The 72,089-nt window shown below is 37.4% G+C and overlaps 2 protein-coding genes and 1 non-coding gene across 4 annotated transcripts; 1 reads left to right on the forward strand and 2 right to left on the reverse strand.

Moving 5' to 3' along the window:
- Positions 1–23,575: 23,575 nt before the first annotated feature.
- Positions 23,576–27,869, reverse strand: LOC130979390 (PHD finger protein MALE STERILITY 1). Its single transcript, XM_057902824.1, has 3 exons — positions 27,575–27,869; positions 25,984–26,293; positions 23,576–25,079 (listed from the first exon to the last, which is right to left on the reverse strand). Exons 1-3 carry the CDS (start codon positions 27,867–27,869, stop codon positions 23,576–23,578), a joined length of 2,109 nt encoding a protein of 702 aa, XP_057758807.1.
- Positions 27,870–29,041: 1,172 nt separating this feature from the next.
- On the reverse strand, positions 29,042–35,210 carry LOC130980045 (probable apyrase 6). 2 transcript variants are annotated; one of them, XM_057903644.1, is made up of 9 exons: positions 34,221–35,210; positions 32,513–32,625; positions 32,239–32,346; positions 31,880–31,934; positions 31,205–31,396; positions 30,967–31,064; positions 30,545–30,741; positions 30,092–30,222; positions 29,042–30,015 (listed from the first exon to the last, which is right to left on the reverse strand). In XM_057903644.1, the coding sequence occupies exons 1-9, from the start codon at positions 34,888–34,890 to the stop codon at positions 29,996–29,998; spliced, it is 1,584 nt and encodes a 527-aa protein (XP_057759627.1). In that variant the 5' UTR covers positions 34,891–35,210; the 3' UTR covers positions 29,042–29,995. The 2 variants fall into 2 exon arrangements, with proteins under 2 accessions (XP_057759627.1, XP_057759626.1); XM_057903643.1 differs by having other exon boundaries at positions 29,042–30,222; positions 34,221–35,207.
- Positions 35,211–70,329: 35,119 nt separating this feature from the next.
- Positions 70,330–70,437, forward strand: LOC130983979 (small nucleolar RNA R71). Its single transcript, XR_009087943.1, has one exon. It is a non-coding gene; the product is annotated as a small nucleolar RNA R71 (small nucleolar RNA).
- Positions 70,438–72,089: the final 1,652 nt, after the last annotated feature.

The raw sequence follows: 72,089 nt of genomic DNA on the forward strand, positions 1-72,089 counted from the left end.
TTTTGAAGAATACCAGTTGAATTGATTTTTGAAAGGATGAATTTTAATTTTTCTCCATTGTAAAATCGTCATTTGTGATTTTTGAAAGCAGAAATTTATCTTTAGTGAAATCGTGATCCACATTTCAGTCCTGCTATGTCAAAAAATTTTCTTTAGTGAAATTGTTATTCACAATTTGTTTTAACTTTAAATATATCCTATATCAAACATATTATACTAAAATAACTCAATATTAACATAAATTAAGTTTCATTATCCGATATTAAAAAAAATTTAGCCTCTAGTTTTTTTGTCCAATTTGTTATGATAAGGTCAAATATATGGATGCCCATTTATGACTTGGACGGTAAACGGTGAAAGAATCACTTTTCAAGGATGAATTAAAATAAATGAAAGTTGAAAATAAGAGCTCCTTACCTGTATAAATAGAAGGCATCATCAGATACTTTTTACATAGTAATAAAAAACATTCTTCACTCTCTCTTTCTTATATTATTCTCTTTCTCTTATATTCTTTCCTATAATATTAATATATTAATTATATTGTTAGAGTAATTGTGGTGAATAGTAATCCTAGAGTTATCTAATTATATTTTCATATTTTATATTTGTTACCTCTTTCTTATTTATTTATTTGGTTATTTTACAACACGTTATCAGCACGAAGCTCTAATGAAGTTTTAGGAAGACTTCAGGTAACAAATTTTTATTATATTGAAACTCTTTCATCTTGAATATAATGCTCTTGATATATCTGAAAATGATTATTTACCATAGATACTAGATCCTAAAATCCATCTTGATTCAATGGATCTTGAAGATATACCATTGAGGCTGAAAATAATACATCCTAGAAGGATAAAGCCAAAGCCATATTTTTCCTTCGTCATCATCTTGACGTATGATTGAAAAATGAATATCCCACATTAAAAGATCCTATAGATCTGCGGAAAGACCTTGAAGAAAGGTACAATCATCAAAAGACGGTGATACTTCCTCAATCCCGATATGTTAGAGAAAACTTTCTCGACCTTCCATTGCCTCGAATGTGCTCCTGCAACAGCAGTATCGAGAAAAAGGATTTAAAAATTTTTAAGCTAATCTCTTGCTTTCCTGTTGCTGAATGCAATAATGAATTGCTTTTGAAAAATCATGAAGCGCGCCCAGCTGGCGCCGCCCCATTTCCTGAAGCAAATGCAGAAAATTATAACCCCGGAAGAGGTAAATGGCAAGATTTTGATAACAAGAAAAATTATGGAAGGAAAAGAAATTATGTTCACAAAAAAAGATCTCACCAGAAGTGGGATAAAGAAAGAAACAATGGACAAAGTATATCAATTGAGGATAAATGTTTCCGTTGTGGTGGAAAGGGCCATTGGTCACGTACCTGTCGTAACCCAAGGCACCTAGTTGATCTTTATCAAGCATCCTTGAAAAAGGATGACAAAGGAAAGGAAACAAATTTTGTTTCAAATGATGAAAATTCCACCACTCATTAATATGTATCTAATTTCTTTAAGGATTCTGAAGAAAATATTGGCTATTTGATCAATGATGAAATAGTTTGATATATGTATGTGTTTGTTAAGTATTCATATGAATAATTTTACTGTGCATGTACTTCTAATCATTTTATTATTATTATTATTTATTTTTGAAGAAAAATGGTATGGACATATTCTAAAGATATTTGCCTTGCGGATAGTGCAAGTTCACACACTATTCTTAAAAGTATTATATATTTTACCCATCTTGTACCAAAAGAAGAATATGTTAATACTATTATTGGCTCAGGCGGTAATAGAAGGCTCCGGAAGAGCTATAATTTTGTTTCCTGGAGGAACAAAATTTATAATAAATAACGCACTATTATCTACCAAGTCTATAAGAAACTTATTGAGTTTCAAAGATATTCGCCGAAATAGATATCATATTGAGACTATGAATGAGGGAAGTCTTGAGTACTTATGTATCACAACTCATGATTCAAATAAAAAGGTTAGAAAAGTTGCCCTCACTTTCATCTGGGTTATATTATACCAAGATTAGTGCAATTGAATCACATGCCATTGTAAACCAGAAGTTTACTAGCCCAAATGAATTCATAACTTGGCATGATAGATTGGGTCATCCGGGAACAACCATGATGAGGAGAATTATTAAAAACTCTCACGGACATTCACTAAAGAACCAGAAGATTCTTAAATCTAGTGAATTTTGTTGTGATGCATGTTCTCAAGGGAAGTTAATTTTAAAGCCATCACCAGTAAAGATTGGATTTGAGTCCCCTGAATTCCTAGAAAGGATTCAAGGTGATATATGTGGACCTATTCATTAGCGGTGGCAAAACGGGTCGAACCCGCTAGGTCAAACCGCCAAAAAAGGTGGGTCGGGCCGAGATTTTAAACCCGCCAAATTTTAAAAAACCACCTGAACCGCACCGCCAAACCCGCGGGGCAAGGCGGGGTGGGGCAGGCTGCCAACTTATTTTTTAAGGGTACTTTGTAAATTTACATATCATATAAATAAAAAAAAATTTACTTTTCCTTCCCACAACACAACCCCAGCCAGCCCTAATTTCCCTTCCCTCAGTTCCCTGACCTTGACTCCTTGAGAGAATGAGAGTTGAGAGTGAGACCCTGAGTCCCTGACTCGAGGCCTCGACTTCCTTTAACCTTCAGCCTTCAGCAGCTCTTCATCGTCGGTGTCCCAATCGCCGGTCCCTATCTCATCATCACGATTCTCGCCAGTCCTCACCGAATCGCACCCCCGGCAGCGCTGTTTGGTCTTGCCTCTGCTCTATCCTCTGCTCATCTCTCCTCCTTTGCAGCTCATCGTCGTCAGTCTCTCAGTCGCCGGTCCCTGTCTCATCACGATTCTCGCCAATCCTCACCGAATCGCACTCTCGGTGGCGCTGTTTGGTCTTGCCTCTGCTCTATCCTCTATCCTCTGCTCATCTCTCATCCTTTGAAAATTGGGCCTCGACGGTTGTGTCCGGCCTCCGGCGGAATCCCGGCGCGCTCCTCTCTCCTCCTCTGCTTCTTGGTGGGTGGCAGCTGTGTTTCAGACTTCCAGTCGGTGAAAATTTTTATTTTCTTTTTTTTTTCTAAATAAGGAACTGTGAATCTGTGATTACCTATTCTTTGTTTTTGTTAGGGCTCTATCATATAATCATATATTCATGTGTTTGTGGCTGTGGATAGCTTGTTTCATGCTTTTCAAATTTTTTGTGAATTTGTTTATGAAATTTGTTTTACTGGACAGATTCTTCATTCTTTCATGCTTTTGTGGACAGCTTCTTTTTCCTATTTTTAAAATGCTAAGTTGCTTACTAACTTCTAATTTATGAATGAAGTCAAACATTGAAACTAGTTTGGTGGCTTGGTAGCTTGATTGAATATGCTATTGACTGTTCATTCTTAATTTCTTATTTATGTTGATATGTTTTCTTTGATATGCATTCTGTTTTAATTCGTTGCGTTAATGTGTTTTGCCTTTCTGGGATGCTTGGTGAATTTGTTCTGATGCAAAATTATTGATGGTTCAGTTCTGATGCTTAGCTTCTTTCATACTTGTTCTGATGTAGTTGTGTTATTGATGAGCAGATAATTTATACGCTTTTTGGCATTATTTTTAGTATGTTTTCAGTATGTTTTAGTTAGTTTTTAGTATATTTTTATTAGTTTTTAGTTAAAATTCACCTTTCTGGACTTTACTATGAGTTTGTGTGTTTTTCTGTGATTTCAGGTATTTTCTGGCTGAAATTGAGGGACCTGAGCAAAAATCTGATTCAGAGGCTGAAAAGAACTGCAGATGCTGTTGGATTCTGACCCCTGCACTCGAAATGGATTTTCTGGAGCTACAGAAACCCAATTGGCACGGTCTCAACGGCGTTGAAAAGTAGACATCCTGGGCTTTCCAACAATGTATAATAGTCCAAACTTTGCCTGAGATTTGATGGCCCAAATCGGCGTTCCAAATCAGCTCAAAACTGCCCGGCGTTAAACGCCGGAACTGGCACAAGAATGGGAGTTAAACGCCCAAACTGGCACAAAAGCTGGCGTTTAACTCCAAGAAAAGTCTCTACACATGAAAGCTTCAATGCTCAGCCCAAGCACACACCAAGTGGGCCCGGAAGTGGATTTTTATGTCATTTACTCATTTCTGTAAACCCTAGGCTACTAGTTCTCTACAAATAGGACCTTTTGCTATTGTATTGGAGATCTTTGAATCTTTTGGTCACGTTTGAGGGCTGGCCTCATGGCCATGCCTAGACCTTGTTCTTATGTATTTTCAACGGTGGAGTTTCTACACACCATAGATTAAGATGTGGAGCTCTGCTGTACCTCGAGTATTAATGCAATTACTATTGTGCTTCTATTCAATTCAGCTTGTTCTTATTCCAAGATATTCATTCGCACTCAAGAACTTGATGAATGTGATGATTATGTGACGCTCATCATCATTCTCACTTATGAACGCGTGCCTGACAACCACTCCCGTTCTACAAGCAAACAAGGCTTGAATGTTTATCTCTTGGATTCCTTAATCGAAATCTTCGTGGTATAAGCTAGAATTGATGGCGGCATTCAAGAGAATCCGGAAGGTCTAAACCTTGTCTGTGGTATTCTGAGTAGGATTCAATGATTGAATGACTGTGACGAGCTTCAAACTCCTGAAGGCTGGGCATTAGTGACAGACGCAAAAGAATCAATGGATTCTATTCCAACCTGATTGAGAACCGACAGATGATTAGCCGTGCCGTGACAGGGTGCGTAGAACATTTTCACTGAGAGGACGGGACTGTAGCCACTGACAACGGTGATGCCCAACATACAGCTTGCCATGGAAAGGAGTAAGAAGGATTGGATGAAGACAGTAGGAAAGCAGAGAGACGGAAGGGACAAAGCATCTCCATTCGCTTGTCTGAAATTCTCACCAATGAATTACATAAGTATCTCTATCTTTGTTTTATGTTTTATTCATAAATCATTCATAACCATTTGAATCTGCCTGACTAAGATTTACAAGGTGACCATAGCTTGCTTCATACCAACAATCTCCGTGGGATCGACCCTTACTCGCGTAAGGTTTATTACTTGGACGACCCAGTGCACTTGCTGGTTAGTTGTGCGAAGTTGTGATTTTATGTTTAGACCATGGTATTGAGCACCAATTTTTTGGAGCCATTACCGGGGATTGTTTGAGTTGTGAAAAGTAGAGATCACAATTTCGTGCACCAAGTTTTTGGCGCCGTTGCCGGGGATTGTTGAGTTTGGACAACTGACGGTTTATCTTGTTGCTTAGATTAGGCATTTTTCTTCAGAGTTCTTAAAGAATGAATTCTAGTGTTTCAAGGTGATGTTCTTATCATCACCAAAGCTAATTGATTCTCATCAATTTAGCTCTTGAATGCAATGTCCTGCTGAGGCTTAGCTAGCCATGTCTAATTCCTTTAGACTAAAGCTTTAGACTAACATTGCATGATTCCTGGAATTCTCATTAAGAATTTTGATATCTTTATTTTCTTTTCCACTTAATTTTCGAAAATCCAAAAAAATTTACAAAATCATAAAAACCAAAAATATTTTGTGTTGCTTGTTGAGTTTAGTGTCTCATTTTAAGTTTGGTGTCAATTGCATGTTTCTGTTCTTCTTGCATTCATTCATGTGTCTTAAGTGATCTTCAAGATGTTCTTGATGATTTCCTTGCTCTGATCTTTAAATTCTCTTGTCTTGAGTATTTTTGTTGTTTGTCATATACATTCTCATTTTGTTAGTATCAATGGTATACAAACTGCTAAGTTTGGTGTCTTGCATGTATTGTTATTTGATTTTAGTTACATTTTGATTATTAAAAAAATCCAAAAAAATTTTTTAATTTGTGTCTTTTCAAGTCAATAATACAGAGAATTGAAGATTCAGAACATTCAGCAGAGGAATTACACAGAAAAAGCTGGGCGTTCAAAACGCCCAGTGAGAAAGGAAAACTGGCGTTTAAATGCCAGCCAAGGTGCCTGGTTGGGCGTTTAACGCCCAAAAGGGTAGTGTTTTGGGCGTTAAACGCCAGAATGGATACCATTCTGGGCGTTTAACGCCAGGATGGCACTAGAGGGAAGATTTTGTTTTTAATGCAAATTTTTTTCAAGTTTTCAAAATTTTTCAAAATCAAATCTTTTTCAAATCATATCTTTTCAATCAAATCTTTTTCAAAATCAATTTCTTTCCATTTTCAAAAATACTTGCTATCAATTAATGATTGGATTCAACATTTCAAGTATGTTGCCTTTTCTGTTGAGAAAGGTTTAATGTTTGAATCATATCTGTCCTTGTTAGCCAAGTCATTAATTTTTAAAATCAAATCTTTTTAACTTGTTTTTCAAATCATATCTTTTCAATCACATCTTTTTAAAACCATAACTTTTCAATCATATCTTTTTAATCACATCTTTCTCAAAATAGTTTTCAATCATATCTTTTTGATTTCTAATTTCAAAATCTTTTTCAAAAATCACTTGATTTCTTTTCCACTCTTAGTTTTCGAAAATCAATTAGTGTTTTTCAAAATGTTTTTAAATCTTTTTAATTTATTTTCGAAAATTTCTTCCCCTCTTCTAACATCCTTCTATTTGTGGACAAACACTACTCATCAATGCACAATTCGAACTCCATCATACTTGATAAGTTCGAATTCTTCTACCTCTTCCTTCTATTTTTCTTTTCCTCTAACACCTCAAGGAATCTTTATACTGTGACATAGAGGATTCCATATTTTCTTGTTCTCTTCTCTTTCATATGAGCACGAGCAAAGACAAAAGCATTCTTGTTGAGGTTGATCCTGAACCTGAAAGGACCTTGAAGTGAAAGCTAAGAGAAGCTAAGGCACAACTCTCTGAAGAGGACCTAACAGAAATCTTCAAACAAGAAGAAGACATGACAGCTGAAAACAACAACAATGCCAACAATGCAAGGAAGGTGCTGGGTGACTTTACTGCACCTACTCCCGACTTCTATGGGAGAAGCATCTCTATCCCTGCCATTGGAGCAAACAACTTTGAGCTTAAGCCTCAATTAGTTTCTCTAATGCAACAGAATTGCAAGTTCCATGGACTTCCATTGGAAGATCCTCATCAGTTTTTAGCTGAATTCTTGCAAATCTGTGACACTGTCAAGACTAATGGGGTTGACCCTGAGGTCTACAGACTTATGCTATTCCCTTCTTGGCAAAGTTCTTTTCACCTCAAAAATTGAGTAAGCTTAGAGTGGAAGTCCAAACCTTCAGACAGAAGGAAGGAGAATCCCTCTATAAAGCTTGGGAAAGATACAAACAATTGATCAGAAAGTGCCCCTCTGACATGCTTTCTAAATGGAGCATCATAGGTATTTTCTATGATGGTCTGTCTGAACTGTCCAAGATGTCATTGGATAGCTCTGCTGGAGGATCTCTTCATCTGCAGAAGACGCCTGTAGAAGCTCAAGAGCTCATTGAAATGGTTACAAATAACCAATTCATGTACACTTCTGAAAGGAATCCTGTGAACAATGGGACAAATCAGAAGAAATGAGTTCTTGAGATTGATACTCTGAATGTCATATTGGCTCAGAACAAAATATTGACTCATCAAGTCAATTTGATTTCTCAAAGTCTGTCTGGAATGCAAAATGCACCAGGCAGTACTAAGGATGCTTCATCTAAAGAAGAAGCTTATGATCCTGAGAACCTTTCAATGGAAGAGGTGAAGTACATGGGAGAACCCTATGAAAACACCTATAATTCTTCATGGAGAAATCATCCAAATCTCTCATGGAAGGATCAACAGAGACATCAACAAGGTTTCAACAACAATAATGGTGGAAGAAACAGGTTTAGCAATAGCAAGCCTTTTCCATCATCTTCTCAACGACAGACAGAGAATTCTAAGCAAAGCCACTCTGACTTAGCAACCATGGTCTCTGATCTAATCAAAACCACTCAAAGTTTCATGACTGAAACAAGGTCCTCCATTAGAAACTTGGAGGCACAAGTGGGACAGCTGAGTAAGAGAGTTACTGAACTCCCTCCTAGTACTCTTCCAAGCAATACAGAAGAAAATTCAAAAGGAGAGTGCAAGGCCATCAACATGGCCGAATTTGGAGAGGAGGAAGAGGCAGTGAACGCCACTGAGGAAGACCTCAATGGATGTCCACTGGCCTCCAATGAGTTCCCTAATGAGGAACCATGGGAATCTGAGGCTCACACTGAGACCATAGAGATTCCATTGGATTTACTTCTGCCATTCATGAGCTCTGATGAGTATTCTTCCTCTGAAGAGGATGAGTATGTCACTGAAAAGCAAGTTGCTAAATACCTTGGAGCAATCATGAAGCTAAATGACAAGTTATTTGGTAATGAGACTTGGGAGGATGAACCCCCTTTGCTCACCAAAGAACTGGATGACTTGTCTAGGCAGAAATTACCTCAAAAGAGACAAGATCCTGGAAAGTTTTCAATAAGTTGTACCATAGGCACCATGACCTTTAAGAAGGCTCTGTGTGACCTAGGGTCAAGCATAAACCTCATGCCTCTCTCTGTAATGGAGAAGCTAGGGATCTTTGAGGTGCAAGCTGCAAGAATCTCACTAGAGATGGCAGACAATTCAAGAAAACAAGCTTATGGACTTGTGGAAGATGTTCTGGTAAAGATTGAAGACCATTACATCCCTGCTGATTTCATAGTCCTAGAGACTGGGAAGTGCATGGATGAATCCATCATCCTTGGCAGACCCTTCCTAGCCACAGCAAAGGCTGTGATTGATGTGGACAGAGAAGAATTGATCATTCAAGTGAATGAAGAATCCTTTGTGTTTAAGGCTCAAGGATATCCCTCTGTCACCATGGAGAGGAAGCATGAAGAGCTTCTCTCAAAACAGAGTCAAACAGAGCCCCCACAATCAAACTCTAAGTTTGGTGTTGGGAGGCCACAACCAACTTCTAAGTTTGGTGTTGAACCCCCACATTCAAACTCTAAGTTTGGTGTTGGGAGGTTCCAACATTGCTCTGAGCATTTGTGAGGCTCCATGAGAGCCCACTGTCAAGCTACTGACATTAAAGAATCGCTTGTTGTGAGGCAACCCAATGTTATATTCATATAGTTTTCCTTTGTTATTTTATGTTTTCTGTAGGTTGATGATCATGAGAAGTCACAAAATCAATTGAAAAAGCAATAACAGAATAAAAAATAGAAAGAAAAACAGCACACCCTGGAGGAAGACCTTGCTGGCGTTTAAACGCCAGTAAGGGCAGCAAATGGGCGTTTAACGCCCAGTCTGGCACCATTCTGGGCGTTTAACGCCAGAAAGGGGCACCAGACTGGCGTTAAACGCCGGGAAAGGGTAAGAAGTTGGCGTTAAACGCCAGAAATGGGCACCAGCCCGGCGTTTAACGCCAGAATTGGCATAGAGAGCATTTTTGCTCGCCACTTGGTGCAGGGATGACTTTTCCTTGACACCTCAGGATCTGTGGACCCCACAGGATCCCCACCAACCCCACCATTCTCTCTCTTCTTCACCCATTCACCAATCACCTCAACACCTCTTCCCCAAAAAACCCTTCACCTATCAAATCCCATCTTTCTCTTCACCACTCACATCCATCCTTCATAAAACCCCACCTACCTCACCATTCAAATTCAAACCACTTTCCCTTCCAAACCCACCCTCCCATAGCCGAACCCTACCCCTTTCTCCACCCCTATATAAACCCATCTTCACTCCTTCATTTTCACACACCCTAAACACTACTTCTCCCCCTTTGGCCGAACCACAAAGCCATCTCCATCTCCTCTATTTCTTCTTCTTCTACTCTCTTCTTTCTTCTTTTGCTCGAGGACGAGCAAACCTTTTAAGTTTGGTATGGTAAAAGCATTGCTTTTTGTTTTTCCATAACCATTTATGGCATCTAAGGCCGGAGAAACCTCTAGAAAGAGGAAAGGGAAGGCAAAAGCTTCCACTTCCGAGTCATGGGAGATGGAGAGATTCATCTCAAGGGTGCATCAAGACCACTTCTATGAAGTTGTGGCCCTGAAGAAGGTGATCCCCGAGGTCCCTTTCAAACTCAAAAAGAGTGAATATCCAGAGATCCGACATGAGATCCGAAGAAGAGGTTGGGAAGTTCTTACCAACCCTATTCAACAAGTCAGAATCTTAATGGTTCAAGAGTTCTATGCCAATGCATGGATCACCAAGAACCATGATCAAAGTGTGAACCCGGACCCAAAGAATTAGCTTACAATGGTTCGGGGGAAATACTTAGATTTTAGTCCGGAAAATGTAAGGTTGGCATTCAACTTGCCCATGATGCAAGGAGATGAACACCCTTACACTAGAAGGGTCAACTTTGATCAAAGGTTGGACCAAGTCCTCATAGACATTTGTGAAGACAGCGCTCAATGAAAGAGAGATTCAAGAGGGAAGCCGGTTCAACTAAGAAGGCATGACCTTAAGCCCGTGGCTAGGGGATGGTTGGAGTTTATCCAACGCTCAATCATTCCCACTAGCAACCGGTCTGAAGTTACTATAGACCGGGCCATCATGATTCATAGCATCATGATTGGAGAGGAAGTAGAAGTTCATGAGGTTATAGCCCAAGAACTTTATAAGGTGGCGGACAAGTCCTCTACCTTGGCAAGGTTAGCCTTTCCTCATCTCATGTGTCACCTCTGTTATTCAATTGGAGTTGACATAGAGGGAGACATCCCCATTGATGAGGACAAGCCCATCACTAAGAAAAGGATGGAGCAAACAAGAGATCCCACTCATCATGAAATCCCTGAGATGCCTCAAGGGATGCACTTTCCTCCACAAAACTATTGGGAGCAAATCAACACCTCCCTAGGAGAATTGAGTTCCAACATGGGACAACTAAGGGTGGAGCACCAAGAACATTCCATCCTCCTCCATGAAATTAGAGAAGATCAAAGAATCATGAGAGAGGAGCAAAAAAGGCAAGGAAGAGACATTGAGGAGCTCAAGCACTCCATAAGATCTTCAAGAGGAAGAACAAGCCGCCATCACTAAGGTGGACCCGTTCTTTAATTTCCTTGTTCTTTATTTTCTTGTTTTTCGAATTTTCATGCTTATGTTTATCTATGTTTGTGTCTTATGATCATTAGTGTCTTAGTGTCTATGCCTTAAAGTTATGAATGTCCTATGAATCCATCACCTTTCTTAAATGAAAAATGTTCTTAATTGGAAAAGAGAAGAATTGCATGAATTTTAAATTTTATAACAGATTAATTATTTTAATGTGGTGGCAATACTTTTGTTTTCTGAATGTATGCTTAAACAGTGCATATGTCTTTTGAATTTGTTGTTCATGAATGTTGGCTCTTGAAAGAATGATGAAAAAGGAGACATGTTACTGAGGATCTGAAAAATCATAAAAATGATTCTTGAAGCAAGAAAAAGCAGTGAATACAAAAAAAAAAAGAGAAAAAAAGAGAAAAACGAAAAAAAAATGAAAAAGAAAAAGAAAAAAATAATGAAGTTGTGATCCAAGGCAAAAAGAGTGTGCTTAAGCACCTTGGACACCTCTAATTGGGGACTCTAGCAAAGCTGAGTCACAATCTGAAAAGGTTCACCCAATTATGTGTCTGTGGCATGTATGTATCCGGTGGTAATACTGGAAGACAAAGTGTTTTGGGCCACGGCCAAGACTCATAAAGTAGCTGTGTTCAAGAATCATCATACTTAACTAGGAGAATCAATAATACTATCTGGATTCTGAGTTTCTATAGAAGCCAATCATTCTGAATTTCAAAGGATAGAGTGAGATGCCAAAACTGTTCAGAGGCAAAAAGCTAAAAGCCCTGCTCATCTAATTAATACTGATCTTCATAGATGTTTTTGGAATTCATTGCATATTCTCTTCTTTTTATCTTATTTGATTTTCAGTTGCATGGGGACAAGCAACAATTTAAGTTTGGTGTTGTGATGAGCGGATAATTTATACGCTTTTTGGCATTATTTTTAGTATATTTTCAGTATGTTTTAGTTAGTTTTTAGGATATTTTTACTAGTTTTTAGTTAAAATTTACCTTTCTGGACTTTACTATGAGTTTGTGTGTTTTTCTGTGATTTCAGGTATTTTCTGGCTGAAATTGAGGGACCTGAGCAAAAATCTGATTCAGAAGCTGAAAAGGACTACAGATGCTGTTGGATTCTGACCTCCCTGCACTCGAAGTGGATTTTCTGGAGTTACAGAAGTCCAATTGGCGCGCTCTCAACGGTGTTGGAAAGTAGACATCCTGGGCTTTCCAGCAATGTATAATAGTTCATACTTTTCTCGAGATTTGATGGCCCAAACCGGCGTTCCAAATCAGCTCAAAACTGCCCGGCGTTAAACGCCGGAATTGGCACAAGAATGGGAGTTAAACGCCCAAACTGGCACAAAATATGGCGTTTAACTCCAAGAAAAGTCTCTACACATGAAAGCTTCAATGCTCAGCCCAAGCACACACCAAGTGGGCCCGGAAGTGGATTTTTATGTCATTTACTCATTTCTGTAAACCCTAGGCTACTAGTTCTCTACAAATAGGACCTTTTGCTATTGTATTGGAGATCTTTGAATCTTTTGGTCACGTTTGAGGGCTGGCCTCACGGCCATGCCTAGACCTTGTTCTTATGTATTTTCAACGGTGGAGTTTCTACACACCATAGATTAAGGTGTGGAGCTCTGCTGTACCTCGAGTATTAATGCAATTACTATTGTTCTTCTATTCAATTCAGCTTGTTCTTATTCCAAGATATTCATTCGCACTCAAGAACTTGATGAATGTGATAATTTTGTGACGCTCATCATCATTCTCACTTATGAACGCGTACCTGACAACCACTCCCGTTCTACAAGCAAACAAGGCTTGAATGTTTATCTCTTGGATTCCTTAATCGGAATCTTCATGGTATAAGCTAGAATTGATGGCGGCATTCAAGAGAATCTGGAAGGTCTAAACCTTGTCTGTGGTATTCTGAGTAGGATTCAATGATTAAATGACTGTGACGAGCTTCAAACTCCTAAAGGCTGGGCGTTAGTGACAGACACAAAAGAATCAATGGATTCTATTCCAACCTGATTGAGAACCGATAGATGATTAGCGTGCCGTGATAGGGTGTGTTGAACATTTTCACTGAGAGGACGGGACTGTAGCCACTGACAACGGTGATGCCCAACATACAGCTTGCCATGGAAAGGAGTAAGAAGGATTGGATGAAGACAGTAGGAAAGCAGAGAGACGGAAGGGACAAAGCATCTCCATTCGCTTGTCTGAAATTCTCACCAATGAATTACATAAGTATCTCTATCTTTGTTTTATGTTTTATTCATAAATCATTCATAACCATTTGAATCTGCCTGACTAAGATTTACAAGGTGACCATAGCTTGCTTCATACCAACAATCTCCGTGGGATCGACCCTTACTCGCGTAAGGTTTATTACTTGGACGACCCAGTGCACTTGCTGGTTAGTTGTGCGAAGTTGTGATATTATGTTTAGACCATGGTATTGAGCACTAAGTTTTTGGAGCCATTACCGAGGATTGTTTGAGTTGTGAAAAGTAGAGATCACAATTTCGTGCACCAGTTATTTAGGTTGAGTTGTTGATTTTGCTATGGATAACTCTTTCTCTATGGAGATTGATGGTGGGAATGTAACATAAAATCCTGAAAATATGGAAATATCTGAAATGGCAGAAGATATTAAAAAGAAAAAGACGAAGGCAACAACATCTTATGTGTGGAGATATTTCACAAAGCTTGGACATGGTGATGATGGTATAGATCGTGCTCAATGTGATGGATGCAAGTAGAAGTTTAAGGCTAGTGGTAAACAATATGGGACATCGTCACTTAAGCGTCATTTAGACAGGTGCCTGAAAATAGACTTTGAGGATTGTTCATACCCTGGGTCGAGCTGTCCGACCCGGGATGTTCTACAGGCAAAGCGACCAACCTCTTTAGGTCAGGATGACCCGACCTCTTCTCAAAGAGCTCGGCCAAGTCACAGGAAAGCCCAACAAAGGGCCCAAATAGAGGAGCACGTCCCAAATCCAAGGGCAGCCCAAGCCCGTAGAGATAAAGGCGGTTCCCTTGAAGATAAGATGACCTCACTTGAAGATAAGATAAAGATAAGATAATATAACTAACTTATCTTATCTAAGAAGGTCATTCTACGCCATTATAAATACACTGGAGCACCCAGGTATAACTCATACTCTGATTCTACTCAATACCTGCTTAATACCCTTGCTAACTTAAGCATCAGAGTCCCTTGCAGGTACCCCCCACCCTCCGGGGACGAAGGATCAGCACCATCACCAAGTCGGACACAACAGCCCCGACTAGCATAGAAGATCTCGTCCGAGATCGACCTACAGTTTCAGATAAACTCCCGAAACATTGGCGCTGTTTCCGGGGACCCGGAAGTCATCCCATTACCATGGCGGACGATCATGACAACGATCACACCTCAGATCTAGAAGAAAGAACGCCGCATAAAAACGCGGACACTACACCGAAAGATACTCCCCAAATCAACAATAAAAAGAACTCCCCAAACAAGGGAGCCCTGGATGCGTTTCAAGATCGGTTAAAACAACTTGAGGAAAAAGCTCTACGTCAACGAGAGGCTGAGAAGGACCTGCAAAGAGAAATAAGGCGACGCCAGGAATTAGAGAACAAACTCCTAAAACTTGAAGCCAATGTCAAGACTAAAGCCAGCCGATCCACTCTCGAAGATAGCACCCGCATGGAGCAAGATCCATTCACCAAGGAGATCATGAAGACAAGAATCCCAAAAGACTTTAAACTCCTATACATGACCTTGTACGATGGCCCTATGGATCCCAGCCATCATCTCAGCAACTTCAGGAGCAGAATGTATCTCACCAACGCCTCAGATGCAGCTCGTTGCAAAGCCTTTCCAACTACTTTAACAAAAATAGCAATTAGATGGTTCGACAACCTCCCTCCTATATCCATCTCGAGTTTCAACGACATGGCCAAGAAATTCCTGGCCAGATTCTCCATCCAAAAGGACAAAGCTAAACATGCGCCGAGCTTACTGAGAATCAGACAAGGAGAAAGAAAAACCCTGCGCAACTACATGGAGAGATTCAATAAGACCTGCCTGGATATACAAAACCTGCCAACAGAAGCCGCTATCATGGGCCTCATTAATGGCCTGCGAGAAGGGCCTTTTAGTCAATCTATATCAAAGAAGTACCCCACGTCTCTGAACGAGGTGCAGGAACGAGCGAAAAAGACTCATCAAACATGGAGAAAACCTTTTTTCCCTGTGAAGCTCGGAAAGAAACCCAAGCGGCTTTCTTCTTCACTACACCAGGCTTTGTCAAAACAAAGAGATAAAAGAAAAGAGATTGCAAAGCAGGGATGCCAAATTCACGACACAGCAGCTGAAATATTTTTATAAAACCCCAGGAATTGGGGTGAAGTTGGGATGGAGCTACATTACAGGACCATAACAAGTTTGTTTCAAAAGGGGTAAAAGGAAGAGTAATATTCATTTGGCTAAAAAAGAAGTCATATGCATATAAAAAGGGGCGCTCTCCAGCAATCCGAGTAGAAAAGCAAACCCTTTCGTCAGAAGTCGGAGATACGAGCTCATAATTCTTTTCGTCACTACTGTTGCTACAAATCCTATGAAACTGCCTAAGTTGCTGACAAAATTCGGAGTCAACTAACGAGATGCATAAGAGGACCATAGAATCCACCTAATCGGGCATGCCCTCAAGGACCTGGGAAGACGTCTCAACAATATTTTTGCGAGAAGACATGGTTAACTAGTCCTACAAGAAGAAAAGAAGATTGGATTACTCAAAAAACACCTCGGAACACTAATTGAACAACTCGGGCATAAACGGAGGCAACTCACAAAACTAAAGCATATAGGTGTCAAAGAAACCAGGTAAAACAACAAAAAGAAACCCCAGGACCCAATCCAAAAGGTTCCAGGCGCATCCTTTGGAGGCAGAAAAAAGATTCAGGGAAGCCTACAAGCCGACATCTTTACACGTCCCAACAAAAAGCAAATAAAGCCATCAAAATAAGCGTTGATAGAAATTACAACCTCAGTCCACCCAACAGCAAGAACATGCCAAACGGAAAAACAAATAAAGGTGCAATCTTTTCTTCAAAAATCAAACGAATCAGGCAACAACATGCAAAAGCCTTAGGAAGCTTCAACTGCGAAGGGAACATCAGAGAAGAAAAAGCCAGAAATTGCAACAACAAAAAATATAGAAAAGCGAAAAGGTTCAAACTTTCCCAAATATACACTCAAACAAAAATCCTACTGTACCAGGAAGTAGAACAATGCAAGCAAAAAAGAGAAGATGAACCAACCTGAAAAAAGGAGAAGCGCGTAGAGAGCGAAGATGAAGAGATCAGGAGTTGCCGTCGAAAGCAAAAAGAGCACCCACGATCGCCAAACAATGACACAAAGAAAAATGCGAAAGGGCAGACGACAGACGAAAACAACAAAAGTGAGAAAGAAAAGGGGAAGTTACACAAAGGAGAAAAAACCGTCTCCGTGTGTGAAGTTCAAAATAAAAGAAGCAAGAGAAACAGAGCATTGAAAACCAATTAATGGGGGCATTAAAAACCCTTGCGCATTCCCAAAGCCAGGGCACTAACGCAAAAGCACACGCTTTCAGAGGAAATGGAACAGAAATGTTCCGCATTCAAAAAAGGATAACTCTACAAAAAAGAAATCGACAAAATGCTCGAGTTCGGCTTCACCAAAGAAGGATCGAAGTCCTAAAACTAAAGACTCAACCTCAAAAAGGAAGACCGAGCTTGAGTAGGGGCACTGTTCATACCCTGGGTGGAGCTGTCCGACCCGGGATATTCTACAGGCAAAGCGACCGACCTCTTCAGGTCAGGATGACCCGACCTCTTCTCAAAGAGCTCGGCCAAGTCACAGGAAAGCCCAACAAAGGGCCCAAATAGAGGAGCACGTCCCGAATCCAAGGGCAGCCCAAGCCCGTAGAGATAAAAGCGATTCCCTTGAAAATAAGATGACCTCATTTGAAGATAAGATAAAGATAAGATAAGATAACTAACTTATCTTATCTAAGAAGGTCATTCTACGCCATTATAAATACACTGGAGTACCCAGGTATAACTCATACTCTGATTCTACTCAATACCTGCTTAATACTCTTGCTAACTTAAGCATCGGAGTCCCTTGCAGGTACCCCTACCCTCCGGGGACAAAGGATCAGCACCATCACCAAGTTGGACACAACAGCCCCGACCAGAATAGAAGATCTCGTCCGAGATCGACCTACAGTTTCAGATAAACCCCCAGAACAAGGATATTGGTCAAACTTTGATAGAAATGCAAAATAAAATGGGGGCTTTCAAGATAGATAATCATGTATCGCGTGCGATGTTTGCTGCCTTTGTGATTGATTGTGATGTTCCCTTTTCTATTGTTGATAATAAGAAATTTAGGAATTGGGTAAAATACATCAGTCCAACTCTAGGCCTGATTACTAGAAATACTCTTAAGGAGGATGTGCTGAAAATTTACACAAAGGAAAAAGAAAAGCTTAAAAGTACTTTAGTAGGCATTCCTAATAGAATTTGTTTGACTTCTGATTTGTGGACATTCATCACTACAAAGAGTTATTTATACTTAACTGCTCACTTTGTTGATTCAACTTGGAAATTGCAAAGTAAAATTTTGAGTTTTTGTCATATGCCTCCTCCTCATATAGGATTTGAATTGTCTTCCAAGATTTTTGAGCTTTTAAATGAGTGGAGAATTGAAAAGAAGATTATGGCTCTTACACTAGATAATGCATCTGCTAATGATACATGCCAAGATCATTTGAAAAGTACATTAAATATGCATGATTGGTTATTGTGTGATGGGGAGTTCTTTCATATTCGTTGTTCTGCTCATATCTTGAATCTTATTGTACAAGATGGATTAAAAATTGCTCATGATGCATTGGATAAGATTAGGGAAAGTGTGAAATATGTAAGGGGATCGGAAAGTAGAATGATAAGGTTTAAAGAATGTGTTTCTGTGATTTATAGTTTGAATTTTACATGTGGGTTGCATCTAGATGTTACTACTCGATGGAATTCTACGTACATTATGCTCGAAAGTGTTATCAAGTATCGGAAGGCCTTTGAGTATTTGAAGGCAACCGATCATGCTTATAAGTATTGTCCTTCGGTTGATGAATGGGGGAGAGCTGAAAGGATATGTGAATTTTTATACCCGTTTTATGAAACTACTAATTTGATTTCTGGCACATCTTATCCTACTTCGAATTTGTATTTTCTACAAGTCTATCATATTCAATGTGTTTTGATGGAAAGTTTGAGAAGTGAAGATGAGCTTATAAGGAGCATGGGAGAAAAGATGATGAACAAATTTAAGAAGTATTGGAAAAGTATAGTGTCATTCTTGCATTTGGTGCTGTTCTTGATCTTAGGCTTAAGATTTCTACTTTAGAGCTTATGTATGAAGAGATTGATGCTAAGACTGCAAAAGGAAAGGTGGAACAGGTGAAAAAGAAATTATACAAGCTTTTCGAAAAATATGACAAGAATTCTCCTCCAACTGTTGAAGCACAAGGACCTAGTATTCAGTCTTCATCCATGACTCATACCCCTGAAAGTGCAAGCAAGAAGCGACTTGCGATTGTTGGCGTAAGTAATGTTTAACATAATTTAATTCTCTTATATTATTGATTGTCATTATTCTATCCTAACAATATGTGATTATTTGTATTTTGCTAGAAATTGATGAAACGTAACCATCAAGCTGAGGTTTCTAGTGGAAAAAATCCACTTGATACATACTTGGAGGAGCCACTTTTGTCAAAGGATTGCTTTGAAGATTTAGATGTTTTGGAATGGTGGAAATTATATGAGAGTCGTTATCCGAAGTTATCAATCATGGCACGTGATTTATTGAGTATTCCAATTACTACGGTTGCATCAGAATCTGCCTTTAGTATTGGAGCTCATGTCATTAACAAATATAGAAGTCGAATGTTGCTAGAAAATGTTGAAGCTGTGATTTGTACTCACAATTGGAATAAAGGCTTTGTTGATTGTAATTAGATTGTTAGTTACTAATTTAATGTTTATATAATACTTAAGTATTTATATCTTGTTCTAAATTTGGGTATTCTTTTAATTGTAGGTGAAGGTGAAGATGTGAATCCTCAAGGTGCTAGGAGAGGCGGTGTTTCAACTTCCATATCAGATTCAAATTTTATTGATTTGGAAGTTGATAATTGATTTATGTGGATTGATTTAAGGATTTTTTTGGGTGTCTTGTTGATTTATGAATTATGTTGTGTGTTTTGTTTTAATTATAGTAGGATTTATGTGTTTATGTGTTTATTTTATTATTGTTATGCACTTATGTTTGAGACTTGATACTTATTATTTGTTATGTTATTTTCAATGAAAAAAGTTAAAATGGTTAATTATAATTTTTTTATGGATTAATAATTAATTTAAGATATTACTTTATATGTTAAAAAACTAATTCGATGACATAATTTTATTATAAAATAAAATAATCGTTAGTATAGTACTTAGTAATTTAGTACGTTAAATTGAATTTAATTATAAAAGAAAATATATGGTTAAAAAATATTAAAAAAAGAGTCGGGCCGGCCCGCCAGTCCGCCCTTTGGCGGGGCGGGGCGGGGCGGGCCAGCCTGCTTTGCCACCCCTACTATTCATCCACCATGTGGATCTTTTAGATATTTTATGGTTCTGATAGACGCATATTCGAGATGGTCACATGTGTGCTTATTGTCTTCTCGCAACCTGGCATTTGTGAGATTACTGGCTCAAATTATTCGATTAAAAGCACAATTTCCAGAAAATCCAATCAAAGCAATTCGCCTTGATAATGCTGGTGAATTTACTTCCCAAGCTTTTGATGCTTATTGTATGGCTAATGGAATAAGTGTTGAACATCCGGTAGCTTATGTTCACACACAAAATGGATTAGCAGAATCACTTATTAAGCGCCTCCAATTAATTGCTAGACCCTTGCTTATGAGAACAAATCTCCCAACCTCGGTTTGGGAGCATGCTATTTTACATGCCGCAGCACTTATTCGTTTGAGGCCAACGAGTTACCATCAGTTCTCTCCTATGCAATTAGCTTTTGACCAGCAGCCAAATATTTTCCATTTAAGAATATTCGGGTGCACGATATATGTTCCCATTGCACCACCTAATCGCACCAAAATAGGATCTCAAAGAAAATTAGGGATATATGTTGGATATGATTCTCCCTCTATAGTAAGGTATCTTGAGATACAAACGGGAGATGTATTTAAAGCTTGGTTTGCGGATTGTCATTTTGATGAATCAAAATTTCCAACATTAGGGGAAGAGAATAAGCTTCCTGAAAAGGAACTTAATTGGAATACATCATCGTTGATGCATTTAAATCTTCGATCAGGGGAATATGAACTAGAAGTTCAAAAGATTATACATTTGCAAAGAATAGCAAATGAATTGCCTGATACATTTTCCGATACAAAGAGGATAACCAAATCTTATATACCAGTGAAAAATGCCCCAATTCGAATTGATGTCCCAGTAGGACAAGTAGCCACTGAAGCAAATTCACGCCAAAAGCGTGGCAGGGCGGAAAATGTCCCAATTCGAATTGATGTCCCAGTAGGACAAATAGCCACTGAAGTAAATACACGCCAGAAGCGTGGCAGGCCTGTCGGTTCCAAAGATAAAAATCCTCGAAAGAGAAAAGAGGTAAATACTATTTCTGTTGAAAAAGACACAATAAAGACACCTGCAATTGTCCAAAATTCTGATATAATTTTAACACTAGAAGACGTTCAGGTACCTGAAAATTGTGAAAATGATGAGATCTCGATAAATTATATCTTTACAGGAGAGAAATGGGACCGAAATAAGACAATTGTCAATGAAATATTTGCATATAATGTGGCATTAAATATCATGCATGAAAGTAAGGATCTTGAGCCAAGATCAGTCGAAGAATGTCGATAAAGGAATGATTGGCCAAAATGGAAAGAAGCCATGAAGGCTGAATTAGACTCACTTACAAAACGTAAAGTCTTTGGACCTGTAGTCCGTACACCTGAAGATGTAAAACCTGTTGGATACCGATGGGTATTTGTGAGAAAACGAAATGAGAAAAATGAAGTTGTGCGCTACAAAGCCCGACTTGTGGCACAAGGTTTTTTACAAAGGCCCGGTATAGATTATGAAGAAACGTATTTCCCTATAGTGGATGCGATACCATTGCGTTATTTGGTCAGTTTATCTGCATATCATAAACTGCATATGCATTTAATGGATGTGGTAACAGCTTATTTGTACGGCTCATTAGATCAGGATATCTATATGAAAGTCCCTGAAGGACTAAAGATATCTAAACCATCCAGTGAATATTCGCAAGGGTTATACTCAGTTAAATTGCAAAGATCTTTATATGGTCTGAAACAATATGGACGAATGTGGTATAATTGTCTTACTGAGTATCTGGCCAAAAATGGATTCAAGAATGATGATATCTGTCCATGTATTTTCATAAAGAAATCTGCATCTGGATTCATTATAATTGCTGTATACGTTGATGATTTAAATATCATTGGGACTCCTGAAGAGATTCCAACAATTATAAAAACTCTAAAAGAAGAGTTTGAGATGAAGGATCTTGGAAGGGCTAAATTTTGTCTCGGCCTGCAGATCGAGCATATAAAAAATGGGATCTTTATTCATCAAACAACATACACAGAAAAGATCTTGAAAAGATTTTATATGGATAAGTCACATCCCTTGAGTACCCCAATGATCGTAAGATCTTTGGATGTGGAGAATGATCAATTCCGTCCTAAAGAAGAGAATGAAGATATCCTTGGTCCTGAAGTACCATATCTTAGTGCCATTGGAGCGTTAATGTATCTTGCTAATAATACGCGACCTGACATATCATTCGCGGTGAATTTACTAGCAAGGTATAGTTCCTCTCCAACCAGAAGACATTGGAGTGGAATCAAGCAAATCTTTCGATATCTTCATGGAACGGTTGATATGGGATTGTTTTATCCCTATAGATCCAAGTCACAACTAGTTGGCTATGCAGATGCTGGCTACTTGTCTGATCCACATAAAGGGAGATCTCAAACAGGATATCTGTTTACATATGGTGGAACAGCTATATCATGGAGGTCCATGAAACAGACGATTGCTGCAACATCCTCTAATCATGCCAAAATACTAGCTATTCATGAAGCAAGTCGCGAATATTTTTGGCTCCGGAGTTTAATCCAATATATTCTGTCATCATGTGGACTGATTGATCATATGATAGCTCCAACTGTCCTGTTTGAAGATAATACAGTATGCATTGCTCAACTTAAAGGCGGATACATTAAAGGTGATAGAACAAAGCATATTTCTCCCAAATTCTTCCTCACTCATGATCTTCAAAATCAAGGGACAATTGATGTCCAACAGATCCGCTCAAGTGATAATCTGGCAGATTTATTTACAAAGTCACTCCCAAAATCTTCCTTTGAAAGATTGGTACATGATATTGGGATGCGTCGATTTCGAGACATTAAATGATGTCGGCGAGAGGGAGAGACTGTACTCTTTTTCTCTTGGTCAGGTTTTTTTTCCCATTGGATTTTTCTTGACAAGATTTTTAATGAGGCAGTCCCTATCACAAAGGATATTGTACTCTTTTTCCTTCACTAAGGTTTTTTCCCACTGAATTTTTCTTTAGTGAAGTTTTAACGAGGCAATAATCCTAAATAGTCATCCAAGGTGGAGTGTTATGATAAGGTCAAATACATGGATGCCCATTTATGACTTGGGTCGTGAACAATGAAAGAATCACTTTTTAAAGATGAATTAAAATAAATGAGAGTTGAAAATAAGAGTTCCTTACCTGTATAAATAGAAGGTATCATCAGATACTTTTTACACAGCAATAAAAAAATATTTTTCACTCTCTCTTTCTTATACTATTCTCCTTCTCTTATATTCTTTTCTATAATATTAATATATTAATTATATTGTTATAGTAATTGTGGTGAATAATAATCATAGAGTTATCTAATTATATTTTCATATTTTATATTTGTTACCTCTTTTTTATTTATTTATTTGGTTATTTTACAACACAATTTGTTTTATGTATTATTCTCTAGCAGTGATTTTATTTAAAGCATAGGACTGGACCGTTAAAAAAAAAGGTATTTGATGACTTAAAAATATAGTCAATTAACTAATAACTGTATTTGTGAATAAATTTACATTAAAATTTTCAAAGAAACCAAAAGAACAGATATTAGAATTCGTTGTGTTAAATGTCGAAGGCATTCTTGGACCTAAAGCGGCATAATAATCTACAAATAAAAGAAATAAGATTCATTCATTCATAGAATAAAGAACAAGAGAAAATGATGAGCAAATAATAATAAACATCAACAAAAGAAACATTAAATATTGATTACATTAGAGTATATATATTTTTATATTATGGCAATGAAGGGAACATAACAATTTCTTGCTCACACCTTTTGCAAAGAAAAATGTGAGGAATTTCTTCATCATTAGGAATTCGAACACACCTTGTATGCTGCCAAATTTCACAAATATCACAACACACCAACCTCTCTCCATCATCTTCTTTTGTTCCACAAGTGCACTCCACAATCCCATTCTTTGGATCATTCTCACACATTTGGCCAATCATCATGTTGTTATTCATCATTCCAATTATTTCACCAATCCAACCCTCTAACACTATTTTCCCACCCATCACTTCAATTAACCCCAAAACCATATCTTTCCCATTATTACTAATAATATTATTGGCACTAAAATTCCCAATTGATTCTACCACAAATCCCCTTAGTCCCCAATAAATTTCCCTAAAATTCCTCTCAACTTCTAACTTCAATTCATTGATTGTAGCATTGCTTCCCAAAGTGATGCACTCATAGGGTGGCATAGCCTTACTCAAGAACTCCTCATCAATGCATGAATTGTTCCGCAACAAAATTGTGCAATAAAGGTTCAGTTTTCCGTCCGAGCCTAACTCAACTCCAAAAGTCGGAACCTCGCCAGAGTAGTCTTTGACGAGAAACTTGGTGTCGAGAATTATCCTAGCCGCCAACGGTATGGCTGAGAGAAACTCCAACCCCATCATTGGTTTAGGGTCAATTAGGATGTACTTATACAAATAAAGCATGTCCTTCATAAGTTGAGCCCTTGAAATCTTGTACTTATCCTTAATTTTATTATTATTGTTACTATTACTATTATTGATGGCCAAACTACCTTCATTGCAATTATGGTAAACATGATTGGAAATGTCTTCTAAGCAATACTCCAAAACTTTGGTAACAGGATTTAAGCTCCTACGTACCAAGTAGTTCCCAACAACATGATTCCCTAGTGACTTTAGCACAAAATCCAATAAACCAGTGTCACCAATGTAAGCACGTGCAGCATCCCTAACTTCTTGTCTTGAAATCCATCTAAACTCTGTTCTCTTCAATGCCTCAACAATTACCCTTGTTGCCATTTCAATCCTCTTAGGTGACCAACGGCAATTATTATTGGACTCAACCAATGCACTGGCACTAGTACTACTGGTGTTGTTGTAGGAACAACTATAATTATTGTTACCAATAACTCGAGTCTCCCGCGGGAGGCGCGACTTTAGCTCGAGCATGTAGCGAAATAAGTCGCCGAGTGTGACTAGCGATTGGCCGGACAGGGTTTGGTAGCGTGAGAAAATGACGGGCACTTCGTGGTGGTTGAAATTATTGGCGCCAATGTGGTGTATCAGCAAGTAGAGTGGCATGCTCCTTATTGCTTCTATGGCTTTTTGGTACATGGATTGTGTCACACCAAAGGAACCTCTTCCAAATTTGTAGCCCCAACGACCGAACCATGGCTCACTATATGCTATTCCATTTATAAGTCTAAGTTCCATGCCTCTTTTCTGTGAAGTGTCATTCAAACTCACTTTCCTATATCATGTAATTAAAAGTACCAAAATTAGTTAAGTATGTCCCTCGTTAATCATTATATTTAAAAAGTGTAGTGGGATCTTTGCATGTCAATTTCTTTGCTCACGAATTGATTTGCATAAAAAATATTGTGAGAAAATATAATTATATTTTTATCCATTTTTTAAATAAAAATTTAATTTAATTATAATACATTGACAATATATAAAAAATATTTTATGCATTTATTTTTGTAAATAATTATTTATGTAATTAATTAAAAATAACTATTTTTATTAAAATAGAATTACGTATTAAATCTACATGTAAAACTATTTTATATTAATAGTACTTTGAAACTAAATGGATTAAAGTTATCGAAAATTTTATTAATGATAAAAAGAAGTTTTTAATAAAAAGGAAGGTGCATAGAATAATTCACCTATGATTTCTCAATTGTTAAATTTGGGGTCAATATTCTTGAGATACGGAACATTTGGCATGAGAAAGTTAGGTTGCTTAGTTATGCTTCTTACTCCATACATGCATGGAGAAGGTTTCTTTTAACTTTCATTGTTCAATATTATTATACGAGAAAATGATATGTTGCAACTTGCAAAGAAGGTTTAACACACAAGTGATTGAAACTTAATATTTTTCTTTCTTCTATATTTGGTAATTAGGTAAGTAGTTGTAATCGTTTCACCACAATGCTAACAAATAGAAAACTACAAATAAAACGTTTCCATGCAAAGAATGCAAAATATCAAAAGAACGCGTAATTAGGTCTCTGACTGAATTCATTTACATACTATTTTTTCAGTCAAAATAATTCCCTCACTTTCAATTTTTTTTTTTAATTTTTAAAATGAAGGACTTGAGAACTGAATCAACGTTAATACATTTTAAAAATGAATGAACTAACCTTGCTTGCAATCCAATGCACAAACGATTCCAAAAGTCCATGATCTGGTTGCCAGCCAAATTGGAACCGGTTTCCAAGCCATTGACACATAGCAAATGGCCGAATCCATTAGAGTGAAAAACACCATGCATCATATGGCCCTGTAATTCTATTAATTTGGACTTACCATTATTATTATTGTTGTTGTTGTTGTTGTTCATTGTGGCAATAGCATCACAGCACCCTTCACAACTCGAGCATGTAGCCAATGCCTCCTTCGAGGGTAATACGAAATGATACTTCTTGTTGCAAATGAAATGGTGGCCCCATCCTATGTCAAAATCCCAATCAAATTCGACTGATTTTAATTCAGAAAAATTACAGGAAATTAACTTTTAGTTAGTTACTATTATCTATTCTTTTTTTTTTTAATTTTAGGAGTTCATTTTTTTTATAAGTTTAAGGTTTAGGATTATAATTTAGATTTTAAAATTAAGAATTTATAGGTTGGAATTTAAAATTTAAGATAAACAAAATAGTTTTTATAAAACTAAGCGATGTCAGCCCAAAAAAGTCAGCTCTTTATCATTATCTTTCAATAAATTTAAGGTCATGAGCAAAGTACATATCATGCATACATACCATAAACATATATGCTATTATGCTAAGGCACTGTTTGGTAGATGGATACTTGGATACAACATAAAACACAGAAAGAATATGTGATCTTTTTTTTTTCACTTTTTGTCTTGAGATTCAATATATTTTGTTTAATTTGTCTCTAATTCTAAATATATTTTTATGGCTTTTTATCTTTATCTTTATCTCTTTTGAAATTATATACAAGGTAAAAATTATGCATAATATTCAAAATAAATGCAAATCAACGTCATATATTAGATTTCTCACAACTCCTTTTTATTTGTCTGTTACTTTAATCCTCTCTAGACCCTCTTTTATAAGAAGTTAATGTTATATTTATAATATACTACTGACTATTAAGTTTCATATTTCACAAAACAACCATGTTATTATTAGGTATACATCAAAATCAATTACTAAAGTAGAATACACATTAGAATACAAAATACATATTTAAAAATGAGTTAAATTACACATGTATTTATATACAAATACATTTTAATGTGTTAATAGCAATTTTGTTTACAAAATATAAAGGTATCAAGTTTAACATTACCTAACTATTAAAAAATATTAATGTGTCACTTTGTAAATAAAGAAAAGATTCAAGAATATTATTTTCACATCAAAATTAGCTACCATGAATTTATATATAGATACATGTATAATTTAATTTATTTTTAGTATGTATTTTATATTTTAATGTATATTTTATATTAATGTACATCTAATATTATTGAAAAAGATTATCCTAAGTTTCAACGATAAAAACCGAGTCTCATCAAATTTATTCAAGATAAACTCTAAGTAATGCTACATTCGTAACTACATTAGATAAATAAATAGAAAAAAAAAAAAACACACACACACACACACACATGACCATGTCACTATTACTACTATTGGTTATTGTTTTTAATTAACCTGGAATGGATAATAATGTAAGAACAAATTAACTATGTAACATTACCAACATATTGACAATGCTTGCAGTGGCGATTCAAAGAAGCTTCAATTGGTTCTTCAATCACAAACAAGAAAATATGCAAAGGAGGGTGGTGATGAACTTCAAGCTGAAAAGACCACATTGGCATTCCCATTCCCAAGTTACTCTCCAAATTCGCATATTCAAGAAGTGCATTCACATTCTCACGAAATGGACCAGTAAACATAACTGGGTAACCCGGTTCGCCGAAGTTCTTGAACCTGAAAACCCTCCCACATCTCTTCCTTTTCTTGTTCCCAATCACATCAACATTTAACATTTTGCTACACTACTTAATTTATGTGCCCAAAAAAATCAAGAACAAAAAGTTGTAGTATGTGTTGATTCTAGACTTTAGCGTAGGGAAAATCTTATATACTATATAGTATCACACACTCACACACTTAGTGCTTCCAAATAAAATTGCAAGTGTTAATAGAGAGTTGCACTTTGCTTGTGTAGCTTTCTATTTGCATGATAGATTACAAAAATGGGTTTCTTTGAAAATTTATCGCACTAACCTACGAAATGGTTGGTGTTTTGAAGTAAATTATATGTACCATGCATTTATAGCCTCTATCCTTTCCCTTCAAATTCTATGCTCAATTAAGAGTTAGTTGATTCCTTTCTTGTAGGCCTTGTGACAAATGCAACATTTCTTGCCTAACTACCGTTTTGGAGCTTATTTTTGTTAAATTGAACTAGCATTTCATCCATAAGAATTCTGGTTCATGCGTAAGGTGATACTGTTAAATTTCACTCTAGTGTTATTAATATACCCATCTATTGCTTGCTACTAATGACACGTTTACTGTTTACAATGAGAAATTTTATGATGGACTAGATTTAAAATAAGAAATTAGACTGTTTGATATACAGTTTTACTTATAAAATTAATGAATACTTACATGTTTTTATAGAATGAACTAACTTTTGGTCTCTCAAGATATACATGACATCATTTCCTATTGAATTTGCGATATCAATATTTTTTTTTTAATATGACAACAGTTTTGCCAGTAGAAAGTTTTGTCTTGGTTTAATATTTAAACATCTTTTTTCACGTCAGTTTAGACTCTAAAACAGTAAGGGTCTAACATAATGCCATAGAAAAGTTTTACCGGTATTTCAATGATTCTTAACCGTTGATCTTAATTATATATTATATATATTTTTTATAATTAAGATCATCGGTTAAAAATCACTAAAACACCAATATATATTGATACACTTAAAATTTTCCAATGCCATATGCATCTCTTTGGAGCTAAACTAATACATTGGTGACTGATTTTAGTGTATAAATAGTATTTTTCTTGATTGAAATTGAACTAATTTTACGTGTATCTTTTAAAAGCTAAATTAATGTCAAATTGACAGAGACCAATTTGACATTAGCTTTTTGATAGGCGAAAAAACCATTATTTTTCTAAAAGATAAAAATAGAAAGACTAACAGAACGAGAGATCAGATACTGGATTCTCTAATGCCAAATTTTTTGTACAAGTTTTACAAGTAGAGCATGGTTGGCATTACAACCAATGGGAAGCAATACCAAAGCATTTATTATTTGACAACAATAATAAGAGGAATTTTGCTCTCCATTACACTCGAGTGCACTCTCCCTTAGTTATATTTCATAAAATAAAAGCATTCATTGGATATCGCATATTACTTTGACATATGCCATTCATGCTATCAATCCCAGACTGTACGAGTTTGTTGTTTTTGCATCATGTGAAGCATCGATTGGCTGCTTCACACAACAAACTCTGGTACAAACAAATAACTGATCTAACTATGAGATTTTGCAAAGTATTAAAGAATGTCTATGACGTAAGTTTATATTTATATTATCTTCTAAATAAGTTGCAACGCATCCACAATCAGCTTCTGCAAAATTAGGTTCCCTGGAAGGGATGGACAGAGCTTTTTGCTGTACATGCAGTAGCAGTTTGCTAACTTCAATTCAGTAAAGTTTTTAGGCTGCTGAGTTTGGTACAAAGACCATATCCATAACAAGACATTTTCTGTGGAGGGATGCAGCATCCATTGCCTACCCTGAATTCATTCATTCCCTAGGCTGGCCCGACCACTACCGCTCTCTGACATAAACGGCATAACAGTATCAGTTTCTTGATTCAGTCATTCCACTAAATACACAATGGAATGTCATCACTAATGTAACACTAGTCTCTCTCCACTATGCTGCATCCAAATCCAAAATCCAAAATCCAATGATGTACAATCTCAGTCTCACTCAAAGTGAGTCGTGATATGGCCACAAGGTGATAAATGTCACTCCACATATGCCAACCAGAAGCATGGATCTGGTCTACTATATTATGTATTATCTACCAACTCGCGTAATTATATATCTCCCTTTTTCTAGATCGTAAATTGTCTTCAACTGAGGTTTCCTCCACCTGGATATTGACCAAGCTGTTAACAGCAGTATTATAAAAATTCCAATTACTGAGAGGAGAGTAGGTGATTCATCACTGAAAATGGTGGCAGCACCCCAGCTATGATTGTTCTGTACGTCCGCATCAGTGGCAGTGGTGGTTTGGAGAATAAAAGCTCCCAAAGCCCAATCAAGGGGAATATCTCCAACCTTATTAGCAACCTTGATCCTGGCCAGCATTCATTCAAGTCAATGAAATGCAATCAATTGAAACAGACAGATTAAAAATAAGAGGTAATAAGCACAAGAGAAAATGTAAGCACACAAACATGAACCCAGAAAAGATAGCTACCAACCGAAGCCATGAAATTATTGGCACACAGCTAAAATACAGAATAACAATGGCACATGGCACAGGGTGCAGCCAATAATTCCTCTTTAATTTACATATAAATCTGGATGCATCACATGGAACCAACAATAAAAAATAAAAATAAAAGTAAAAATAAAAGGAAAAAGAAAGGGAAAGAAAAGGAAGGAAGCAGGAATACCTTTCATCATTCAAAGCAATGCCAAGACTGTCATGAAGCATAGCAACAATGTATGCTGAAGAGAAGCAATATCGAAGTAAATCTTCCTCATCATGGGAAATGTATTTTTTCTTTAGCCTTAACCAATCCTCCCCACAGTAATTTTGCCCAGCACTCATCAACTCGGACAGATATGCCTTTGACCCCAATCCAAAAAACTAACACACAAGCAAAGAGTCAGATTGAGAAGGGTGTATCAATTATCAAGAATAGCACAAGGTAGAGTTAAAGCATGGTGCATGACATCAGTCTAAGAATGGCGTTAGTACAGTACATTACTATCTTCTCAATTGCCTCCATTTTAGACAATAACGAAAAACTACAATTACTGCTGGACATTGCAAAAGGAAGCATTACATCGTGACTATCAATCATAAGAGAACCTTTGAGGTGTGAAAGAAATTTTCTGTGGCCAAGAATCTCCCTTGAAGGTGAGGTATGAAATTTGATCCTAAGTCACAATGCTGATGGGTACACTTATCTGAATAAATAGAAAAGATGAAATAACTACCACTAACACAAAGCAAAACAGTAATAAACCCTGAAGCAAAACAGTAAAGTATCTCATTTTTATAAAGGGAATCTAACCTAATAATAAAAACTTGTAAAGAAAAATGTTACCTTTTCCTCTTTGTAATAGCATCAATGCTGCAGATCTGCACTCTGAAAAGTTCCCTTTCGTTTGAACAGTTGGCTGATATTGGCTTTGATCACTCCCTGAGCTAGGAGAGAACTTCCATGACTCAACATTATGCAAGTACCCAGTAGGTGTACAAGGATCTATTCGCAACCCCTCCTGAAGAGATTGAGAAGCTGCACTGAGGAGAATAAAGAATCAATTCAAACCCTTCTAAAAAAGAAAGGAAGTTAGCTGTTCTGCTGCATGCCATCAATAACAGTGTTGAACTTTGTACATATGATAAATTAGAGAGAAAGAAAGTTAGGGTTGGCAAACTGAATATCTTAGATAAGATTTTTTTTTTTTTTGCATTCATCAACATAGGAACATATGCTGGTATAAACTTTGACTTGGTGCTAAATCATTACAACTTCCTTGAGAGAACTAAAATATTCACAACATTTAAATAAGAAAAACTATTTCTGAGTGTAGTTCAGTGGCAAACCAAGGTGATTAATACATGTTAGCTTCAGTTGCACACCAAAACAAGATAATAGTAAATTTTCAAAGATCACAGAAGTAAGATTTTGTGCAGCACGTTAATAGCATGAGTATGGTGATTAAGTTCAACAATTCAAGACAGAAATCCGTCCAATGATGCAGCTCGTGTAAATTACCCATGTTAAAATCTTTTGATACAAGTGCTTCTCTCCATGAGTCATGAGCAACATTCTGCAAATTGAATTAACATTAAAAGAATTAATAGTCTCAAACATTATGTTATAATTCTATATCTAAAAAGCATGACCCTTCATAGAGAATGACATTAAAAAAAAAAAAAAAAAAAAGATAACCAAAACTATTCGAACTTTTACATTCTCTGGAAAAAATGGAACAACATAATAAATTTATCATTAATTAACTTTGTTTTCCTCCCCAATACATCATTAGTAGTGAACTGAGGCAAAAAGAACAACAGATACAGACATGCCACTATATCTTAAACCCCGACCCAAAAGAGAGAAAAAAAGGTTACCAGGCCATAATGTAGAAAGCTGTGGCTGTAAAGATTGTAAGTGGTGTTCCCAAATTTAACAATGTGTGAGGACCCAGATTGCGTCAGTTCTCTAGATACAAAGGTCACCTGAAACAAGTGTAAAAAAGAAACCCATATATCACGGTTCCCAACAATATGAACCTACCAAGAAAGGATGACCTTGTATTATACAATTATATGGTATATATACATAATTTGGATAAAAGAATATCAAATGTTTTAACGTGAAGAGTCAGGGACAGAGAAGCTGTACCTGAGCAGATGCCCCACCAAGTTCAATAATCCCAGTTGTATCCAAGGGATCACCTCCAAGAGTGCCAAGTGCATAATTAGCAACAACCCAAGCATAGATTCCTTCATCAGAGCCTATGTATCCAAAATAGAATAAGTAAAAAAAAAAACCCAACAATCAAATACAGCAACTAGTTCAAAGTAAATAACTAAGAAGCATTGCATTCACATTACAATACTGGAAACATATGGGAACTGATTGACTATACTCATCTCATGCACCCTAAAAGAAAACAGCTAATCCAGTGACTAAAGCTCCAAGTCTGACATTTGAAATTTTCCGAACCCCCCTCTCATCTAACGTTTTATCAACTTGACAAACAGTGCATTTTATGCTTCCCGCAGATGTACGATAAAGCTTCAAATGGCTTGCCAATAGACATCATGTATGATAAAACATAATGCTTTCATTTGATCTATGTAATTAAATCACCTAGTAAAGAAAACATTACTTCTTGTTACACATAATCAAAGGAAATTGGTTGTGGTAACAATTTGGATATTTAACTATTTTTTTAAGTCCCTTAAGACATATTCTGTAGTATTTACAAAACAAAGACTATTTAAACTGCGTTTGTTTATAGGCACGGGACAATGAGACGGGACCAGACACACAAAATTGTGTTTGGCAGATGAGACATGCACAGAGACATTGTGTCCAAAGATCGTGAATTAGTGTATTTTGTGTCTATCTACAGGAAGGACATAGAGACACTAACTAACAAGAGACACAACTTATCTTTTATTTTTTCTTTCATTATTCTTGTTAATTTTTCATAGTTATTTTTTTATTATTATATTTTTCTTCCCAAATTTTTTTAATGAAAAAAACTAAGAATAAATTGGACTTTCATAATTTGTTCTAGTTTATCACCAAACAAAATATAAGAACTCTAATTTTTGTGTCTCTATCCTTTATGTCTAGTTCTCGATGTCTTATCTTGTCCTGTTCTCAGAATCAAACACAGCCTTAAGGAACACAATTAACTCACAATTAATCCTTTCCCCTCATCCCATGATGAAGCTTTGTTTCATTATTTTAATTTTTCCCAAAATTTCAAATAAAACAGAAAACGTGAATTGATAGCCTGATAAGCACCGAGTTCCTATCAATTCACTAGTCTAACATAACTTGCCTTTAGATCTTTCCGAAATTTTTTTCTAATTACAAGAAAAATCCTGAGTAACTATTTTTTGGGCGTTAATTTTCTCTTTTAACTAGATTTCTATATTCGTCCGAATCACAAGTATCCAGAATCAAACTAATCTGATTCAAACTGAGTCAGCTTCTATTCACTAAAAAAACTGAGTCAGCTTCCATAATGCTAGTTTTATTCTTTTCACTTGTTATATTACTCGAACTTGGGGACCTTACTCAAGGCATACACAAAAACCCGTGCACTGAAAACTGTTTCCACTTTTCTACTACTGCATTTCAGCTTTTCTCACCACCATAAAAAATGATTTATAAGAGAACAAAATCAAACTAACCCCCAAAAACTTTGGGAAGCTTCACGAACGGAAATTGTTAATAATACTCATAACAAAGACACGAATTTTTCCATAATCATAAACATCTCATTCCATTGATCAAGAATACACACTGAGTAAACTTAAAAGTTACCATTTTGATTCAAAAAGGAAAAAAAAGGGAAAGAGTGCAGAAGAACCTGTTATGACAGAGGCCCAATCGTCCCTAAACTTGAAACCGGAGCTACGGAGGACCCTCCTACAAGCCTCCAATATCCTCCCTTGGGCCTCAGGGCCCAACAACCTCATCCCAGCGGTGGCCATGAGCCTAATCTCGGTGTGGGCCCACTTCTCCCTGGGAACCTTCCCCTTCCCGAACTCCACAAGTTCCGAAATGGACCTCCCCGCACCTTCTGGATCCTTCGCGAACGACGACAACCCAGGGTTCACCCTCATCGACCCCAAATCCAACAACTCCCTCTCCTTAATACCACCGCCGCCGCCACTACGCAACACGTGGATCCGCGTACCCGTGCTCCCACCGTCTAGGATTATACCATAGCGCACCCGTTGGTGGGAAGAGGAATAAGAAGATGATGGTGATGATTTTGAGGAAATGATTTTGTAGGTAAGGAGCAAGAGGAGGGTTAAAAGGAGGGTTGCGATGCAGGCGAATCGTGATTTTGAGGTGGTGGTTGTGGAGGGTTTGGGGATGTGGCGCGGGAAGAGGCTGGGGCGGCTGGGGGAGGAGGTTGTGGTGGTGGTTGCGGAACGGAGCTGGAGCTTCATTGCCGGATCCATCATCTTTTTGCTGTTATTGTCGCTGTTGGAATTTGAGGCGACCCGATTTCGTGCATTCGATCGTCGCATCAAAGTTGGAGAGGAAAGAGAATCATGTGAGAATTGGAGATGGTTCGACGGAGGTCGGAGAGGTAGTTGGCGGCGGCGATCGGAATTTGGACCGGAGAGAGGAGAGTGATGTGGGAAGGGAGTAGGAATGGGTTGGGTTGGGTTGGCCCTCTCTCTGTCTCAGATTCTCAGAGCTGATGCTTTTCTCTCTCTTGGAACAGGGAGAGGAGAGAGAGAAGGACGGAGAGAGAGAGGGCTAGGTTGGGTTTTAGGTTTTGTGATTTGAACGCCTTTCTGTCAATGGCAATGGATTTCCAAGTTTCCAAATCTATTCGCTATTCGGGAACTCAACGGCAAATTCGATTCGTTTGGTTCGGATTTTCGTTTTGTAGATTTGCTTCGGATCCGAGCCTCAACTTCCGGACTCGGTTCCTTTCCCACTTTCAAAAATCAAAATTCTTTCCTCGCTCGGCCAGAGACGAATAAGACGTCAACGTCCAAAAGGAAACAAATAATAATAATAAAGAGCAACGTATTTTAAAATTTAAATTGGATTTTTTTCTTTTATAAATTAAAAAAATAATTAAAATATTAATTAAATTATTTTCTTTTATTCTTTGGAAATAATAAACCATTTAAATTTATAAAATAAAAAAATCCATTTCAAATTAATTAAACCATCAAAACTCGGCTAAACTCTCATTTTCTTTCTTTAAAATAACTCGCATTTTCTTTGTTTGAAATAAAACAACTCTCATTTTCAATCTTATATAGAGAATAATGTTGATTTTGATATAACATATAATGCTTGCACATATTACTGTCTGAAACCTAATATCTGCTATCAAAAGAACTTTAGGAAAAACAAATTATTATTTAACAAATTTTAGTTATTAATTGTCTATAACAAAAAAAATCTCATTTTTTCAGGCAGAATTGTATTGAATTCTAAAATTTGGATTTTGAGATGAATTAAATAAAATTATAAAATTAAATTGAATTTTGGTACTTAAAATAGTTATTAAATGAACTAAAATTTTATAATAAACACATTTATTTTTTATTAATATAATATTATTGTTCCGAGGGTTATCTGAAATATTGATTTGGTCCTGAATGTGAGGTCCAGATCCCTTTTGTGTGGCAGCGTCCGACTTGATGTGCTGAGATGCCGCCTATCTGAGTTCCTCGTGAGGAGGTGAGGGGGTGGTACATGCAAAAGACTCTGATGTTTAGGTTAGCAAGGCTTTTAAGCATGTTTTTAGTAGATTGGAACGTGCCCTATATCTGGGGGCTCCAGTGTATTTATAGTAGAGTAGATAATCACCTTTGTTGGAGTAGTTCTATCTTTTTTATAGATAAGTGTTCCCTTTATCTTGGGAGTTTGTTGGGATCTACCTTCTAGATGAGATAGAGTTGGTTGGAGAGACTTTATGGAAGCAGTTACGCCAGGCAGAGCTGGGCCTCTATGTCATTGTCCGACCTCTTTCAAGAGGTCGGATCTATCAATAAGTCCACCTTTATTGGTGGGTCTTTTTTTAGACCTGGCTTTTATTTGTTGGCCCAGGGTATGAACAGTTCCCCTGCTTGAGTCCGTTCCTTTTATAGGTCGGGCCCAAGCACTCTGTGGCTTCTGCTATGGATGTCGGGTTTTGACCTTGTCGGTATTACCCGACTTCTTTTGAATTTTTGAATGTTGGGGAAGCTTTAATGACCGTCGGATTATGCGCAGCGGTTTTCTCCTGGGGATTTGCGCGCTTTAAAGAGGAGTAAAATAGTTGTCTCTGATTTATTGTTCCTTATAAAGGGGACTTTTTGGCTCTTCTTCTTCTTTTTGTTTGTTTCTAAAAAAGTTGTTTTGCTTTCTTTTTCACCAAAGTACTCTCTGTGTCATTTCGCCCATTTCTATTTCCTCGAGATTTCTCAATCTTGGCGCCTTAGAGGGTTATCTGTTTTTTCGGTGTGAAGAAGATTGTTCCTGCTCTGTTGTTTTTTAGACGCACTCTTCCTCTCTTTTTTACAATCTTCTTTGAGGTTGGTTTCCTTTTCCTTTTTCCTCAAGCTCTCCTTTCTGATTGTGTGCGACTTGCTTTGCTGCTGGTTTTGGTTTAGCTATCTTTGCATTTTTCTTTTTTGTTGTTTTGGAGGAGGTTTTGCGGGCCGTATTGAGGGGAGAAAACGTTTGCTGTCAAAGATTTGAAAGAGCTTCTTCTTTTCTTGAAAGAGCTTCTTCTTTTCTTGAAAGAATCGTTGCATTTTATCTGTATTATAAATGTTATCTTTTATGTGCTGTATTTCCCCTAATGGCACCGCTTCTGACATAATGTCGTGTCAAAAGGGCGCCATTTGATTGCTATGTAGAAAAATTTTGAAAAGAATAGCTTTCCCTTGATTTAATTGTTTTACCCGACTTGTATTGGCCGAGTTCTGACTTTTGTTAATGACTGCCTTCTTTATTTTGCGCTTTGTAGGTTAGCGTTTATGTCTGACAAGGTTATTTTGAACATGTCAACTAAGGTTCCCCCTGCTCTTCAGAACTGGGTAGATAGCATTGTTCTTTGCTGTGTCCCTGTAACTGATAGGGAGTATTGCGATGAGTTCCGTAGGTACCATAGTATTTGTGAAAACAAGGAGAATGAGAGAAGCTATATCCTAGAACTGCCCGACCCCGAGGAGAGAGTGTGTTTTTCCTCTATAGTAGAGTCTGAACAACCTTCCTTTTATGCCTACAATTACTTTTTTACTAGGCTAGGCGTCAGACTTCCTTTCACAAATTTTGAGGTAGAGGTCTTGCGGTCTTCAAACCTTGCCCCTTCTAAACTGCACCCGAATTCCTGGGCTTTTATGAAAATGTTCCAGCTCCTATGTCGGGAGTTAGACGTCCAGCCTACCCTAAACGTTTTCTTTTATCTCTTTGTTGCAACCAAACAGTATAGCTCGATCAAGAAGTCAGGATGGATATCCTTCCGAACTGTTCAGGGTCGAAAGGCTTTTTTCATCTTCAGCGACTCCTTTCCTGACTTTAAAAATCACTTTTTTAAGGTTAAAAGGAATGTGGATTTCCGACCTTTCTTCCTTCCCGAGAACCAAGGACCCTTATTTTCCTTGTACTGGGAGGACACCCTCAATATTGTTAAGCGGGATCTGCCCAATTTAGATGATATGGAAAGGGGGATTGTAGACTTTATTTTGGGTACCTGGGGCCAAGATCCCCATTTGGATACGAAGAGATATCTGGGAGATCCTAGCCTTCTGAAGTTGGATCTTGGTAGTTCTTCTTCCCTTGCTTGTTGAATTCTTCTTCCTTTTTAAATGTTGATTTTGACTTCGTTCTGTGTCACTTTGCAGAAAGTATGGCTCTGAAGTCGGCTAGGAAGTATCTGTGAAACACCAAGAAGACCCTTGTTGCAAAAAACCTTCAGCAGCAAAAAGAGGTCGGAACTGGGTCTCAAAAGGAGGTCGGCGGAGGGGCATCTGTCCGATTTTCTCTGAGGAAGAAGTTGGGGTCGAGCCCTGCCATTCAGACGGTGATCATCCCCACTCCCTTATCCAGGCCTGTGTCTTCCGACCCCTCCCCTAAATCCCCTACTTCTTTTGAGCCTCCTTTCAAGAAACAGAAAGTAGATTATGAGGAAAGCATTTATTCGAGCCGTTTTGATGCCTTGACCTAGGGTGAGAGGAATGTGCTCCCTTATCATCATCTCAGCACGGATGATGTCGCTATCCAGAACTACCTTCAATACTTAGCCCGGGGAGGTCTTCGGATAGTTGGGATGTGTGCGACCCTGGCTAAAGAGTTGAAGGGCTCCCCTATCCAGGCGACGACAAGTGCCCTGGTGGCTGCTCAAGCAGATGTGGAGAGACACAACAAGCTGAAGAAGTATCTGGAAAAGGAACGGAAGACTTTGAGATCAGACCTTGAAAGAGCTCGAGAGATAGGGAGAGTGGGCCAAGAAATACCAGGAGAGTTATACCCGCGTGTTTGGGGAAAGGCTGACATTGGAGGAGGAGGTGAAGGAACTGAAGGTGGAGCTTGAGGAATCTCGGGAGTTAGCAGCTTTAGGGATGGATGAGATGTTCCACAACTTAGAGTCTCAGGTCAGGGTCTTAGCCCCCGACCTTGACCTTTCTCTTTTCAGTGTGAATAATGTTGTGGTGGACGGGAATATGTTCCCTGCTCCTGATTCTGATGACGAGGAGGAGGTTCTCATGGACCCCAAGACGTCGGGTCCTCAGGTCGGTCCGACGTTGATGTCGGGAGTTCAGCCTGAAGCAGCTACTATGGAGACTTCCTCCCTCTCCTTCGGCCGAGGGAAAAGATGCTATAACGGGCGAAACACTCAATCCTCTTATGGATGAGAAGCCTTGAGCCTTATTGCTATTGATGTTTGTTTGATAGCCCGACCTGTGGGCTTATGAAACTTTAGCTTTTGTGTTTAGTTGATAGTTTTTTGAACACTTTTTTCTCTGTAGTTGTTTATCTGCAACTTTTATCAAGTAATATTCAAAAACTTTAACAAAAACTTTATCAAAGTTTCTTTTGTTGGGTAGGACATGTTTTGACCTTTGATTTATTAATTTCCTTACATATGCTCGACTTTTAGATATCGGCGTTATCTTAAGTTATTTTTACAACTCTGTTTTTTATCCGACCTATCTGAGGTCGCTTCGTGCGAATTGTTTATATAACTTCTTACATTAACTTATACCTCGTCGCTTCATCTTGCCGACTTCATTAGGTCGGGCAACAATTTTTGTGGTTTGTCAAGCTTAAGTTAATGTGTTTGGAAACAGGAAACTTTTTAAAATAATCTAGGAATCTTTTATTAGTATCTAAGAAATTCCTTTACAAAGCTTTTTGCTAAAGGCTTGGGTGCCCCTAGTCCTCGTATTGGTGCCTCATTAAAAAATCCCTTCTTTTTGGAAAAAAGAGTGCACCTAGGTACAAGGCTTCTAGCTATAGTACCTTTTTAGGTTACAAGCATGCCAAGACCTCGGGAGTTTCCGTCCTTGGAGGTCGGACATCTTATAGGAACCTTTACCTAGGATCTCTACTATCTTGTAGGGCCCTTTCCAGTTCGCAACTAGTTTTCCTTCACCAGACTTCTGCGTTCCGATGTCATTCCGAATCAGGACGAGATCGTTGATTGTGAAATTTCTCTTGATCACCTTCTTATTATACCTTAGATCCATCCTTTGCTTCAGGGCTTCTTCCTTAATCCGAGCTCTTTCTCGAACTTCATATAGGAGGTCAAGCTCTTCTCTTTGAGCCTGAACATTAGCTATTTCATTGTAAAACAGAACTCTAGGTGATTCTTCAGCTATTTCTATGGTATCACTGCTTCCATTTCATATGCAAGTCGGAAGGGTGATTCTCCCATTGTAGAGTGTGAAGTGGTTCGATAAGCCGACAAGACTTGAGGAAGCTCGTCTGCCCAAGCTCCCTTTGCGTCTTGTAATCGGCGCTTTAACCCAGCCAATATGACTTTGTTGGCATCTTCAGCTTGTCCATTGGCTTGGTGGTGCTCCATGGATGTGAATTGGTGTTTTATTTTCAAGTCGGACACCAAGTTTCTGAAGGTTGAGTTAGTAAATTAGGTTCTATTGTCCGTAGTGATGGAGTGGAGAACCCCAAACATTGTGACAATATTCTTATATAAAAATTTCTGACTTCTTTGAGCAATGATGGTTGCCAGGGGCTCTGCCTCCAAGACATCCTTTGTACTGGAGGTCAGGACGCATTTTAAGAGGGGTGTTAAGATGCCTCTTTTGTGTAGGGTATTGCGGACCAGTGTATAGTTTTGTGCCTCTTTTACGAGCCTTTTTTGGCCTCCTTTTAATCCTTTGGGAGCATGTCAAATTTGTGGTAGTTGACTATAGGATTCATCCACCTTAAATGTTGATTGTGTACAGTTAGTACTTCCTCTTCCTTTGACATGGATGGTGTTTGTAGAGTCTCTTGGATGAGACTTCTATTGTTACCCCCTGGCTTGGTGCTGGCTAATTTCGATAAAGCATCAGCTCTGGCATTATTTTCTGAGTTATATGTCGAACCTCACTTTTAGAAAAGTGTGCTAACTGTCCTCGGTTTCATCCAAGTACTTCTTCATAGTAGGGTCTTTAGCTTGGTAGGCGCCATTAATTTGTGAAGTTATTACTTACGAATCACTGAACACTACTAGCTTTTCTTCCTCGACCTTTTTAGCCAACTTCAAGCCAGCGAGTAAAGCTTCATATTCTGCCTGACTATTTGAAATAGGGAACTCGAACCTTAAGGATAGTTCTATTCGAGTTCCTTGATCGCTTTCTAAAATAACACCAGCCCTGCTTCTAGATTTATTTGATGACCCATCTACGTACAGAATCCATGTAATGGGGTTCCCAGGACTTTCAGTGTATTCAGCGATGAAGTCGGCGAGATATTGTGATTTGATAACTATTCGACCTTCGTATCTTAAGTCGAACTCGGATAGCTCCACTGCCAATTATAGAATTCTCCCAGCCAGGTTTGTTTTTTGTAAGATATTTTTCATTGGTTGATTAGTACGGACTTTAATGGTATGGGCCTGGAAGTAAGGTCGTAGCCTCCAAGATGTAAGAACAAGAGCATAAGCAAACTTTTCTATCTTTTGATAATTCAACTCTGTCCCTTGTAAGGCTTTGCTGATGAAGCAAATAGGTTGTTGCCCCTTCTCGTCTTTTTGAACCAAGGTCGAGGCTATAGCCCGACTTCCCACTAATAGATATAGGATAAGTTCTTCCCCCTTTTCAGGTCGGGTAAGTATGGGTGGTTGCCCCAAAAATGCCTTGAAATCTTGGAAGGCTTGTTCACATTCTGGGGTCCATTCAAATTGCTTTCCTTTCCTTAGAATTGAGTAGAGGGGAAGTGATTTCAGAGCTGCCCCTATACTCGTTGTTTTGTCGGGGTGGTCTCCGATTTGTATCTCTTTTGTTTTGCCTTCTTGTTGGGGTCGTATTTCTTCTCAAGTTTGGATTTCCCCAAACTCGATTGTGTTGGCTTCTTTGCCTCTCGAGCTGCCTTTCAAACTAAGGCTCTCGTTATAGCATTTTCTTGCTAGCCTTTGATCTCCTTTAAAGGTGGAAATCCCTTTATATATGGGAAATTTCATGCAAAGATGTGGGGTGGAGACGACGGCTGCAAGTCAATTCAACGTTGTCCGAACTATTAGCGCATTTTAGGCTGAGTTTACATTGACTACAATGTAGTTGACACTTAATGTTCTTAGCCTGGCACCCTTTTCAAAGGTGGTGTACAATGCGATGTAACCTAGAGGTTGGATTGGTGCATCTCCCAGTCCAAAAAGGCTATCCAGATATGCCCTTAAATCCTTCTCCTCTAACCTGAGTTTGTCGAAGGTGGGCTTGAACAAGATATCCGTCGAGCTACCTTGATCTACCACGGTCCGGTGTAAGTTAGCATTTGCTAGGATCATAGTTATTACCACTAGATCGTCGTGCCCGAGTATTAATCCCTGAGCATCCTCCTTAGTGAAGGAGATAGTGGGTTAGTCGGGTGATTGATCGTCCTATCCAACTTGGTATACTTCTTTGAGGTACCTTTTTTGTGAGGATTTTGATATTTCTCCTCCTGAAAATCCCTCTTTTATCATGTGTATATGTCGCTCTAGGGTGCGAGGAGGGAATTCTGGTCATCTTCCTTCTTCATCCCTTCTTCTTTTTCTCGGGTCGTCCGACCTATCTGCTAGGTATCTATCAAGTCGGTCTTCTCTGGCCAACTTTTCGATGACATTCTTTAGGTCGTAACATTCATTAGTGGAATGCCTGTACAAATTGTGGTACTCACAATATTCTGTCCAACTTCCAACTTTCTTGTGCTTAATTGGACGAGAAGGTGGAAGCCTTTCTATGTGGCATATCTCTCTATAGACATCGACTAGGAAAACTCTTATAAGGGTATAGTTGTGGTATTTTCGAGGCTTTTTCATACTTTATTCTTCTTTCTTCTTGGGCTCCATTTCTTTGTCCCGACGTGGATAGTAGGGCAAGTTGGATCGAGGGGGAGGTTCTCTGTCGGGAATTTTCTTTCATGTTGATATATTTCTCTGCTCTTTCTTGTACTTCATTCAGAGAAGATGGGTGCCGCTTAGATATGGACTGGAAGAATGGTCCTTCTTTTAGACCATTGACCAAACCCATATTACTGCTTTAGTTGGTAGGTTATGAATCTCCAGGCAAGCTTTGTTGAATCTTTCCATGTAGTGGCGGAGGCTTTTCCTGACCTCTTGCTTTACTCCTAGCAAGCTCGGGGCGTGCTTCTTTTTGCCTTTCTGAATGGAGAATCTGGTCAAGAAATTTCTGGGCAGGTCGTCAAAACTAGTGACCAACCTGGGAGGTAGGTGATGAGTGGATAATTTATACGCTTGTTGGCATTATTTTTACATAGTTTTCGATATGCTTTAGTTACTTTTTGTTATATTTTTATTAGTTTTTATGAAAAAATCACATTTCTGGACTTTACTATGAGTGTGTGTATTTTTCTGTAATTTTAGGTATTTTCTGGCTGAAATTGAGGGACCTGAGCAAAAATCTGATTCAGAGGCTGAGAAAGGACTGCAAATGCTGTTGGATTCTGACTTCCCTGCACTCAAACGCGTTTTTCTGGAGCTACAGAAGTCCAATTGGTGCGTTCTCAATTGGGCTAGAAAGCTAACATCTTGGGCTTTCCAGAAATGTATAATAGTTTATACTTTGCTCGAGATTTGATGGCCCAAATTGGCATTAAAATGCCCACTAGAGACCCCTTTCTGGGCGTAAAACGCCGGAACTGGCACTAGAACGGGAGTTAAACGCCCAAACTGGCATCCAAGCTGGTGTTTAACTCCAGCAAAGGCCTATGCACGTGTAAAGCTCAATGCTCAGCCCAAGCACACACCAAGTGGGCCCCGAAAGTGAATTTCTGCACTATCTGCACTTAGTTACTTATTTTTTGTAATCCTTAATAACTAGTTTAGTATAAATAGCACTTTTTACTTTTGTAATCCTTAATAGCACTTTTTGGATCATCTCATGCCATTTTTCACATTTGGGAGGCTGGCCATTCAGCCATTCCTAGACCTTTTTCTCTTATGTATTTTCCAACGGTGGAGTTTTTACACCTCAAAGATTAAGGTGAGGAGCTTTGCTGTGTCTCAATGGATTAATGCAAGTACTATTGTTTCTCTTTCAATTCATGCTTACTTCTTCTCCAAGATATACTCTCATACTTAATTCAGTTAAGTCAGAATGAAGGGGTGACCCGTGACAATCACCCACTATCTTCGTTACTCGCTTAGCCAAGATTCGCGTGCCTGACAACCAGAAGCGGTCTACATGTTGTTCAACGTAGTCATTGGACGACAGCCGGAGTATATCTCTTGGGTCTCTGATCCACGGACCGAGTCCGTGAGGTTAGAACCTTCGTGGTATAGGCTAGAACCAATTGACAGCATTCTTGAGATCCGAAAAGTCTAAACCTTATCTGTGGTATTCCGAGTAGGGTCTGGGACGGGATGACTGTGACGAGCTTCAAACTCACGAATGTTGGGCACAGTGACAGTGTGCAAAAGGATAGAGAGATCCTGTTCCGACACAAGTGAGAACCGACAGATGATTAGCCGTGCGGTAGCTGTGCCTGGTATTTTTCATCCGAGACGAGAGATCCGACAGTTGATTAGCCATACAGAAACCGTAGCTGGACCATTTTCACTGAGTGGACGAATGGTAGCCATTGACAATGGTGATCCACCAACATACAGCTTGCCATGGAAGGGAGCACGCATGATTGGATGAAGACAATAGGAAAGCAGAAGTTCAGAAGCAACAAAGCATCTCCAAACGCTTATCTAAAATTCCCACCAATGAATTACATAAGTATCTTTATTTTAATTTATGTTTTATTTGTATTTCAATTATTAAAACTCATAACCAATTGAATCCGCCAGACTAAGATTTACAAGATGACCATAGCTTGCTTCAAGCCGGCAATCTCCGTGGGATCGACCCTTACTCGCGTAAGGTTTTATTACTTGGACGACCCAGTGCACTTGCTGGTTAGTTGTACCGGAGTTGTGAAAAGTGTGATCACAATTCCGTGCACCAAGTTTTTGGCACCGTTGCCGGGGATTGTTCGAGTTTGGACAACTGACGGTTCATTTTGTTGCTTAGATTAGGTAACCTTCTTTCTTGTTTCAACCTTTATTTTCTTTTCAAAAAGTTTTTTTAAAAAAAAAAGAAAAAAAATTAATAAAATCATAAAACCAAAAAAAATTTTGTGTTTCTTGTTTGAGTCTAGTGTCAAATTTTAAGTTTGGTGTCAACTGCATGTTCTTTAATTTTTCTTAGATTTTCGAAAATTCATGCATTGTGTTCTTCTTTGATCTTCAAATTGTTCTTGATGATTTTTCTTATTTGATCTTTAATTTTTCTTTTTTTTGTCGTTTCTTGTTTTTCTTGTACATTTTCGAATTGTTAGTGTCCTTAGTAAAAAAGTTCTTAAGTTTGGTGTCTTGCATGTCTTTCTTTTCTTAAAAATTTTCAAAACTATGTTCTTGATGTTCATCATGATCTTCAAAGTGTTCTTGGTGTTCATCTTGACATTCAAAGTGTTCTTGCATGCACTACTTGTTTTGATCTTAAAATTCTATGTTTTGTTTCATTTTGGTTGTTTTTCTCTCTCCTTATTAAAAATTCAAAGTAAAAAAAATATCTTTTCCTTTTTCTTCTCATAATTTTCAAATTTTTTTAGTTGACTTGGTCAAAAATTTTTAAAATTTAGTTGTTTCTTGTTAGTCAAGTCAAAACTTCAAATTAAAAAAATATAGAACATAAAGCTGAGGAATCACAGAGAAAAAGAGCTCATTCTGGGCGTAAAGAGGCACTTTGGGCGTTAAACGCCAGAATGGCTATCATTCTAGGCGTTTAACGCCAGTAAAGGCAGCATTCTGGGCGTTTAATGTCAGAAACAGCAGCATCCTGGGTGTTCAGAAAAATGCCCAGTAACAAGGAAATTCTTGCGTTTAACGCCAGACAGGGTACCTGGCTGAGCGTTAAACGCCCAAAATGGCTACCAGATGGATCTTGCCCCCGCCAAGAGGCTTTCTTCATTCTCCGCCTACTTATTCCTTCTTTGTATATCAGCTTCTAATTTTCGCAGCTTGTCTTCTAACTCCTTTCGTCGCCTTACTTCTTTTTGCAACTTCAATTCTGCTTTCTGCTGTCATTCAGCTTCGTGTTCGAGATGTTGTAGCCAGTCCCCTTGGCCATGGACGAGGTCAAGAATCTCGGTTGTATGAGGTGGATCCTCCGCTGCGGGATGGTGGACCTCAAACTGTATCTGCCTTGTTTAGGGATTTCCCGAGGTCCCTTTCCCATGGGGGCCATGGTGCGGTGGTGGAGGCAGAAGTAGGAGGGCTTGGTCTTCCGGCTGGTCTTTTGGTTCGGACTCAGATGCCGTATAGCCGTCTCTGAGCTCAGGGTCCGCCATTTGTCAGAGGATGAATCCCAGGTCCCTGGCAACGGCGCCAATATTTTGAGGGTTACCTGAAACATTGATTTGGGCCTGAATGTGAGGTCCAAATTCCTTTGTGTAGCAGCATCCAACTTGATGTGTCGAGATGCTGCCTGTCCGAGTTCCTCGTGAGGAGGTGAGGGGTGGTACCTGCAAGAGATTCCGATGCTTAAGTTAGCAAGGGCTTTGAGCAAGTTTTTAGTAGATTGGAACATGCCTTACAGTAGAGTAGATAACCACCTTGGTTGGGAGTTTGTTAGGTGTTTGTTGGGATCTACCTTCTAAATGAGATAGAGTTGGTTGGAGAGACTTTATGGATGCGGTTATGCCAGGCAGAGCTAGGCCTCTATGTCATTGTCTGACCTCTTTAAAGAGGTCAGATCTATCAATAAGTCCACCTTTATTGGTGAGCCTTTTATTGGACCTGAGTTTTGTTTGTTGGGTCAAGGTATGAACAATTATATTTAAATAATAAATATATTTATTCATTAAATTATATGAAATATGAATAAACTACTATTTCTATTCATGAAAGTTGAAAACACTAACATATCTACCTATAGAAAAAGAAAATTACTATTTGTACCCATGAAACATGGGTTCCATACAACAAAATTATCCAAACACTAAAAAATCACATAAAACCTCAAATTACCCTTATCCATCGCCGAAACAGAGCTGAAACAGAACAAGCTCATCCCTGTCTCTCAGAGTTTGGCTTAGGTGATGATTGCTCAATTCGTTCAATTTCCCACATGGCCTATTTGAGTTTGGCAATTGATTTGTTGCAGGGGCATTAGGTGGTAGCACTCTGTTCTGAGTTCAATGAAAAGTTGAAAACGATGATGATAAGGGTAATTTAGAGTTTTTATGTGATTTTTTAGTGTTTAGATAATTTTATTGTGTGGAACCTATGTTTCATGGGCACAAATAGTAATATTTTTTTGAGTATATACCCATTTTGGTCCTCAAAGAATTTTGGACCAGTGATGAGCGGATAATTTATACGCTTTTTGGCATTGTTTTTAGGTAGTTTTTAGTAAGATCTAGCTACTTTTAGGGATGTTTTCGTTGGTTTTTACGCTAAATTCACAATTCTGGACTTTACTATGAGTTTGTGTGTTTTTCTGTGATTTCAGGTATTTTCTGGCTGAAATTGAGGGACCTGAGCAAAACTCTGATAAAAGGCTGACAAAGGACTACTGATGCTGTTGGATTCTGACCTCTCTGCATTCAAAATGGATTTTCTGGAGCTACAGAACTCCAAATGATGCGCTCTTAATGGCGTTGGAAAGTAGACATCCAGAGCTTTCCAGCAATATATAATAGTCTACACTTTATTTGAGATTAGATGACGCAAACGGGCGTTCAACGCCAGTTCCATGCTGCATTCTAGAATCAAACGCCAGAAATGCGTCACAAACCAGAGTTAAATGCCAAAAACACGTTACAACTTGGAGTTTAACTCCAAAAGAAGCCTCTGTACGTGTAAAGCTCAAGCTCAGCCCAAGCACATACCATGTGGGTCCCAGAAGTAGATTTATGCATCAATTACTTATCTTTGTAAACCCTAGTAGCTAGTCTAGTATAAATATGACATTTTACTATTGTATTAGTATCTCTGGATTGTATTTTGATCCTTTGATCACGTTTTGGAGGCTGGCCTCTCGGCCATGCCTGGATCTTCATCACTTATGTATTTTCAACGGTGGAGTTTCTGCACACCATAGATTAAGGGTGTGGAGCTCTGCTGTACCTCGAGTTTTAATGCAATTACTACTATTTTCTATTCAATTCAGCTTATTCTTGTTCTAAGATATTCGTTGCACTTCAACATGATGAATGTGATGATCCGTGACACTCATCATCATTCTCACCTATGAACGCGTGATTGACAACCACTTCCGTTCTACCTTAGAAAGAGCGAGTATCTCTTGGATTTCTTAATCAGAATCTTCGTGGTATAAGCTAGAATTATTGGCGACCACTCTTGAGGATCCGAAAAGTCTAAACCTTGTTTGTGGTATTTCAAGTAGGATTCAAGGATTGAATGGCTGTGACGAGCTTCAAACTCGCGATTGTTGGGCGTGATGACAAACGCAAAAGAATCAATGGATTCTATTCCGACATGATCGAGAATCGACAGATGATTAGCCGTGCTGTGACAGAGCATTTGGACCATTTTCATTAAGAGGATGGGATGTAGCCATTGACAACGTTGATGCCCTACATACAGCTTGTCATGGAAAGGAGTAAGAAGGATTGAAAGTATGAAAGCAGTATGTTGCAGAGATCCAAAAGGAACACAACATCTCCATACACTTATCTAAAATTCTTACCAATGATTTACATAAGTATTTCTATCTTTATTTTCTGTTTATTTATTATTATTATTCGAAAACTCCATAACCATTTATTATTCGCCTAACTGAAAATTACAAGATGACCATAGCTTGCTTCATACCAACAATCTCCATGGGATCGACCCTTACTCACGTAAGGTTTATTACTTGGACGACCCAGTGCACTTGCTGGTTAATTGTGCAAAGTTGTGACAAAGTGTGATTCATGTTTGAGAGCACCAAGTCTATTGGTGCCATTGTTGATGATCACAATTTCGTGCACCAAGTTTTTTGGCGCTGTTGCCGGGGATTGTTTGAGTTTGGACAACTGACGGTTTATCTTGTTGCTCAGATTAGGTAATTTTCTTTTTGTTTTATTTTCAAAAAATTTTTTTCCTTTTGTTTTCGAAAATTATTCTAAATTTTTAAGAATGAATTCTAGAGTTTCATGGTGACATGTTGAAGCCTGGCTGGCTGTAAAGCCATATCCAAATTCTTTTGAATTGAGGCTTCCACTTGTCAACATAAAAGGCATGTATATGGAGTTGGATGAAGTATCAACTGTTACATGCCTGATTTATATCCTAAAGCTGGCTGGCTATTAAGCCATGTCCAACTCCTGGATCGGAGCTTTAGGCTAACATTGAAAGATTCCTGAAATTCCTATTAAAAATTTTGAATTTCTTATTTTCTTTTTCCTATAAAATTTTGAAAAAAATCCAAAAAAATTAGAAAATCATAAAAATAAAAAATATTTTGTGTTTCTTGTTTGAGTCTTGAGTCAATTTTTAAGTTTGGTGTCAATTGCATGTTTTAAAAATTTTTTCATTTTTTTGAAAATTCATGTTTGTGTTCTTCATGATCTTCAAGTTGTTCTTGGTAAGTCTTCTTGTTTGATCTTTATGTTTTCTTGTTTTGTGTCTTTTGTTGTTTTTCATATGCATTTTTGCATTCATAGTGTCTAGGCATTAAAAATTTCTAAGTTTGGTGTCTTGCATGTTTTCTTTTCTTGAAAATTTTTCAAAAATAAATCTTGATGTGCATCTTGATCTTCAAAGTGTTCTTGGTATTCATCTTGACATTCATAGTGTTCTTGCATGCATCATTGGTTTTGATCCAAAAATTTTCATGTTTTGGGTCATTTTTATGTTTTTCTCTCTCATCATTAAAAATTCAAAAATAAAAAATATATTTTCCTTATTTTTCTCAAAATTTTGAAAATTTGAGTTGACTTAGTCAAAAATTTTTAAAAACTTAGCTATTTCTTATAAGTCAAGTCAAATTTTTAATTTTAAAAATCTTATCTTTTCAAAACTTTTTCAAAAATCAAATCTTTTTCATTTTTCTTACTATTTTTCGAAAATTTTTAATTTGAATTTTAAAATATTTTTCTCATCTTTAATTCATGATTTTCAAAGGCTTTACTAACAATTAATGTGATTGATTCAAAAATTTGAAATTTGTTACTTTCTTGTTAAGAAAGGTTCAATCTTTAAATTCTAGAATCATATCTTTTAGTTTCTTGTTAGTCAAGTAATAAATTTTAATTTTAAAAATAAATCTTTTTCAAAATATCTTTTCAATCATATCTTTTTAAAACATATCTTTTTCAAAAATCAATTTCAAAATCTTTTCTAACTTCTTATCTTTTCAAAATTGATTTTCAAATCTTTTTTCAACTAACTAATTGACTTTTTGTTTATTTCTTATCTTTTTCAAAATAACCTAACTACTTTTCTCTTTCTAATTTTCGAAAATCACTTTCCTCTTTTTCAAAAATTTTCTTAATTAACTAATTATTTCAAATTTTAATTTTAATTGTTTTTCTTCTCTTAATTTTCGAAAATTACTAACCCTTTTTCAAAATTTATTTTCGAATTTCTCCCTCTCTCATCTTCTTCTATTTATTTATTTATTTATTCACTAACACTTCTCTTCATCTCAAGAATTCGAACCTATCTTCCCCCTTGTGTTTGGATTCTTACCTTTTTCTTCTTCTATTCATTTCTTCTTCTACTAACATAAAGGAATCTCTATACTATGACATAGAGGATTCCTCTTCTTTTTCTGTTCTCTTCTCTTTCATATGAGCAGGAATAAGGAAAAAGGCATTCTTGTTGAAACTGATCCTGAACTTGAAAGGACTCTAAAGAGGAAACTGAGAGAAGCTAAACTACAACAATCCAGAGACAACCTTACAGAAATTTTCGAACAAGAAAAGGGTATGGCAGCCGAAAATAATAATGCAAGGAGGTTGCTTGGTGATTATACTACACCTACTTCCAAGTTTGATGGAAGAAGCATCTCAATCCCTACTATTGGAGCAAACAATTTTGAGCTGAAACCTCAACTAGTTACTCTAATGCAACAGAATTACAAGTTCCATGGACTTTCATCAGAAGATCCCTACCAGTTTTTAACTGAGTTCTTGTAGATCTGTGAGACTGTTAAGACTAATGAAGTAGATCCTGAAGTCTACAGGCTCATGCTTTTCCCTTTTGCTGTAAGAGACAGAGCTAGAACATGGTTGGACTCACAGCCAAAAGATAGCCTGGACTCATGGGACAAGCTGGTTGTGGCCTTCTTGGCTAAGTTCTTTCCTCCTCAAAAGCTGAGCAAGCTTAGAGTGGATGTTCAAACCTTCAAACAAAAAGATGGTAAATCCCTCTATAAAGCTTGGGAAAGATACAAGCAGATGACCAAAAGGTGTCCTTCTAACATGCTTTCAGAGTGGACCATTTTGGATATATTCTATTATGGTCTATCTGAGTTTTCTAAGATATCACTAGACCATTCTGCAGGCAGATCCATTCACCTAAAGAAAACACCTACAGAAGCTCGAGAGCTTATTGACATGGTTGCAAATAACCAGTTCATGTACACTTCTGAGAGGAATTTCGTGAGTAATGGGATGCCTCAGAGGAAGGGAGTTCTTGAAATTGATGCTCTGAATGCCATATTGGCTCAGAACAAAATGTTGACTCAGCAAGTCAACATGATTTCTCAAAGTCTGAATGGATGGCAAAATGCATCCAACAGTACTAAAGAGGCATCTTCTGAAGAAGAAGCTTATGATCCTGAGAACCCTGCAATGGCAGAGGTAAATTACATGGATGAACCTTATGGAAACACCTATAATTCATCATGGAGAAATCATCCAAATTTCTCATGGAAGGATCAACAAAAGCCTCAACAAGGCTTTAATAATGGTGGAAGAAACAGGCTTAGCAATAGCAAGCCTTTTCCATCATCTTCTCAGCAACAGACAGAGAACTCTGAGTAGAGCACCTCTAACTTAGCAAACATAGTCTCTGATCTGTCTAAGGCCACTTTAAGTTTTATGAGTGAAATAAGGTCCTCCATAAGAAATTTGGAGGCACAAGTGGGCCAGCTGAGTAAGAAAGTCACTGAAACTCCTCCTAGTACTCTCCCAAGCAATACTGAAGAGAATCCAAAAAGAGAGTGCAAGGCCATTGATATTGTCAATATGGCCGAATGCACAAAGGAGGAGAAGGACTTGAATCCCAGTGAGGAAGACCTCCTGGGACGTCCTCTGAACAAAAATGAGTTCCAAACTGAGCAACCTAAGGTATCTGAGGCTTACCTAGAGACCATAGAGATTCCATTGAACCTCCTTTTACCATTCATGAGCTCTGAGAACTATTCTTCCTCTGAAGAGGATGAAGATGTAACTGAAGAGCAAGTTGCTTAATATCTAGGAGCCATCATGAAGCTGAATGCCAAGTTGTTTGGTAATGAGACTTGGAAAAGTGAATTTCCCTTGCTCATTAGTGAACTAGATACATGGGTTCAGCAAACTCTACCTCAAAAGAAATAAGATCCTAGTAAATTCTTAATATCCTGTACCATAGGCACCATGACCTTTGAGAAGGCTCTATGTGACCTGGGGTTAGGTATAAATCTTATGCCACTCTCTGTAATGGAGAAGCTGGGGATCTTTGAGGTACAGGCCGCCACATTTTCATTAGAGATGGCAGACAAGTCAATAAGACAAGCTTATGGATTGGTAGAGGACGTGTTAGTGAAGGTTAAAGGCCTTTACATCCCTGCTGATTTCATAAGCTTAGACACTGGAAAGGATGAGAATGAATCCATTATTCTTGGAAGACCCTTCTTAGCCACAGCAGGAGCTGTGATTGATGTTGATAGAGGAGAGTTAATTCTTTAATTGAATGGGGACTACCTTGTGTTTAAAGCTCAAGGATCTTCCTCTGCAACCATGGTGAGGAAGCATGAAAAGCTTCTCTCAATACAGAGTCAAACAAAGCCCCCACAATCGAACTCTAAGTTTGGTGTTAAACCCCCACATTCAAACTCTAAGTTTGGTGTTAGGAGGTCCCAACAATGCTCTGATGATCTGTGAGCTTCATGAGAGCTCACTGTTAAGCTATTAACATTAAAGAAGCACTTATTGAAAGGCAACCCAATTTTTATTTATTTATATTTCTATTGTTCTTTTATGTTTTATTAGGTTTATGATCATTTGGAGTCACAAAACAATTGCTAAAATTAAAAACAGAATCAAAAATAGTAGAAAAAACAGCACACCCTGGAGGAAGAGCTTACTGTCGTTTAAACGCCAGTAAGGAGCATCTGGCTGGCGTTCAACGCCAGAACAGAGCATGAATCTGGTGTTGAACACCAGAAACAAGCACCAAGCTGGCGTTCAACGCTAGAACAGAGCATGAATCTGGCGTTGAATGCCAGAAACAAGCAGCAGTCTGGCATTTAAACGTCAGGATTGCACCCTGAGGAAAGCTGGCATTTAACGCAGCAACAAGCATCAGGCAGGCGTTAAATGCCAGAAACATGCTACATTTGGGAATTTAACGCCAGAAACAAGCTTCAGTCTGGCGTTAAACGCCAGGATTGCATGCAGAGGGCGTTTTACACGCCTAATTGGTGCAGGGAAGATAAATCCTTGACACCTCAGGTTCTGTGGACCCCACTGGATCCCCACCTACCTTCTCCCTCTCTCTCACACCTTTTCATAACACTCTTCCCCAAACATCATTCACCAATCACCTCAATCACTCTTTCCCATCACCTCTTCACGACTCACATCCATCCACTCTTCCTTATAAACCCCACCTACCTTCAAATTCAAAATCTCTTTCCCACCCAATCCTACCCTACATGACCGAACCATAAACCTCCCTCCATCTCCTCCATTTTCTTCTTCTTCTTCTTCTCATATTCTTTCTTCTTTTGCTCGAGGATGAGCAATATTATAAGTTTCGTGTGGTAAAAGCATAGCTTTTTGTTTTTCCATAACCATTTATGGCACCTAAGGTCAGAGAAATCTCTAGAAAGAGGAAAGAGAAGACAATTACTTCCACCTCTGAGTCATGGGAGATGAAGAGATTCATCTCAAGGGTCCATAGCTCAGTAGTAGAGCATTTGACTGCACATTAAGAGAGCCCACTCATGGACCTCAACAAGAGCATGAGGAATTCCCTCATCAAGAAATTCCTGAGATACCTGAGGGGATACATTTTCCTCCACACAATTATTGGGAGCAACTAAGGATAGGAGCACCAAAATCACTAGGGATCAAGCAACAAAGGCAAGGAAGAGACATAGAGGAGCTCAAGAACACCATTGGTCCTTCAAGAAGAAGGCCCCACCATCACTAAGGTGGACTTATTTCTTAACTTCCTTGTTCTTATCTCTCTGTTTTTCGGTTTATGAACTTCATGTTTGTCTATGTTTGTGTCTTAAGGCTATGAATAATTCCATGAATCCTTCACCTTTCTTAAATGAAACATGTTTTTAATACAAAAGAACAAGAAGTACATGAGTTTCGAATTCATCCTTGAAATTAGTTTAATTATATTGATGTGGTGATAATACTTTTTGTTTTCTGAATGAATGCTTGAATAGTGCATATTTTTGATCTTGTTGTTTATGAATGTTAAAATTATTGGCTCTTGAAAGAATGATGAACAAGAGAAATGTTATTGATGATCTAAAGAAATCATAAAATTGATTCTTGAAGCAAGAAAAAGCAGTGAATAACAAAAGTTTGCGAAAAAAAAGTGGCAAAAAAATATAAAAGAAAAAGAAAAAGCAAGCAGAAAAAGCCAATAGCCCTTAAAACCAAAAAGCAAGGGTAAAAAGGATCTAAGACTTTAAGCATCAATGGATAGGAGGGCCCAAGGAAATAAATTCCAGGCCTAAGCGGCTAAAATCAAGCTGTCCCTAACCATGTACTTGTGGCATGCAGGTCCAAGTGAAAAGCTTGAGACTGAGTGGTTAAAGTCGTGATCCAAAACAAAAAGAGTGTGCTTAAGAGCTCTGGACACCTCTAACTGGGGACTTTAGCAAAGCTGAGTCACAACCTGAAAAGGTTCACCCAATCATGTATCTGTGGCATTTATGTATCTGGTGGTAATACTGGAAAACAAATTGCTTAGGGCCACGGCTAAGACTCATAAAAGTAGTTGTGTTCAAGAATCAACATACTTAACTAGGAGAATTAATAACACTATCTGAATTATGAGTTCCTATAGATGCCAATCATTCTAAACTTCAAAGGATAAGGTGAGATGCCAAAACTGTTCAGAAGCAAAAAGCTACAAGTCCCGCTCATCTAGTTAGAACTAATATTCATTGATGTTTTGAGATTTATGGTATAGTCTCTTCTTTTTATCCTAATTGATTTTCAATTGTTTGGGGACAAGCAACAATTTAAGTTTGGTGTTGTGATGAGCGGATAATTTATATGCTTTTTGGCATTGTTTTTAGGTAGTTTCTAGTAGGATCTAGCTACTTTTAGGGATGTTTTCATTAGTTTTTATGCAAAATTCACCGGATTTCTGCATTTAGACTTATTTCTATAAACCCTAGTAACTAGTCTAGTATAAATAGGACATTTTACTATTGTATTAGACATCTTGGTATCTATCTTTGGACGTTTAGTTCTTGGACTTTGGGGGCTGGCCATTCGGTCATGCCTGAACCTTGATCACTTATGTATTTTCAACGGTAGAGTTTCTACACACCATAGATTAAGGTGTGGAGCTCTGCTGTACCTCGAGAATTAATGCAATTACTATTGTTTTTCTATTTGATTTAAGCTTATTCTTATTCTAAGATATTCGCTGCACTTCAATCTGATGGATGTGATGACCCGTAACACTCATCATCATCCATCCTTATGAACGCGTGCTTGACAACCACTTCCGTTTTATCTTAGACTGAGCGTGTATCTCTTGGATTCCTTAATTAGAATCTTCGTGGTATAAACTAGAACCCTTTGGCGGCCATTCTTGAGAATTCGGAAAGTCTAAACCTTGTCTGTGGTATTCCGAGTAGGATTCAGGGATTAAATGACTGTGACGAGCTTCAAACTCACAATTGTTGGGCATAGTGACAGACGCAAAAAAATCAATGGATTCTATTCCGACATGATCGAGTACCGATAGATGATTAGCCGTGCTGTGACAGAGCATTTGGACCATTTTCACTGAGAGGATGGGAAGTAGCCATTGACAACGGTGATGCCCTACATACAGCTTGCCATAGAAAAGGAGTAAGAATAATTAGAGGAAGACAGTAGGAAAGCAGAGATTCAAAAGGGACAAAGGATCTCCATACACTTATCTAAAATTTCCACCAAGGATTTACATAAGTATCTCTTTCATCTATTTTATGCTTTATTTATTATTATTTTTGAAAACCATTATAACCATTTGAATCCGCCTAACTGAGATTTACAAGATGACCATAGCTTGCTTCATACCAACAATCTCCGTGGGATCGACCCTTACTCGCGTAAGGTATTACTTGGACGACCCAGTACACTTACTGGTTAGTTGTGCGGAGTTGTGACAAAGTGTGATTCACGTTTGAGAGCTCCAAGTCTATTGGCGCCATTGTTGATGATCACAATTTACGCACACCACTCTGCACTTCACCCACCAGAAGCATCTACTTCCACGTCGTCGATAACGTCACCTCTAACCCCGACAACGTCCATGACATCTTCAAGACCAAGTTCCACAACTACCCCAAGGGCGCGCCTTTCTCCACTCTCTGGCAAGCAATATAGATTGTTGGACATTAGGACATCGTGAGAAGATTATCCTTCGACATCATATGCAAATTTTCATTTGAAATAGACATTGAGTGCTTCATTCCTTCTTTTCCGAAGTCCAAGTTGGCAGACAGTTTCGACCTCGCATCCAAGCTATCAGTACAATGAGCAATGTCACCGTTGTTGCTCATATGAAAACTGAAGCGATTACTGAACATTGGTTCGGAGAAGAAGCTGAAGAAAGCGATCGAAATGGTAGACCATGTGGTCATGGAGTTGATAGGGCAGAGGAGGAGGGAGATGGCAACGATGACGATGGGTCTTGATAAAACAGACTTGCTGTCTAGATTCATGGGATCCATCGAAGACGACAAGTAGTTGAGAGACATTGTCATTAGTTTTCTGAGTATGAATTGGTTGAGAACAAGTTGAGGATTTTTTTTCTTGTGAACATTGAAGTTGTAGAGTGTGCATTGTGTAGCTTGAAGTTACAGTGTTAGACTATTAGTGTTATGCGAGATATGATGGAAATTGGGAGAGAATAGTGTCATTTTCGAACAGAGGAGATGAGGGACTATTTTGTCCCATGTTAAAGTTGTCAGGGACTATTTTGTCCTCCGTTAGAGTTGACGTTGTAAAGGACCTAAGTGACTTACGAAGTTTATTGTTAGGGACCAATCGAGTAATTAATTTTAGTTGGGGACTAAAGTGTCTGGTTTGAAATTCTTTGAGAACCAAAATGGGTATGTAAGCATTTTCAACTTTCCTGGGTAGAAATTGTAGTTTACTCAATGAAATAATTAATAAAATCATTGACACAAAAATAAATTAAGTTATCTACTAACAACTCACAAATATTTTAATTCAAAATTTAACAAAAATAAATTCATGCAACATAAGTATTTGTTTGTTAAAATAAAAATATTTTTATTTTAATTCAAATAAAAATACTTTTATTTGTTTATCTACGTAATAGTAGTAACTCAATAAATTTAAGAGAGCAGTTACTATGTATCTTTAGAATACATATTAAAGTTATTATTAATTAAAAAGTTTAAATTTTTTATCTTAATAAATATACAATAGATATATTAAAAATTAAATTTTGTATTTTTTAGAAAAAATTTAATTAAAAACTGTATTTTGTGTCTCTAAAATATAAGTTAGCTCAATTCTAAAAATTATGATATTTTATTTTCTTAAAAGATAATAATAAATATTTATTAAAAGTAAATTAAATGATCACCAAAAATTTAGACATTAACAATATTAATTATCAAAAAACTAAACAAACATTATCTATCTATCTACTTAATATACTAATATTGAGTTTTTCCCCACTAATAAAAGTGAGGTGTCAATTTCTCATGAATTCATTTTTTTTCCGAAATAAAAGTACTATCCTCTCTTCTAAATTTATTTTAGAAAATATTTTTATTATAATTATATTACAATGAAATTACAATTAATATTTAATGAATAATGCATGATTATACTAATTTAGAAAAATATTTTTATTATAATTATATAAAATTAATATTTAATACATTATCAAATAATGAAAGTGAGGTGTCAATTCCTCTTGAATTTATTTTTCCTCCAAAATGAAAGCACTATTCTCTCTTCTAAATTATTTATTTTAGAAAAATATCTTTATTATAATACATAATTATACTAATTTAGGAAAATATCTTTATTATAATTATATAAAATCAATATTTAATGCATTATTAAACTAATTATCAATCGAAAATATTTTTTAATTATTTCAATTATATTGATACCATTTTAATTCTCATTCATTATGCAATAATTTTATTAATGGCAAATTATTACATTAATGGTGATCCATTAATAATAATAATAATAATAATAATAATAATAATAATAATAATAATAATAAATATCAGTAATTAAATGCTAAAATAATTGTCAAACATTGTCTATCTAGCTTCAATTAGTTAACAAATATAATTTTAGTTGCTATATTTTTTTTCTACATAATTATGTGAATTGTCAATCATTATACATCAAATTTGTATTTAATACATAATTATGGTATTGGTCAATAATTTTTTTATAATTATACATCAAATCAATATTTAATATATAATTATGTTAATAGTCAATAATTTTAATTTTTAATCATTATAATATAATTTTAAATTAATCGTAATTTCTGGCAAGTTGATATTGATATCTATTATGAAAAATTAAAACAAAAATCTATAATTCTAATCATGATAAAAATGTATATGATATGATAATGTCTTATTCAATCACGACAAATATATGATGATATAACGTAAATAATAAAAAATTAACTTAATAATAACTTATTTATGTAATTATTTTTGTTCTAATAAAGGCTATATATAGTATTTTTTGTAGTTCGTGACTCTAGATCTAAGAGTCAACTCATTTTTTTAATTTATTATTCTTCTTTGACTACTTCATAGAATAAGAATGTATCCTTTGTTTTTTATCGAATTTGATCCTTTTAAGGTACAATTTATAATTTTTATAGTATTTTTTATATACTCATTCTATTATATTATTCTTTTGATAATTTAATGATTGTTCTTATGCCAACTTATTCTTTTCATCTAATGTTCTAGTGTGATTGTCTTTTGTCGCAATCGTTTACAATGCACCATATCCATCAAATATCATGTCAAATTGTATTCACTGATTCGGGTTCTAATTACATAGATGTAAGTGTAACACCCCATTACCCTAAGCCTTACGTTTAACCGTAAGGTAAAGAATAACAAAGTGCCACGACAGTTCTAAAGCTCCAATAATATTATTTATGTAGAAGAAAATAGTAACACTAGAAGCCCGATAAAAGAATAAAAGCTCAATTTACGTAAAGCAGAATTCACAAAACGCGAAGCGTTCACACATTAAAAACTAAACTTATAGGTACGAACAGACAAGACATAATATATATAAAAAACCTTGTAGCTAGCTCTAGGGTAAACAAGGTAATAATTAAAGTAAACAAGATATATATATATATATATATATATATATATATATATATAAGTATAATATACAAATGAGGACTAATCACAGCCTGCAGAATTTAGGCCGATTAGTCAAACTTAATACAACAGAGTTCGAAGTTTACAACAGCAACAACCTATCCCTCAAAGTTTTTAGAAAATAAAGCCTCTAAGCCAACAAAGTTAAATATACAAAAGGTGAGAGAATACTACGAAAAAAGTAAAACAGAAATAAATAAGGAAAGAATCATACTCTGCTCTGTCACCATGTCCGCAATTTCACCGAGGTGAATTACGACCTGCATATGAAAAACAACAACAAAGTATAGAATGAGAACCGGAGATTCTCAGTATGGTAACAGTGCCCAATAATGTAAGATGTAAGGTTCTGGGACGCCGAAGGCAATCCTAGAACTTCACACTACACAGATGTTCAAGCTTAACATAAATAAATAAATTAAACCATAAACGATAAGCAGGGTTATCTAAACTTAGGGGGTCTCTAACTAGAACTAGCCACACCACTGTATCCCACAGCCTTCACCAACCTAACCTCCGTGTGATCCCATCGCCACCGCCTACCTAACCTCCTCAGCACCAGAAAATCATAGATAATACACACAAGTAATACACAGGTAGTAATCATATATAACAAGTAATTCAAGAAGTAAGTAGGCATATTACACAATTAGGCAAACTCAAGTAATCAAAGCAAACAAGCACATAAGAAATGCATATGATGAATGCCTGTCCTATTGGCTCATGATATTACTTGTCGGTCCATAAATGCCAACCCGACACATCCTTTCGGATGTAGCCTTTTCTGCCACGCTAGAGATATAGTGCTCTGCACACTCATGCAGCAGCGAATCTTCTATGCCAGAGATATAGTGCCCTACACACTCATGCAGTAGGGAGTCTACTACGTCAGGGATATAGGCCCCGCACACTTCATGTAGCAGAGAAGGAAACAACAACAACTACTCATGCAGCAGAGAAATCTGACACGCCGGAAATATAGGCTCCGCATACTCTCAACAACAACTACTCATACAGCAGAGAAATCTGCCACGCCGGAGCTATAGGCTCTGCACACTCCCATATAATCCAATAATTTTATCATTCCTTTCTGAGTTCTCAACTCATCATAACCATTACATCACCAGTTTCCAACCTTTCAAATTCATCATAAGCATTCCCATTCCTCATAAATCTCTTCAACCATACATTTCACAACTCAACATTCACCAATTCAATCTAGAAATTACACAAACATTCCAAACCTGTGTCACCAGCTCTAAACTCATAACTAACAATACCTCTATTTATTCCTTTATTATTTTTCCCTTGATTCACGACCCTAAAACTGGTAAAAAGGTTTTAAGTAAGTGTTACCGAAGTATACAAGTTTGCCAGAAAGGTGAAACATTTAAAAATAAGGTTTTTATTGAAAAACAAGACAGTGTGCGTACGCACAGGGGTGTGCGTGCACATGCCCAGGAGGATTTTCAAGATGTGTGCATATGCATAGAGGTGTGCGTACGCACAGGAGTAAAAATTTCCAACTCTGCTCATTCGCACAATGCGAGCGAACTCCCTCAATAGAGTGCACCTTCCAACATGTGCGTGCGCACAGCTTGCAAAACTCCACTGGTTGTGTGCGCGCACAGAGTGTGCTAGCACTCCCAACAGCAGCCATATCCCCATGGGTGTGTACGCACAAGAGTGTGCGTGCGCACAGTTTCAAAAATACAAAGGGTGTGCGTGCACATGATGAGTGGATATTATATACGCTTTTTGGCATCATTTTCATATAGTTTTTAGCATGTTTTATTTAGTCTTTATTAAGTTTTTATAGGTTTTAGTGTTAAATTCATATTTTTGGATTCTACTATAAGTTTTTGTGTTTTTGTACAATTTCATGTATTTTTTGGCTGAAATCGAGGAGTTGGAGCAGAAGTTAGATTCATAGACAGAGAAAGTACTGCAGATGCTGTCCGGAGTTGACCTCCTTGCATTCAGAAGAGCTTTTATGAAGCTACAGAAGTTCAAATGGAGCGCTCTTAACGACTATAGAAATTTGACTTTCAGAGCTTTCCAGCAATATATAATAGTTCATACTTTGCTTCGGATTAGAAGGCCCAAAACTGGCGTCCAACGCCAGCTTCCTACCCCCTTCTTGGCGTCTAGCGCCCAAAAGAAGAAACCAGCGTCCAAACGTCCAATGAGGACCCCCTAGCAGGCGTTCCATGCCCAAGAGACCTCATAGCACGTGGATCTCATCAAATCTCAGCCCAAACACTCACTAAGTGGGCCCCAAAAGTGTATTTTAGCACTAAATAGACTGTTTTACCCTTGCTAGTCATTTGTTTAGTATTTAAGGGATTATAATTATGTAATTCAAACCTTTAATGACCTTCTTCGAACCTTTAATCATCATATTCACATATCATACACGTTTTACCATTATTTTTACATCAGTTTGAGTTTCTAAACCTCCTAAGTTGAGTGGAGGAGCCCTGTTGAGTCCTATGAATTAATAAAAGTATTACTGTTTCTTCTCCAATTCGTGTTTGATTTGTTTCTAAGATGTATATTCAATCTTCATCGTGGTGAATAGGATGATCAAACAATCAACTCTGTTCATCACACTAAGACGAAGGTGCCTGACAAACACCCGCGTCTACTTGGGTTCATGTGAATACGTGACTGGAAAGCACAAGCCAACAACTATTTTTATACATCTCTCAGACGGTTAATTTACAACTTCATTAGGGACTTCTCGAGACAATAGTTTAGCCAATTTCTGGGGAGATTAGGGTCTCCGTGGTATAGGCTAGAATCCAAAGAAGCAGCGTTCTCTGATCCGGAAGATTCGACATTGTCTGTGGCGCTTTGAGTATGATCGCCAGGAGAATGACTTGCTAGTGCTACACCCTTCGTCAGATTGGATGACCACGGCCAATAGCGTTCAATCTGTAGCAGAGAAGATCAATGACCACGGCCCATGGCGTTGATTACATACAGCCTGCCATAAAAGAAGATCATTCACAAGCAGAGAAGATAGTAGTACCAGAGTTAATTCAGAAAGACAAAGCAACTCCAGTCCTTCAACACTATTCCTATTAGTTTTTTCTACCCCTTTTGCTTTATTCCTTTCATGTCAACATAGTTTAGCTCTCACAACCAACAACCTTTTGATCTGCCTGACTAAGACCTGCAAGAAAACCATAGCTTGCTTCAAACCACAATCCTCGTGGGATCAACCCTGACTCGCTCAGGTATTACTTAGACAACCCAGCGCACTTGCTGGTACAACAGTACGAAAGTATGGGGATTCGTGCTACCAAGTTTTTGGCGCCGTTGCCGGAGATTGTTGAGTTTGGACAAATTAACAGATTGTCTTGCTCACTAGATCAGGTACTTTTTATTTGATTTGAGTATTTTATTTTTGTTTTTTTCTTTTTCAAATTTTCGAAAAAATAAAAAAAATTCAAAAATATTTTTCTTTTCTTCGTTCAATTTTTGTTCTTGATTTGAGTCTTTTTGTTTGCGTTCTTGTTGAGTCTTTTATTTTCTTCTCTTCTATTTTTTTCGATAATTTTAAAAAGTTTTTCAAAAATATTTTATTTTCTTTAATTAATCTTTGTTCTTTGTTTTGAGTCTTGTGCTCTTGTTCTTATTGACTTTTTCGTTTCTTTGAGTCCTTCTTTCTAAAAAAATTTTCAAAAGTATTTTCTTTGGTTAAATCTTGTGTCAAATCTTTAAGTTTGGTGTTTTCTTGTTATTTTTCATTTAATTTTCGAAAATTTATGTTTGATTTTCTAAAAATTTTAAGTTTGGTGTTCTTTATATGTTTTTGTGTTCTTTGAGTCTTTGAGTCTTGTTCTTGTTGTTCTTGTTAGTCTTCAAAGTGTTCTTGAGTCCTTGTGTGTTTTGATCTTAAAATTTTTAAGTTTGGTATCCCTTAGTGTTTCCCTCAAAAAATTTTCGAAAATAAGGGATGCTAGATCTACAAATAATCTTGTGTTTTTTACTTATTTTTCTCTTTCATCGTAAAATTCAAAAATAAAAAATATCTTTTCTAACTTAATTTTTACATAATTTTCAAAATTTTTAAAATAAGAATTTAGATTTCTATTTCAAAATTTTATCCTATCATATCTTAGTTGTCAAGTTTTCAAAAAAATAAAATCTTTTCAAAATAAAAATGATATCTTTTTCAAAAATCATATCTTTTTCAAAAAAATCTTATCTTTTTCAAATTTTAAAGTCTTATCTTTCCCAAAATTTTCAAATCTTTTTGTTTCTTATCTTATCTTTTCTAACTTCAAGTTTTAAAATTAAATCTTTTTCAAATCTATTTTATTTTTCATCTTATCTTTTCTTATCTTTTTAATTTCAATTTCAAAATTTTTTCTATCTTATCTCTCATCTTATTTTAAAATTCAAATCTTTTTTAAATTAATATCTTATCTTCTCTCTCTTCTTTTTCAAAACTTCCTAACTAACTCTTCTCTTCCTTAATTTTCGAAAACTATCTCTCTCCTTCTCTCTCTTCTTTTTCAAAACCTCCTAACTAACTCTCATCTCTCTTAATTTTCGAAAACTTCTTCCTCTTCTTTCTCTTCTATTTTCGAAAATTCATTAACTAATTTTCAAAAAAAAAATTAATAAATAAAATAAAAACAAAAATATTTTAATTGTTATTTACTTTTTCTATTTATACTTCTCTACTCCTATCCCCTATTTTCAAAGTATCCTTCTTCTACTTCTTTTATTTCTTTTCTCTCATCTTCTTCTTTCTTCACATCTAACTGGAAGCTCTTTGATCCAAGTGGCACAAAAAGCTTTCTTTCTTTCGATCTTTCTTCTTTTCTTGTTTATGACCAGGAATAAGGATAAAAAACCCCTCTTGACCCCAGATCCTGAACCTGAGAAGACTTTGAGGAGGCGTTTACAACAAGTTAAAAATAACACTCCAGAAAAAACCTTTCAGAAAGTTTTGAGCAAGAAATAGAGGACATGGCCGACCCTCAAGAGGAGCCAAGAAAGGTCCTTGGTAACTTGGTGCGCGAAATTGTGATCACTACAACTTCGCACAACTAACCAGCAAGTGCACTGGGTCGTCCAAGTAATAAACCTTACGCGAGTAAGGGTCGATCCCACGGAGATTGTTGGTATAAAGCAAGCTATGGTCACCTTGTAAATCTTAGTCAGGCAGACTCAAATGGGTATAGATGATGAATGAAACATAAAGATAAAGATAGAGATACTTATGTATATCATTGGTGAGAGCTTCAGATAAGCGTATGAAGATGCCTTCCCTTCTGTCTCTCTGCTTTCCTACTGTCTTCATCCAATCCTTCTTACTCCTTTCCATGGCAAGCTTAAGCAAGGGTTTCACCGTTGTCAGTGGCTACCTCCCATCCTCTCAGTGGAAATGTTCAACGCACCCTGTCACGGCACGGCTATCCATCTGTCGGTTCTCGGTCAGGCTGGAATAGAATCCAGTGATTCTTTTGCGTCTGTCACTAACGCCCCGCCTGCTAGGAGTTTGAAGCACGTCACAGTCATTCAATCATTGAATCCTACTCAGAATACCATAGACAAGGTTAGACCTTCCGGATTCTCTTGAATGCCGCCATCAGTTCTAGCCTATACCACGAAGATTCCGGTTAAAGAATCCAAGAGATATTCACCCAATCTAAGGTAGAACGGAGGTGGTTGTCAGTCACACGTTCATAGGTGAGAATGATGATGAGTGTCACGGATCATCACATTCATCAAGTTGAAGGACAAGTGATATCTTGGACAAAGAATCAAGCGGAATTGAATAGAAGAACAATAGTAATTGCATTAATACTCGAGGTACAGCAGAGCTCCACACCTTAATCTATGGTGTGTAGAAACTCCACCGTTGAAAATACATAAGAACAAGGTCTAGGCATGGCCGTGAGGCCAGCCTCCCAAAGTGATCAACAGATCTAAAGAACAAAAGATTCCAAAGATCCGAAGATGAAAATACAATAGTAAAAGGTCCTATATATAGAGAACTAGTAGCCTAGGGTGTACAGAGATGAGTAAATGACATAAAAATCCACTTCCGGGCCCACTTGGTGTGTGCTTGGGCTGAGCATTGAAGCATTTTCGTGTAGAGACTCTTCTTGGAGTTAAACGCCAGCTTTTATGCCAGTTTGGGCGTTTAACTCCCATTTAGGTGCCAGTTCCGGCGTTTAACGCTGGGAAATCTGAAGGTGACTTTGAACGCCGGTTTGGGCCATCAAATCTTGGGCAAAGTATGGACTATCATATATTGCTGGAAAGCCCAGGATGTCTAATTTCCAACGCCGTTGAGAGCGCGCCAATTGGGCTTCTGTAGCTCTAGAAAATCCACTTCGAGTGCAGGGAGGTCAGAATCCAACAGCATCTGCAGTCCTTTTCAGTCTCTGGATCAGATTTTTGCTCAGGTCCCTCAATTTCAGCCAGAAAATACCTGAAATCACAGAAAAACACACAAACTCATAGTAAAGTCCAGAAAAGTGAATTTTAACTAAAAACTAATAAAAATATACTAAAAACTAACTGGATTATACTAAAAACATACTAAAAACAATGCCAAAAAGCGTACAAATTATCCGCTCATCACAACACCAAACTTAAATTGTTGCTTGTCCTCAAGCAACTGAAAATCAAATAAGATAAAAAGAAGAGAATATACTATAGACTCCAAATTATCAATGAAACTTAGCTCCAAATTAGATGAGCGGGACTAGTAGCTTTTTGCCTCCGAACAGTTTTGGCATCTCACTTTATCCTTTGAAATTCAGAATGATTGGCTTCTTTAGGAACTCAGAATCCAGATAGTGTTATTGATTCTCCTAGTTAAGTATGATGATTCTTGAACACAGCTACTTATTGAGTCTTGGCCGTGGCCCAAAGCACTCTGTTTTCCAATATTACCACCGGATACATACATGCCACAGACACATAATTGGGTGAACCTTTTCAGATTGTGACTCAGCTTTGCTAGAGTCCCCAATTAGAGGTGTCCAGGGTTCTTAAGCACACTCTTTTTGCCTTGGATCACAACTTTATTTCTTTCTTTTTCTTTCTTTTTCTCTTTCTTTTTCGTTTTTTTTCGCCTCTTTTTTTTTTTGTATTCACTGCTTTTTCTTGCTTCAAGAATCATTTTTATGATTTTTCAGATCCTCAGTAACATGTCTCCTTTTTCATCATTCTTTCAAGAGCCAACAATTTTAACATTCATGAACAACAAATTCAAAAGACATATGTACTGTTCAAGCATACATTCAGAAAACAAAAAGTATTGTCACCACATCAAACTAATTAAGCTAGTTTTAAAGATGAATTCGAAATCCTGTACTTCTTATTCTTTTGTAATTAAAACATTTTTCATTTAAGAGAGGTGATGGATTCATAGGACATTCATAACTTTAAGGCATAGACACTAAGACACTAATGATCATAAGACACAAACATGGACAAACATAAGCATAAAAATTCGAAAAAAAAAACAAGAAAATAAAGAACAAGGAGATTAAAGAACGGGTCCACCTCAGTGATGGCGGCTTGTTCTTCCTCTTGAAGGTCTTATGGAGTGCTTGAGCTCCTCAATATTTTTTCCTTGTCTTTGTTGCTCCTCTCTCATGATTCTTTGATCTTTTCTAATTTCATGGAGGAGAATGGAGTGTTCTTGGTGCTCCACCCTTAGTTGTCCCATGTTGGAACTCAGTTCTCCTAGGGAGGTGTTGATTTGCTCCCAATAGTTTTGTGGAGGAAAGTGCATCCCTTGAGGTATCTCAGGGATTTCATGATGAGTGGGATCTCTTGTTTGCTCCATCCTTTTCTTAGTGATGGGCTTGAGGTCATGCCTTCTCAGTTGAACCGGCTTCCCTCTTGAATCTCTCTTTCATTGAACGCCCTCTTCATAAATGTCTATGAGGACTTGGTCCAACCTTTGATCAAAGTTGACCCTTCTTCATGGCCACAACTTCATAGAAGTGGTCTTGATGCACCCTTGAGATGAATCTCTCCATCTCCCATGACTCGGAGGAAGAGGCTTTTGCCTTCCCTTTCCTCTTTCTAGAGGTTTCTCCGGCCTTGGATGCCATAAATGGTTATGGAAAAACAAAAAGCAATGCTTTTACCACACCAAACTTAAAAGGTTTGCTCGTCCTCGAGCAAAAGAAGTAAGAAGAGAGTAGAAGAAGAAGAAATGGAGGAGATGGAGGTGGCTTTGTGGTTCGGCCTTTATGGGTGGGTTTGGGTGGGAAAGTGGTTTGAATTTTGAATGGTGAGGTAGATGGGGTTTTATGAAGGATGGATGTGAGTGGTGGGGTTGGTGGGGATCCTGTGGGGTCCACAGATCCTGAGGTGTCAAGGAAAAGTCATCCCTGCACCAAATGGCATGCAAAATCACGTTTTGAGCCAATTCTGGCGTTAAACGCCGGGCTGGTGCCCATTTTTGGCGTTTAACGCCAGGTTCTTGCCCTTTCCTGGCATTTAACGCCAGTCTGGTGCCCCTTTCTGGCGTTAAACGCCCAGAATGGTGCCAGACTGGGCGTTAAACGCCCATCTGCTAACCTTACTGGCGTTTAAACGGCAGTAGGTTCTTCCTCCAGGGTGTGCTGTTTTTCTTCCTGTTTTTCATTCTGTTTTTGCTTCTTCAATTGATTTTGTGACTTCTCATGATCATCAACCTACAAAATAAAATAAAATAATAAAAGAAAATAGATAAAATATAACATTGGGTTGCTTCCCAACAAGCGCTTCTTTAATGTCAGTAGCTTGACAGATGGCTCTCATGGAGCCTCACAAATGATCAGAGCAATGTGGGAACCTCCCAACACCAAACTTAGAGTTTGAATGTGGGGGTTCAACACCAAACTTAGAGCTTGGTTGTGGCCTCCCAACACCAAACTTAGAGTTTGACTGTGGGGGCTCTGTTTGACTCTGAATTGAGAGAAGCTCTTCATGCTTCCTCTCCATGGTGACAGAGGGATATCCTTGAGCCTTAAACACAAGGGATTCTTCATTCACTTGAATGATCAGTTCGCCTCTATCAACATCAATCACAGCCTTTGCTGTGGCTAGGAAGGGTCTGCCAAGGATGATGGTTTCATCCATGCACTTCCCAGTCTCTAGGACTATGAAATCAGCAGGGATGTAATGGTTTTCAATCTTCACCAAAACATCCTCTACAAGTCCATGAGCTTGTTTTCTTGAGTTGTCTGCCATCTCTAATGAGATTCTTGCAGCTTGCACCTCAAAGATCCCTAGCTTCTCCATTACAGAGAGAGGCATGAGGTTTACACTTGACCCTAAGTCACATAGAGCCTTCTTGAAGGTCATGGTGCCTATGGTACAAGGTATTGAAAACTTCCCAGGATCTTGTCTCTTTTGAGGTAATTTCTGCCTAGACAAGTCATCCAGTTCTTTGGTGAGCAAAGGCGGTTCGTTCTCCCAAGGCTCATTTCCAAATAACTTGTCATTTAGCTTCATGATTTCTCCAAGGTATTTAGCAACTTGCTCTTCAGTGACATACTCATCCTCTTCAGAGGAAGAATACTCATCAGAGCTCATGAAAGGCAGAAGTAAGTCCAATGGAATCTCTATGGTCTCATTTTGAGCCTCAGATTCCCATGGTTCCTCATTAGGGAACTCATTGGAGGTCAGTGCACGCCCATTGAGGTCTTCCTCAGTGGCGTTCACTTCCTCTCCTTCCTCTCCAAATTCGGCCATGTTGATGGCCTTGCACTCTCCTTTTGGATTTTCTTCTGTATTGCTTGGGAGAGTACTAGGAGGGAGTTCAGTAACTTTCTTGCTCAGCTGTCCCACTTGTGCCTCCAAATTCCTAATGGAGGACCTTGTTTCAGTCATGAAACTTTGAGTGGTTTTGATTAGATCAGAGACCATGGTTGCTAAGTCAGAGGGGTTCTGCTTAGAATTCTCTGTCTGTTGCTGAGAAGATGATGGAAAAGGCTTGCCATTGCTAAACCTGTTTCTTCCACCATTATTGTTGTTGAAACCTTGTTGAGGTCTCTGTTGATCCTTCCATGAGAAATTTGGGTGATTTCTCCATGAAGAATTATAGGTGTTTCCATAGAGTTCTCCTAGGTAATTCACCTCTTCCATTGAAGGGTTCTCAGGATCATCGGCTTCTTCTTCAGATGAAGCATCCTTAGTACTGCTTGGTGCATTTTGCATTCCAGACAGACTTTGAGAAATCAAATTGACTTGTTGAGTCAATATTTTATTCTGAGCCAGAATGGCGTTCAGAGTATCAATCTCAAGAACTCCTTTCTTCTGATTTGCCCCATTGTTCACAGGATTCCTTTCAGAAGTGTACATGAATTGGTTATTTGCAACCATTTCAATTAGTTCTTGAGCTTCTGTAGGCGTCTTCTTCAGATGAAGAGATCCTCCAGCAGAGCTATCCAAAGACATCTTAGACAGTTCAGAGAGACCATCATAGAAAATACCTATGATGCTCCATTCAGAAAGCATGTCAGAAGGACATTTTCTGATCAATTGTTTGTATCTTTCCCACGCTTTATAGAGGGATTCTCCATCCTTCTGTCTGAAGGTTTGGACTTCCACTCTAAGCTTACTCAATTTTTGAGGTGGAAAGAACTTTGCCAAGAAGGCATTGACTAGCTTTTCCTATGAGTCTAGGCTTTCTTTAGGTTGTGAGTCCAACCATGTCCTAGCTCTGTCTCTTACAGCAAAAGGGAATAGCATAAGTCTGTAGACCTCAGGGTCAACCCCATTAGTCTTGACAGTGTCACAGATTTGCAAGAATTCAGCTAAGAACTGATGAGGATCTTCCAATGGAAGTCCATGGAACTTGCAATTCTGTTGCATTAGAGAAACTAATTGAGGCTTAAGCTCAAAGTTGTTTGCTCCAATGGCAGGGATAGAGATGCTTCTCCCATAGAAGTCGGGAGTAGGTGCAGTAAAGTCACCCAGCACCTTCCTTGCATTGTTTGCATTGTTGTTGTTTTTGGCTGCCATGTCTTCTTCTTTGAAGATTTCTGTTAGGTCCTCTACAGAGAGTTGTGATTTAGCTTCTCTTAGCTTTCGTTTCAAGGTCCTTTCAGGTTCAGGATCAGCTTCAACAAGAATGCCTTTGTCTTTGTTCCTGCTCATATGAAAGAGAAGAGAACAAGAAAATATGGAATCCTCTATGTCACAGTATAGAGATTCCTTGAGGTGTCAGAGGAACAGAATAATAGAAGACAGAGGTAGAAAATTCGAACTTATCAAGAAAGATGGAGTTCGAATTGTGCATTGAGGAATAGTGTTAATCCATAAATAGAAGGATGTGAGAGGAGGGAAGATAATTTTCGAAAATCAAGTAAAAGAATTTGAAAACATTTTGAAAAACATTAATTAATTTTCAAAAATAAGAGTGGGAAAGAAATCAAGTGATTTTTGAAAAAGATTTTGAAATTAGAAGTCAAAAAGATTTGATTGAAAACTATTTTGAAAAAGATGAGGTTAAGAAGATATGATTGGTTTTAAAAAATATGTGATTGAGAAGATATGATTTGAAAACAATTTTAAAAAGATTTGACTTTAAAAATTAATGACTTGCCTAACAAGAAAAGATATGATTCAAACATTAAACCTTTCTCAACAGAAAAGGCAACATACTTGAAATGTTGAATCAAATCATTAATTGATAGCAAGTATCTTTGAAAAAGGAAAGAAATTGATTTTGAAAACATTTGATTGAAAAGATATGATTTGAAAAAGATTTGATTTTGAAAAACTTTGAGAACTTGAAAAAAAATTGATTTGAAAACAAAATCCTCCCCCTTGTGCCATCCTGGCGTTAAACGCCCAAAATGGTGCACATTCTGGCGTTTAACGCCCAATGCACTACCCTTTTGGGCGTTAAACGCCCAACCAGGCACCCTGGCTGGCGTTTAAACGCCAGTCTGTCCTTCTTCACTGGGCGTTTTGAACGCCCAGCTTTTTCTGTGTAATTCCTCTGCTGTATGTTTTGAATCTTCAATTCTCTGTATTTTTGACTTGAAAAGACACAAATTAAAAATATTTTTGGATTTTTAATATTGAAGAATAATCAAAATGCAACTAAAATCAAATAACAATGCATGCAAGACACCAAACTTAGCAGTTTGTATACTACTGACACTAACAAAATGAGAATGCATATGAAACACATAAACACTCAAGTCAAGAGAATTCAAAGATCAGAGTAAGAAATAATCAAGAATTACTTGAAGATCCTTAAG

This window comes from Arachis stenosperma, chromosome 5 (assembly GCF_014773155.1).
Source record: "Arachis stenosperma cultivar V10309 chromosome 5, arast.V10309.gnm1.PFL2, whole genome shotgun sequence".
NCBI lineage: Eukaryota > Viridiplantae > Streptophyta > Magnoliopsida > Fabales > Fabaceae > Arachis > Arachis stenosperma.

What these genes read in the sequence shown, in the direction of transcription:
- LOC130979390 (XM_057902824.1), bottom strand. Translation starts at nt 27,869, where the DNA reads ATGTTAAATGTTGATGTGATTGGGAACAAGAAAAGGAAGAGATGTGGG. An exon ending in CAAGCATTGTCAATATGTTG is followed by an intron (nt 26,294 to 27,574) that starts GTAATGTTACAT and finishes ATTTTGACATAG; the next exon opens with GATGGGGCCACCATTTCATT. An exon ending in TGCATTGGATTGCAAGCAAG is followed by an intron (nt 25,080 to 25,983) that starts GTTAGTTCATTC and finishes TACATGATATAG; the next exon opens with GAAAGTGAGTTTGAATGACA.
- LOC130980045 (XM_057903643.1), bottom strand. Translation starts at nt 34,890, where the DNA reads ATGCGACGATCGAATGCACGAAATCGGGTCGCCTCAAATTCCAACAGC. An exon ending in ATTTCTTTCACACCTCAAAG is followed by an intron (nt 30,742 to 30,966) that starts GTTCTCTTATGA and finishes CTTGTGTGTTAG; the next exon opens with TTTTTTGGATTGGGGTCAAA. An exon ending in ATTGCTTTGAATGATGAAAG is followed by an intron (nt 30,223 to 30,544) that starts GTATTCCTGCTT and finishes AATGCTGGCCAG; the next exon opens with GATCAAGGTTGCTAATAAGG.